Here is a 72,089-nt window from a genome sequence, read left to right as displayed (position 1 = left end):
AATTATTTAACGGTTACTCATCTTCTTTTATTCAAATGTCTCACATAATTGGATGAATTTATGTTATGCTAATTTTAGTCACTTTAATTACTTTTATTCAATTGGCAAGTTTTACTCCATTGCATTTATTTATTCACATTGCTTACAATTATTTTCTACGCCTTGCTTAACTGAGTTCCTTGTTATGTTTATTTTAACATAATGTGGCTGGGAGAACCCTGAGTTACTCCCCACTGACTGTGGCTTTCATGTTTACATGAATGACAGGTTTGTGAAGATGCATTTGTGGGGTTTAGACGTGTGAGCTAGCGAGCACCTTGGACTAGTAGTCGTTTTAGTAGGATTGCCTAGACTCACCTTTTATCATTTGTTATTCGAGGGATATATTTTCCCTCATCTTTGACTATCACGTTTGTATAAATTTAACTTTATTTCCGCATTCTTTATTTGGGTTTTAGATTATAGTGAACCCGCGCTTTAAACTTTAAAAGTTTCAAAAATATCACAAATTTCCGCTTTAATTTATTAGTTATATTTTCCGCATTATCGCGGGGTTTCACAGTGGGTGTACTCCTACTTTCCGGGCCTCGCGCCCAAGAGGACGGAGCCACTGGAGAAGGCATATCCCGTGGTGAGGGATTGGATGATGTGCAGGACGAAGAGCAAGCATTCTTCTCACGGTGTCTACCGGCAGGACGTGAACGCTCTTCAGCTGGACAGCGTAATCATCTCACTTATATTCATTTGCTTCTGTATTACTTTTAAATTGATCATAAGAATGATTCTTTGTTTATCTTGTCCCAGTGGGTGCCCAGGCCTTGGGCGGAGTACGCTGGAGCGCCTCCTTTTGTGGCTGAGGTCCTTCGACCTAGGAGCTCGAGTCGGCTGCTGTTGAGGACGTCGATGGGTCCTGTGTGGTACTTGGGCGAGCGTTTGGCTCATCAGTGCTCTCGGGACGTGTTGACGGTTCCCATCGATCCTTCTAGGACGATGTTCAGGGAGCCTTCTGAGGTAGAGAGGGAGGCCGACTTGGCTGGCGTTAGTGGTGACGCCCTCCTTCTTCCTGGCGAGGACTACTCGGCGTTCCTCTACGAGAGGTTGGCGTACTGGCCGGTAGTGGTGAGCATCTTTACTCTTCTTCTTTACTTTTTGATTTTTGAGAACTATGATGAAAGATCATCGATTAATGAGAAATATTTTGTTTTGCAGGAGGTTGAGGCGGCGGGCATCTTGCCCCCGGAGTACCCCGAGACCCTCGAGTACACTGACACGACTGGGAGGACGACGATCTCCGAGCTGTGTGACTTTGACGTGGTTCTGACGGATGCTGGCCTGGACGACTGGCAGCATATGATTCGGAGGGTGAGCCTCTAATTTGCACAATTTTTGTGTAGGAACACATTTGATTGAGTTTGTTCAATTGTTGAGAACTTCTTTTTTTGAAAATGCAGGTTGCGCCCTCTCGGTTCGTGGCGTTATGGAGGGTGGCCAACCGGCTGCGAGCTACTGCCGTCGAGGCACTTGTCGGTGGTCGAGGTCGTCTGGTATGAACCTTGTGCCTATTTCATTTTTTGAATTTTGATTTTCCAACTTTTTTTGTAATTGCTTGAAATGATTGACATGAGTCAATTTCGTTGTTTTGCAGGGGGACCGCGAGCTGGAGCGAGAGCTGGCTTAGTCTCGGGAGGAGACAGCTCGCTTGTTGAGGGAGCTCGAGGTTCGAGACGCCGAGATTGCTTCTCTTGCGGCAAGAGTTGCGTAGCTGGAGGGCGACCAGCAGTAGTTTTGTGTAGTTTTTGTTTGTTTGTTGGCCGCATTTTGCACATTTGTACATTTTGGACCTTTATTTTGAACATTTCGGACTTTGTTTGGGGCGAGAGCCCCCAGTTTGTTGTACATTTTCCTTTTTGGTTGTATATAAGATGGCTAGAGTGCCTTTGCTGCTGGGTTGTGTTGCTTGTATCTGCAGGTTAGCTTTGAACAGGTTTGGTAGATGACGGTTTACGCCGTCATGCTGCCAAAATTTACATAGAAATCACGCAAAACATACATTTGTATATACACATGGCCTGAATTAGCGCAAAACGAATGACTCGAAAGCACGCAAAAATGCGAAAAATTTTTGCCGGAACCGACCGGACGGTTGGGAGGGTTACCCCCTAAAAAAAGAAAAAATTAGAAACCTATAAGTTAGAAATGAAAGAAATACGAATGAAATAAATATATAAATTTTGAAATGAAGTTATTTCCTAAAATGAATTATATGAAAATTATTTACTAAAATAAATATGTACAAGTGTGGTAAAAATGACGAAGATGTCGATGTCATCTCGAAATGCGTGCCCGCGGAATTAGGAAACACGAAATATGGTAACTTCCACGTATTTACCAAAATAATAACCCGTAGGAATAGGAAATTATTCATCACGGAAGTAGGAAAGATCCAACGCGGAAAATCACAGAAATCAAGCTGAGGAAGAGGCGCAGCATGAGCTGCGTCCCTTTGAAGAGGCGCAGCATGAGCTGCGTCCCTTTGAAGAGGCGCGCGGCCAGTCTGCCTTTGTTCCCAGTGGTTCGTTGCTCGCGAGTTTTGGAAACAGAAATTAGTATAAATAGAGACGTCGATAGAGCTTTTATTCACACAATTCTTCCGTCTCTCCTTCGTCTTATTACATAAAATTCTCAAAATAATCTCTTCATCATGAATACTTTGGAGATTCGCTTAAAAGAATGGACCAACGAATTTTCAAACGTGGAGAAATATGATATGGGCGCCTATAATCTTGGATCATTGTTGAGTTTGAAGCTTATCAAAGTTGTCAAACCATTATTGGATGCTTGTCTTGATTATTGGGACCCGAATTACCATGTTTTTGCCTTCCCTGGAGGCGATATTTGCCCATTTCCTGAAGAAATTGCTGCGATTGGTGGGTGGGACCCTGAACACTTGCCTGGCATTCCTTCTACTTCGCAAGGGTACAAGAGAAAATTTAGAGACTTGCTTGGGTTGACTAGACTCGAGGTGGACCGTCTAGTGACCTCGAAGGGAGTGCGAATGTTGGACTTCATTGACCGATTTATTAACAGGTCCGACCCCACCGTTTCCTATGTCGCCAGGCGAAGGGCATTTGGATTTTGCTTGTTGCATGCGTATGTCTTCCAAGGGCATGTTGATGAAGACTTGAGAGGTGATCCCCGTCTTCTGGGCGTTGTTGAGCAAATGGAGCTGCGCAGGAGCCCAGCTTGTTTATGTCTTGGAGAGATCCTGTTGGGCTTGGATAATAGGAAAGCCAATCGCGACCTACCGTATTTGGGAAGTCCCGTCATTTTGCAGGTAAAAGAACGCTTATTTTTCTTTTTCTTCTCTTTGTCTTTTTTCGTTCTTTTTTTTTCGTTTTTTTTTTTTTCGTTGTCTAATGCCTGCTTTTGGTAGGTTTGGCTTATGGAACGGCTTCGATTGATCGAGCCCCCCAGTTCACGTTCCTTCTTATCATGCTCGTTCAATTGCAATGTGGACCAGGCTTTACATGGTGGACTTCACCCGAGTCTGCAATTATTGGGAGAACAAACTGAAGAGCGATGATGGCCCTTTGATTAGGTGGATTGTACCGTGGTGGCACCTCAAATCTGTCACTGGAGTGTCTTCTTTGGATCCTACTCGATCTGTGCGCATTCCTGGCTTGAATTTATGGTGTGCATCTTCCCGGAAAGGCTGATGAGACAGGTTGGACTAAAACAGACGATCCCGAAACTTGATACCGTCCCGCAGATTGCCGTGGCGCTTACTACAGAGAGCCGAAGGGAGTGGGCCATTAAATGGGCCCAAAGAAACGTATGGTTCTTGAACTCTTCTGCTAATGCCTTATGGGTGTCAGATTCCTATCTGCGATGGAGGAAAGCTACTACTACGGAAGAGAGCGAGAGATTGAGGAAGCGCGAGCCCGTCGACTACAAGGTGCGCGAGGTAGAGAAGGAGAAAGAGAAGCATCTGACCGAGGGAGAGGAAGAAGCCGGGTTTCGAGTCGTTCATCCTTCGAAGAAATCGAAGACCTCTCCTGCCGTGGAGATGGTGATTGACAAGAATGGGAAGTCGAGGCCTCGAGAAAGACCATTGGTGATTAGGTCTGAAGTGGCGCAAGAGCGTCCGGCTCGAGGTCGTGACAAGAAATATGACAAGAATGACAAGGGCAAAGGGAAGATGGAAGAATAGCCCGAGTCTTTATTTATTATTTATTATTATTATTATTATTGTAATAAAAAGGTGGGGTTTTTAGAATCCTAGCCTATTTTTATTTTTATTATGTAGCGTACTATTACTAGAAAGAAGAATGAAATAAAAAAGTTAAATGGTTATGAAACCGTTGTGATTTTCTATTTATTATTCTTGTCGAATTCCAAATGCAGTGCAAATGTCCTTCTATTTATATTTTAAAATAATGGGTTGTATCCTGTGAAGGATTGCCTACGTATTCATTTAGAAAATGAAATCAAACCCTTACGCGTAGTTCGAGTAAATGTAAAAGAATAATTGTTCTAAGCAAGAGCTTGTAATGAACTTTGAAAATAAGTATGAGCTTTTGCTTACTCTGAAGGTGCAGTTTAGTTTATTCGATCATATCAGGATGACAAACTTGTCAAAATGCAAGAGCATAGTGACATTAGCCTATTTTAGCTTGGCCAGGGGCCGTTTATTTAGTGCCACAAGAGCGACACGTGAGGTTACGCGAGGCGCGTTTTTGTTCCTATTCTAGGCATAGTACCGTTTTAGTTGGTCGAGGTTTGTTGGGTTGGAAAACTCATTCCCGTCTAGGTCTGTGATTCTAACCACACCCCCTGGAAGTATGGACTTGACTAGAAATGGTCCGGCCCAATTGGGTTTGAATTTTCCCCGTGGGTCAACAGGTAAAAGAGCTCTAACTGATTTGAGTACTAAGTCTCCTTCCTTGATGTTTCTTGGCTTAACCCTTTTGTTGAAAGCTCGTTTGATACGTGCTTGATATGTTTGGACATTATGCAAGGCGCGTTGCCTACGTTCATCCAGGAGGATGAGTTCTTCATATCTATCCCTCTTCCAATCGGCTTCTGGGATTTGACTTTCGAGTAAAATACGCAAGGATGGTATCTCTAGCTCGACTGGTTGTACAGCTTCCATGCCGTAGGTCAAATAGAAAGGAGTGGCCCCAGTGGGCGTCCTAACAGATGTGCGATATCCTCGCAAAGCAAAGGGTATCTTACTTCGCCAATCTCGATAGTTGTCAATCATTTTCTTGAGAATTGTGACAACGTTCTTATTTGCTGCCTCTACCGCGCCGTTAGTCTATGGTCTATAGGGCGAAGAGTGGTGATGCCTAATTTTGTACTTGGCTAGCAATTGCTCAGTCTCAGCTTGGAAATGTGATCCATTATCACTAATGATCTCATGTGGGCAACCGTATCGACAGATGATGTTGTTTTGTATGAACTTTGCCATATTTTTAGCCGTGAGACTAGTGTAGGAAGCCGCTTCTACCCACTTGGTGAAATAGTCGATTGCCACCAGGATGAAACAGTGACCTCTTGTTCTGGCTGGGGTTATCTTCCCGATTATGTCAATTCCCCAGGCAGAAAATGGCCAAGGAGATGTCATCGTATAGAGCAATGAAGGAGGGACGTGTTGTACGTTCCCAAAGATTTGGCAATTGTGGCAATGTCTTACATATTTGATGCAATCGGATTCCATTGTGGTCCAATAATACCCCAAACGTGTGATTTTCTTTGCCATCATGGGCCCACTCATGTGAGGACCGCATTCTCCATCGTGGACTTCTTCCATCACTTTTCGCGCTTGTGAATGATCAAGGCAACGTAGGATTACACCAAGAGGTGTTCTTTTGTATAACTCTCCTTGCAGGAGAACGTATTGGGAAGCTAGCAGGCGTATAGCTCGTTGTCCCCTTTTGTCCATATCTGGTGGATAGGTACCGTTGAGCTTGAAATTCAGGATTGCTTGGAACCAGGGTTCTTGTGCGATTTCCTCTTCATCGGTGATTTGGTGGACATAAGCTGGCTCTGACCGTCGCGCGATGCATAAAAGCATTTCCACCATGTCATCTGGCATATTAATCAAAGATGCGAGTTTTACAAGAGCATCTGCAAATTGATTTTATTCCCGAGGTAGATGTAGGTAGGTCACGTGATCAAAGAATTGGGCAACTTGGTCTATTCTGGCTTGATAGGGTGCTAAGCTTTAACTTAGAATTTTCCAAGATCCCGTAACTTGGTTGATGATCGGGGATGAATCCCCGTGTACTCGGAGGTTCTTAATGCCTAAGCTCACTGCCGCTTGTAGTCCAATTAGAGAAGCTTTGTACTCTGCAGCGTTATTTGTCACCTCGAAGTCGAGTTTGACAGAGATTGGTGTATGCTCGCCTTCAGGAGAAATGAGCAACACTCTTATTCCAAATCCTCTTAAGTTTGATGCTCCATCAAAGTAAAGGTCTCAGGAGTCTACATCAGTTTGAAGTATATCCTCGTCTGGAAATGACCAAGTATCTAATGTTTGTGCATCATTGATGGGATTTTCTGCGAAGAATTCGGCAACGGCGCGACCTTTTATAACTTTCAGAGGCACGTACTTGAGATCGAATTCTGAGGGCATCAAAGTCCATCTTGCTAGGCGTCCATTGAGGAGGTATTTGACTGGATCCATTTTGGAGTATATTTTGACGGAGTAGCTAAGCATGTAATGGCGTAGCTTCTTCGTTGCCCACACAAGAGCGAGGCATGTCTTTTCGAGTTGTGAGTATTTGCACTCGTACTCCAAGAACTTCTTACTAAGGTAGTAGATAGCCCTTTCTTCACTTCCTACAGTTTGAGCTAGCATGGCACCCATGGCTTTTTCGGTTACTGTGAGATATAAACCAAGAGGTTGATCTCGTTGAGGTGGCATGAGCACTGGTGGTTTAGCCAATATCTCTTTGATTCGGTGGAATGCCTTTTGACAATCATCATCCCACATGGTGTGGTCTGTTTTCTTGAGCTTCTTAAAGATAAGCTCGCAAATCATGGTGAGTTTCGATATGAATCGACTTATATATTGCACTTTTCCCAGGAATCCCCTGACTTCTTTTTCTGTTTGAGGTTGTGGCATTTCGATCAGAGCCTTGATCTTGGAAGGGTCTATTTCTATACCTCGTTGGCTAACGATGTATCCCCGGAGTTTGCCAGATGTTACTCCGAATGTGCACTTCTGAGGATTGAGCCTCATGTTGTACTTTCGTAGCCTTGCGAAAAATTTGCGAAGGTTCGCAATATGCCCCTCTCTATCCTTGGACTTGACAATCATGTCGTCTACGTATACCTCAACTTCTTTGTGCATCATGTCATGTAAGAGTGTAGTCGCAGTGCGTTGATATGTAGCTCCGGCGTTGATCAATCCGAACGGCATGACCTATAGCAATAGGTTCCCCATTGAGTGACAAAGGCGGTCTTATGCATGTCTTCTATGGCCATTTTGATTTGGTTATAACCCGCATACCCATCCATGAAGGATAGTAATGCGTGGTCTGCAGTATTGTCCACCAATATGTCGATGTGTGGTAGAGGGAAGTCATCTTTAGGACTTGCTTTGTTTAAGTCCCTAAAATCAATACAAACACAGATTCTCCCATCCTTTTTTGGTACAGGTACTATGTTGGCTACCCAGTCAGAATACCCGGAAACTTTGATGAACCCGGCTTTGAATTGCTTATCAACTTCTTCCTTAATCTTGAGAGCCCATTCCGTTCTCATTCGTCGAAGCTTCTGTTTTACAGGTTTGAAACCTGGCTTAATCGGGATTCTATGTTCGGCGATATCCCTGTCGATCCTTGGCATGTCTTTGTAGGACCAAGCGAAAACGTCTTTGAACTCGTTTAGGAGGTCTATGAAATCGGCCCTTTCGGTTGAGCTCAAGGTAGTCCCTATCCTAAGTTCTTGGGGTTCTAGTTCGGTTCCTACATTGATGGGTTCGGTGTCCTCTATTACTGGTCCCCCTTCCCTTTCCTGTAGTATTTCTTTGGCTACGTAGGGAGGTATTTCGATTGAGTCTGGGTCTTAGTCATCCTCAGTATCATCGTCAACAGAATTGCACTCAAGATAACACAAAGAGTAAGCAGAACCTGATTTATTCATATTAAAGTTTGAGAAAAGTTGAAACAAAGAAGCCATCTGATCTGCGGTCAGTGGCGGCAAAGGGACAGTGGTTGGGACATTTCCCGAACTACTGTGACTACTCGAGGCTAAGCTAGGAGAAACAAAGGGAATGGGGATGACGACAGGAGGAGACTCCCTAGTGACTTCTCTAGACTCCGACTCTGACTCGAATTCATCATCTTCTGGTTCTCCTTTGAACATCTCTCCTTCTCCAGTGGTGAGCTTGAAGAGTCTTCCTTAATTGTTGGTCCACTTGATTGACTTTCTCCATCCTTTCTGCTGACTCGCGTTAGTTTCTGTGATTAAGGCGGTGGGGTTGAAGCGATCGTCTTGAATTATCATGGTAATGATCTCATCCTGCGTGGCTCTGACAAATCGATCTTCTCCAAACAATAGACTAACAGCTTGTTCGTCTAAGCAAGGTGCTTGACGGGTTTTGACGGTAGGAACCTTTTCTGGAGGGATGAAGTAGCAATCGTGAAAGTGTAGGGTAATATCCATATAAAACCCTTAAATTATAGGATTATAACGTATCTTTAACATGTGATTATCGTCATAAAACAAAAATACAAGAGAAAACGATAAAGAACAAGAATCAACCTCGGGTCCTTTGTGAATGCGGCATAAGAACAGAAATCAAAGTAGATTTCCTCCTAATCGTTGCACCCAAGACCGTCTGAGACTATGCCCCTTGTGCTAGAAATACTCTCTAATTGACTTGCAATATTGAGAGAGTTGTTGTGAGATTTTTCGATGTGAGATCTAGAAATGTCAGAGAAAATTACCCCGAAACCCTAATTTGTTTGCAAAATGAGATGACTAGGTCACAAAAGGAGAGAAGCTCCCCTTTTGTGTGTTTCGGCCGTGAGCTTCAAGAGGAGGGAGTGGGCTTTCCACTTTCTCCTTATTTTTAACCCGTGGTCCGACACGAAAATGCTAAAATGTATATGACGGGTTTTTATTATAAATCGTCATCGGTTATCGGTTATTAAAATATCAACTAGTAACATGACTCAGTCGATATATAATACTTGTCCGACAATGACAATATTGTATAATTAATTCAATATACATTAATTAAATATAATCGTTTATATTCAATTTACGAATTAACCGCTTAATTCGTCTTAGCCATTATTATTTAATCTGTATTAAATAAATATCTCAACATCGCGTTTGACTAATTACTAGTCAATAACTCCGACTAACTGTTTAGTCAAATTAGGCATCAACATGACTGTATTTTCATACCGTCAAATCTCTCAAACGTATCCTATAGGTGTGACTTTTAGGGACCAGTTGATCACCGCCATCAGTGTGACAATAACGTCAAACTTATCTAGCAAGCCAACCGTTATTGATAAACGTGGACCAACTGATAATAATATAAAAGTATACCCTTTGATCCTTTTAGAGATTTATATGTCATTGCACTAACTGTAAAGGACACCAGCCCCAACAAGCTCCCACTTGTCCGTACAAGTGTATGTGCAATAACGTTATCCGCACTAATTGGAGGACACCAGCTCCAACAAACTCCCACTTGTCCGTACAAGTGTATGTGCGATTACCGATTCTCATATTCATTTAAGATCTCTCCCACTCAATGTAAAACAATTTGCAGATCCGTATCCGCAAAGGTCGTATTTTACAATCGATCTGTATCAAGAGTGGTTTCCCCGACTAGAGACTAACTTAACCTGATAAAACGAATCTGCATTCGAGCATGGCCATGCATTTCGATTCTGACTCCTCGAGTGGCCCTGAGAAATATCGAGTACCTGATAAAGGCTGAATATTTCCTTCAACTCGACTCCTGCCGATCTAAGCACAGCATGAAATGACCCAGAAAAAAACTACTTGGCCCCCTGTTACGGATGACCATGAGAAAGAAACCAAAGTCACCCAAAATCTGCCTTAGTCTCAAGAGACAATCGATAGTCAAAAGAATCGACTCTTAGGATCACCATGGAGGTCCTATCCACGACCTGGCACCGAATGTTATAAAACATTTAGGACTCCATGTCGATGTCACTATTTGAGTCCTACGAGATATCCGTATAACTCGCCTCTGTGATTGGTCAGTCAACCGCTTGACTTATGGCTCGTTGAACCCACCATCAACCAACGTCACAAAGTAATTGCCAGAGTTATCAGCTCACGTGGGCAATTAAGGACCAAAAATATAATGTTTGTTCAGTTCACTTTGTGGTGTTCAAAATTGTCGTACAAATCCACATGAAAAACAAAATATATAAATATCAAAACGATGATGTCGTATAGAGTACAAAAGAGAATGAATCTAATCCATAAAAGAGTACTACAACTCAGGAACACGTTTAATTCCCATGGAATTAACATGCCCTTCATGCTTATCTTGTCGTAATGGTTTAGTGAGAGGATCTGCTATGTTATCATCTGTAGCAATCTTTTCTATCACTACCTCCTTTTGCTCCACGTAATCTCGGATTAGATGAGCTTTCCGTTGTACATGTCTAGACTTGTTGCTAGACTTAGGCTTCTTAGCTTGGAAGATGGCACCTCTATTGTCGCAATAGATGGTGATCGGGTCATTCGAACTAGGCACTACAGATAGTCCTTGTAAGAATTGACGCATCCATATCGCTTCCTTTGTAGCTTCAGACGCGGCATAGTACTCGGACTCGTCGTAGAATCTCTTTGTAACACTTTGTTTGGAACTCTTCCGGTGTGGCGGCGCCATTAGAGTAAAAACGAATCCAGACTGAGATTTCGAGTCATCTCGGTCCGTTTGGAAGCTAGCATCTGCGTAACCGGTTGCGCATAGCTTTTGGTCGCCTCCATAAGTCAACGCCCAATCTTTAGTCCTCCGTAGGTACTTAAGAATGTTCTTGTGACCATCCAATGTGATTCACCTGGATCTTTGTTGGAATCGACTTGTCATACTCAATGCATATGCCACGTCCGGACGTGTGCATATCATGGCATACATGATTGATCCTATAGCCGAGGCATAAGGAATCCGTGTCATGCGCTCTTTCTCTTCAAGTGTCTCTGGTGCCTGAGACTTGCTCAAATGCACCCCTGGAGCCATAGGAAGAAACCCCTTTTTGGAGTTAGTCATGCTGAATCTCTCTAGTATCTTGTCTATATAAGACTCGTGACTGAGAGATAACATCCGTCGTGATCTATCTCGATAGATACGAATGCCCAAAATTCTTTGCGCCTCACCCAGATCTTTCATCTGGAAATGGTTCTTCAACCATACTTTTACCGAAGTTAAGAGAGGTATGTCATTCCCAATCAGGAGTATGTCATCAACATACAATATTAGGAAGACAATCTTGCTCCCGCTCGACTTGATTTATAGACATGGTTCCTCGATCGATCGAGTAAATCCATTTTCTTTTATCACCTGGTCGAAACGATGATTCCAACTCCGAGAAGCTTGCTTAAGTCCATAAATGGAACGCTTAAGCTTGCACACTTTCTTAGGATGTTCAGGATCGATGAAACCTTCGGGTTGTACCATGTACAACTCTTCCTCCAAATAACCGTTTAAGAAGGCGGTTTTCACATCCATCTGCCAAATTTCATAGTCATGAAAAGCGGCAATCGCTAAGATAATCCGAATGGAACGCAGCATGACTACGGGTGCAAAAATTTCATCGTAGTGCAAACCTGGCACTTGGGTGAAACCTTTAGCAACTAGTCGTGCTTTATAGATATCTTGTTGACCTTCCACAGAATGCTTTATCTTGTAAAGCCATTTGCATTGAAGGGGACAAACCTTAGCAGGCAAGTCAACAAGATCCCATACGTTGTTCTCATACATGGAGTCCATCTCGGATTGCATGGCTTCAAGCCATAGCTTTGAGTCGGAACTAGTCATGGCACCTTTATAGGTTGCGGGTTCACTACTCGTTAAGAGTAGAATATCATATATGTCATGTTCCTCGACCATACCAATGTATCTGTCCGGAGGAATAGAGACTCTTCCCGACCTCCTAGGTTCCTCAGGAATATTTACCGCAGCCGGGATTGAAGGAACTGGTTCCTTCAATGGTTGCTCGGTATTTGGTTCTGGAATCTCCGACAGCTCGAAGGTTCTATCACTCTTTGCATTCTCGAGAAATTCCTTCTCTAAGAATGTCGCACTAGCCGCAACAAATACACGTTGTTCGGTTGGCAAGTAAAAGTAATGACCAAACGTTCCTTTAGGATAACCTATAAAATATGTCTTGACCGATTGCGGGCCGAGCTTATCCTCGTGTCTCTACTTGACATAAGCCTCAGCCCCAAACCCGTATAAAGGACAAGTTAGGGACCGTTCCCTTCCATAGTTCATATGGAGTCTTGTCAACAGCTTTAGACGGACTTCGGTTAAGTATAAGAGCGGCTGACAGAAGAGCATAACCCCATAATGAGTCAGGATACACGGTGTGACTCATCATGGATCGAACCATATCAAGTAGTGTTCGATTTCTCCGTTCGGACACACCATTCAACTGAGGTGTTCCAGGTGGAGTTAACTGTAAGGCAATCCCACAGTCCTTAAGGTGTTGATCAAACTCGTGAGAAAGATACTCGCCACCACGGTCTGATCGTAGTGTTTTAATCTTTCTACCCAGTAGGTTCTGTACCCGATTCTGGTATTCGTTGAATTTCTCAAAGGATTCACTTTTGTGCTTCATTAAGTAGACATAGCCATATCTACTTAAATCGTCCGTGAAAGTGATTAAATACCTATAGCCTTCTCGTGCGGTGATTGACATAGGTCCACATACATCCGTATGTATGAGTCCTAATAGGTCAGCAGCGCGCATTCCAACACCTTTGAAGGAAATTCGAGTCATCTTGCCAATGAGACATGATTCACACGTGCCAAATGATTGAAAATCAAAGGCCGAGATAGCTCCATTCTTTATGAGCTGTTTTACGCGTTTCTCATTAATGTGTCCCATACGGCAGTGTCATAGATACGTTTGATCTTTGTCACCAACCTTTAACTTCTTATTCGTTACGTGCAATATTTCGGTGGTCTGATCTAAAACATAAATTCCGTTCATGGAGACTACCTTGCCATAAATCATATCGTGTAATGAGAAAATGCAACTATTATTCTCTATTACAAATGAAAAACCAAGTTTGTCAAGTGCAGAAACTGAAATAATATTTTTAGAAAGACTGGGTACATAATAGCAGTTATATAAAAATAACTCAAATCCGCTAGGAAGCTGGATCACATATGTTCCCCTCGAGACGGCAGCCACTCGTGCTCCATTCCCGACACGCAGGTCCACCTCACCCTTTACGAGGGGCTCGAGGTTTCGGAGGCCCTGCACATGATTACACAGATGAGAACCACAACCAGTATCTAGTACCCAAGTACCGTAACTTGCCTGGTTAATCTCAATCATATGAATAAAAGAAGAAGAAGAAGAAGAAGACATACCAACAGGATTAACGCGACCTGCCTTTATGTCCTCATGGTATACAGGACATGTACGCCTCCAATGCCCAGTCTTGTGGCAATGATGGCATTCCATGTTACCAGTCTTGCTCTTTGTCGCGCCTGATGAGTTGCTCGACTCACCAGGCCCACTCTTACCTGACCCTGACTTCTTGAACTTCGGTTTACCTACTGCTAGGTCTGCCTGAGCTTTGCCCTTACCCTTGCCCTTGTTTGACACAACGAGAACATCCTGTTTCAGGCTCCCACTAAACTTTATGTCCTTCTCGGTCTGTACGAGAAGGGAGTGTAGTTCATGAGGACTTTTCTTCAAATCATTCATATAGTAATTCGCTCTAAAGAGCGCAAAACCATCGTGGAGTGAATGAAGCATGCGGTCAATCACAATGTTCTCGCTGATCTTACAATCAAGCGCCTCCAGTTTCTCGACATTCTCAATCATGCTGAGAATGTGTGGGCTAACCGGTTGGCTCTTCTGGAGTCTCGCATCAAAGAAGCGAGTGGTATGCTCATAGGTCACGATTCTCGGTGCTTTGGAGAATTCCTTAGTGAGCGTGGTGAAAATATTGTTCGCACCTTGGGCTATGAAGCGTTTCCGCAAATTGGATTCCATTGCAAAAATGAGCACGTTTTTAAGCGCACCCGCTTCCATGACGAAATCGTTATACTTGGCGATCTCGTTAGCTCCAGCCGTGGGGCCTGGGTTTGACGGGATGGACTCTGTCAGATATTTGAGCTTCCCGTCAGCAACGGCAGCATTCCGTAATGCCGCCTCCCAGTCCGCGAAGTTTGATCCATCATTCTTCAGTCGAGTAGACTGATTCATCTGATTCATGAAGATCCGAAGCCAGGACTCACGGTCTAATGTGGCACTTGGCATTGGGTCGTTCAAACGGCCAGCCATAAATTGATAAGCCAACTGTTTAGCTAGTTCTACCGTTAGAACTCTCGGTCGATAGATTTCCGTAAATCCTATCTATAGTCCACCATAATCACAGGATCGTACGAGTGACCATAGTGTTGAGATAAAATAGGTCAATCAGTTCCAACTTACCCGACGTAGAAGGGGTCATATTATGCCTACCGACGAAGAAGGGATTCATTGGAGTTTGACCTATAAAGACTGTTCTCAATTTTTGTTTATACGAGGAAGATCCCATCAACTTAGTTTTAATTCATTTTAAATGAACGAAAAACTAGCATTACGTGAATGAATTAACTTAGGTGATGGCTTAATTAAAAACATGTGATATCTGTATATCAAAGAAAACTAACGCGTGACCTCTATATGAGTCAGTTTTCATGCAATTATTAGGTGGTTTGGTTTTAGGCGGAAAATGATGCAAACTATCGTTACGATAAAATAAATAAAAGAATGCAAAACGTAAATAAAAGTCCTAGTGTGGCCTATCCTAGTAAAAAGAACATAATACAACTTTGGAATCCACCGTTGGACCCGAGAAGCTTGTCTTGATGTTCCATCTTTGTCCATGCAGCGGGAGTGAGCATCCGATCTCCATCTTTGGTCTTCTCAAAATTACAATTAAAATTTACAAAATATAAACCTATTTACATTCTAAATAAAAACTGTAATTACAAGGAAAGAAAAACCAAAACGGAGATACGAGATCTCAAAATACAACTAAGACCGTGTTCCATCATTACGGTAACACGTTCTACTAAGGCCACACTAAGTTACAACTGTTTGTAAAAATTAAATACGTAATTAAACATTCAAGGCATTCAAAATAACGATAAATAAAGTGCATCAACTAAAATAAAATTTATTCGTGACATAATTCCGTAATTATGTTAAATTTATCCAAACCACCTATAATGATTAGAATTATGTGACAAAACCGCTTTAATCAACTTAATTTTAATTCATTACAATCCGTTACTTTAAATCGCTTTAAAATAACTAAATGGTACGTGAGTGAACCGTTTCACTATCAAGCGAATGCATAAAATCCGTATTATGCACAAAACATGGCCAAAAAAGAAAAAAAAAAATTAAAACACGAAATTTTTTTTTTTTCTTTGTCACGGTTAAACCGTGAGAAACAGCAAAAAAAATTTTTATTTTTTTTTAAAATTCCAGCAGCAATGCCGAGACCAAAAAGAAAGAAAAAAAATTTTCAGCAGCTAAACCGTGAGCCACAATAGTCCCAAACAAAAATCGATTTGATAAAACCAATTGCAAATTAAACCTAATCCGTATAGAAATGAATTTACAATTGATAAAACATAAACATATTGCAATAATAATCGTTTAAAATAACAATATGCAAAGAACAAATCGAAAACAAAAGACCGTCTGATCAGACATGAACCGTATGGCACGGTTTCCAAGACAAAAAAAACACAACAGCCGAGTAAAAAAAATTTCAACCGAGACAAAAAATTGATGCCGCACGTTTTTTTTTATGCAAAAAAATTATCGATTCAATTTGTTTAATGAAAATCAACATGAAAAATTTACGTGGCCTCTCTCTGATACCAGTTGTAGGGTAATATCCGTATAAAACCCTTAAATTATAGGATTATAACGTATCTTTAACATGTGATTATCGTCATAAAACAAAAATACAAGAGAAAACGATAAAGAACAAGAATCAACCTCGGGTCCTTTGTGAATGCGGCCTAAGAACAGAAATCAAAGTAGATTTCCTCCTAATCATTGCACCCAAGACCGTCTGAGACTATGCCCCTTGTGCTAGAAATACTCTCTAATTGACTTGCAATATTGAGAGAGTTGTTGTGAGGTTTTTCGATGTGAGATCTAGAAATTTCAGAGAAAATTACCCCGAAGCCCTAATTTGTTTGCAAAATGAGATGACTAGGTCACAAAAGGAGAGAAGCTCCCCTTTTGTGTGTTTCGGCCGTGAGCTTCAAGAGGAGGGAGTGGGCTTTCCACTTTCTCCTTATTTTTAACCCGTGGTCCGACACGAAAATGCTAAAATGTATATGACGGATTTTTATTATAAATCGTCATCGGTTATCGGTTATTAAAATATCAACTAGTAACATGACTCAGTCGATATATTAATATTTGTCCGACAATGACAATATTGTATAATTAATTCAATATACATTAATTAAATATAATCGTTTATATTCAATTTACGAATTAACCGCTTAATTCGTCTTAGCCATTATTATTTAATCTGTATTAAATAAATATCTCAACATCGCGTTTGACTAATTATTAGTCAATAACTCCGACTAACTGTTTAGTCAAATTAGGCATCAACATGACTGTATTTTCATACCGTCACATCTCTCAAACGTATCCTATAGGTGTGACTTTTAGGGACCAGTTGATCACCGCCATCAGTATGACAATAACGTCAAACTTATCTAGCAAGCCAACCGTTATTGATAAACGTGGACCAACTGATAATAATACAAAAGTATACCCTTTGATCCTTTTAGAGATTTATATGTCATTGCACTAACTGTAAAGGACACCAGCCCCAACAGAAAGATCTCGATTCCGGCTAGCTTCCTCTCGAGATAATGCCAAGGCTCGGTAAATCCGTGAAAGAGTTCTAGACTTCCTCTTTAACAAAGTACCCATTTAGGGTAGGGAGATAGGGTCGCATTTGGACTCCTACATTCTTACGGTTTTGAACTTGAGCAAGCATCTCGAGAACCTCTTCTCTAGTGGGTTTGTACCCTAGTCCAAGTTGTATTCTCTTTGAGTTGCCTTCCTTATATGGTGCGAAGGTGTTTCTTCGAATAGGGTTCAAAGGCATTCCAGGGAAGTATCCCTGGGATTTGAGTATGTGGTTGACCACCAAGTTGGAGTAGGGATCATAGTATAAGGGTGTCAATTCACTTTCTATGACGCTTATGCTTTGGAAGCCCCCAAGTTCATATACTGGATCTGCAAGGACTTGATTGTTCGATTTCTTTTCGATTATTGCTTTGATTGGTGACGAAGTGATCGTCACCACTTTGCCATTTAGTGGGATCTTGATCTTTTGATGAAGGGTGGATGTCACCGCTTTGGAAGCGTGAATCCAAGGTCTTCCTAGAAGTATGTTGAAGGAAGCTTCGATGTCCACTATTTGGAAGTTAACCTTTCGCTCAATTGGCCCTGTGGCTATGGTTAGGTTAGCAAGTCCTACCACCTTTCGTCATGTACCATCATATGCGCGAACACCTTGATTGGTAGGGGTCCAATCCGCCTCTTTCATGCCTAATTTGTATGCCGTTTTGAGGGGTATGACGTTGACCGCAGAGCCATCATCTACCAAGGTCATTGGCACGTTCTTCTTTAGACAAATGACAGTGATGTAAAGAGCTAAGTTGTGACTAGCGCCAAAAGGTGGAAAATATTCGTCTGAGAAAGTAATAGGATTACTTAGCTTCGGTGATTATTGGAAGACCAAGTTGACTACATCTTCGGGTGTCGAGTTATGTGCTACATTTAGTTTGGTCAAAGCTTGCAGTAAAGCTTGGCGATGTGGGAATGAGCTTGCTACTAATTGCCAGACTGAAAGATCAGCCTTCGTCTTCTGTAATTGCTTGAGCAAATGGTCAGTGGAGTCATCTTCATTATCATTTGGTGTGACAACGTTGGTTGGACCATTTTGAGTAGTGCTTTGATATGGACGTCTCGAACGAGTTAGGTGGTCCACGTCTTGGTCTTCACCATTTTGGACTATTTCTTTGACTGGGGAGTTTTCGATGAGGTACTCGTCCTCATCATCATCGGCCCAAACTCCATTGATTGTAGCTAGTTCCCTCATTCTCATGATTTTATCTTCTAGCCGTATGATTTGGTCGACTAGTTTATCAACCATGGCGACTATTTCTTGTATAGTGGCATTTTGAGAGAAGATTAGTGGCACGTGCTCCTTAGGCGTTGCGTTGGGGTCATGTAAAGTTGTCACCATACTTTCTAATTCCCAAACTTGCCTATCCACACTCCTTGCCCATGTGATGAAGTCGGAAATGGTAGGGGAGATAGTAGAGTAGAACCCCTCATTCTCGATTGCGTAGACTTCATCTTCAATTGGAGAAATAAGGTGTGAACAATCTAAGGTAGATTCGTCACTTGTAATCACTAGAACTCCAAGAGGATTCTGAGTGTTGTTGGGTTTACCTCCCGGCGGTATTGGAAGTCGACCATCTTCAATCATGTCTTGAAGCACATTTTTCAATTTGTAGCATTTTTCTGTGTCATGCCCCTTGCCCCTATGGTATTCAGAGTTCTCGTCCCAGAACTTGGTTTTCTTTTCGGGTTCAGGAGTAGGTCCAATGGGTTGAAGTTTGCCTTGTTTCATTAACCTCTTAAGAGCGTTGGAGTAAGTATCCCCAAGATTTGTGAATTTCCTTGGTGGGGTACTTTTCTTTGATGGCTCGAGAAGGTTAACTTCATCAGTCTTGCTAGTGGAGCCGTATGAACGACTTGTTGAGCCTTGATATCCTCGACCTACCGTTTTGGACAAGAGCCCTTTACGGATGTCATCTTCAATCCTTGTCCCTAGTACGGTTAAGTCCTTGAAAGTCTTGATGTTTTGATATCTCAAATGGTTGGCATAATGGATTTGAGATTGTCCACGAACTTCTGCACAAGGGTAGCCTCATCCGGGCGTTCAACTAGTTGGGTATTAGTCTTCCTCCACCTACTTAGGAAGTCGGTGAATCTTTCTTTGTCATTTTGGGTAAGAACCTCTAGAGTGTGCATGTTAACTTGGATCGCGGCATTATCCGCATATTGCTTAGCAAACTCGATCGCGGCATCTTCCCAAGTAGCGATCTTCTTGTGTTCTAAAGAGTAGAACCATTGCTTTGGGATGGTGTCAAGAGATGAAGGAAAGATCCTTAAGAACATCTCGGGTTTGATGCCTTTGATAGACATGTAATCCTTGAAGGCACGGATGTGGTTCAAAGGGTTTTCGTGCCCCTTGAATTTAGGGATATCCGTCATATTGAAGTTGGTTGGCAATTTGGAGTTGACGGCCTCATACTTACGGTTATTCTCCCTATAAATGTCATCCCCTTTAAGGTACATCAATTGATCCTCTAAGTATTGGAGTCTTTTCTCAGCTACAGTCATTCCCATGAGAGAATTTTCGTCCCTGGATTCATCCGCGTAGTCACCTACCACTTCACTTTCATGAGGAGGCAATCTCCCCTCTACGGCGTAGATCCGACCTTCGATGGCCTCAAGGCGATCATGCACTTGGTCTTGGGTAACTTGGATTTGGGATAGTGCGGCTAGGATTCGATCATTACCATCTTAAAGTTGGTGGAGGTTTGTTTCGCTGGTTCCAGGCATCTTGAAAACTGGACAAGAGATCGATGACGAATCAAAACACGATCGGCCATTCTAACACACTTGCTAAAAGAAGAAATGTTTTGACTCGTGAAGTGGGTGTATGCCACTTGTGTTGAGTGAGCTTTGAAGGAAGGACAAAATTTTGAAAATGTGTATCCTAATCAACTATAGTGTAGTTGTAGGAGTGGACTCGAAGTGAGGTTTTGAAATGGGCTTGTGGCCCGAATTTTGACTCGACAAACGGACAGAGTTTTGACTGGGTTTTGTACTAATCCAATGGCCTTTTTCGAAATTTTGATTAAAAAGGGTTTTGATTTTTGCAAAAAATCGTCATGGTTTCGTTTAGAAATGGTGATCACGTAAGATACAAACATTTATACAAGCATTATAACGGGATGCTGAGTGCATTTAAAAGGGTTTTGGTTTAAAGGATGGGTTGCCATACCGAACCATCAAACCCGAAGTCTATGGAGAGGCTCGTACCAAACAAGAGTAAGGCCGATTCCTAGTCCATTTCCTCAAGTAGTGAAGGTCCTTGATACAAACAAGAGTAAGCATCATGGTATGGATGACGTCAATCGCTATCCATCCTTAGGCCCAAATAAGAATTAGGACCGTTTAGACGGGGCGATTGGTCGAAGGGGTTGGGTTGAGCTTAGGAAGGCCGAATAAAACGGTCTAGGAAGACCGAGTTATGAAAACCGACAATTATCTTGTACAAACTATTCCCTAACCTTGTTCAAGTTTCACCCTTGGCTACACGTAAGTGTATATCCCCAGCGGAGTCGCCAAACTGTGGACAGCGGGGGGCCCACAGGGGCGCTTGGGAGGAAGAGAACAAGCGTTTGCATTTTTGTTGGAGTCGCCACCAATTTTTATGGGAAATTGGAACCGTTCGAATACCTCGTGCCATGTCAAGACACAAAGTAGAGACATGAACACCAAGCAATCGTTACCCTTAGCATTCTATGTCTAGAATGACTCTCGTGGATACCAATGAACACGGATGTTCACAGAGATCTGGAGTAAGGGGTGAGGGTACGTATTAGGAAGCTCTTTTGATCGAACACCTAATCCCGCCCGCCTCGATAGCGGCCTCTACTAATGATTAGGGACATCGTCTATACTCGATATATCGTCGATTATATGCATGCAATGCAACATCTAAGTTTTAATCCTAACATGTGAGAATTAGACTAAGTCGGTTGACACGTAATTTAGCATACAATTAATGTCGAAGTACAATTTAGTGTTCAATTATATGTTAAAACATACAAATGATACAAGAAATATGACAAATACAATAAAAGAAAATTACAATGGAAAATTACAATAATTACATTGGGTTTAGCGATTTATGTCGAAAATACCTTTAAAACGGATAATTTGAGAAAAAAGAATAAAATAAAGAATAAACGAACAAGTCAGAAGGTGATAATACGGATAATAGTTAATTATGCGTAAGCTAATTAAACTATGTCAAGCAACAACGGAATTCAGAGACAGAAATCATCCTGGAACAGGCGCAGCAGGACTGTGCCCTCTGGAAGAGGCGCAGCAGATGCTGCGTCTGTTCCAAGGGTGAGTTCTGGCTGTAAAGCCGGAACTACAAATCGTTAATATTAATTGGTGAATTTAAGGATCCATTAATATATTTACTCGGATGGAAGTGATTACCAGATTATTTATATGTGATTAATGGTCATAAAAGCGATAAACATGGATGAGACGGAATATTACTAATTAATTACATGAACGAATGATTGATTAGTGACATGGGTGAATGAAATAAACTAAACATGATGAATTGATGATGAATTAATGACGAACATGTGATGAATATGACAAAAGGCAGATGAAAATATATCAAAAGATCGAATTCCAGAAACTCAATATGAACGAATTGAATTTCTACAACCCGGATTGAGTTTAATGACGAAAACCCGCAAATATGAGATTATAAGGGATTTAAGTTGGATTTAATGATGAATAAAACGTGTTAATGATGATAATTAATATACATGTGAAATTAATATGATATTATGTCAAAGAATTAAGAAGAAACAAACAAAAACAAATAAAACGAACGAATTTACAGAGGACGAAGGAAGAAGAAAGGAAGCGAGAAGGCTAGCGGCCCTCACGAAGAGCGCGCGAGGCTGCGCTCCTTCGAAGAGGCGCGGCGATTCTTTGCGTCCTTTCTCGACGGGTATCTTCTGGAAATCCGTAAAAAGAGGTTTTAAACGAGGTTTTAGAAATCGGTTTTAATTGGTATTTTCGACATAAACCTAACAATTGATGATACAAAAAGTAAATAACAATGAATAAAAGAGAGATTTACACCCTCAGACTTACATGTTTGACGAAATGAGAAGGACTAAGTTATCGATTAGCGATGCTCGACTCGAACTATAATGCAAATATGAAAGTTCCCTCGTAAGAGGAAAACGATTAGATTAATTAAGTTGATTGATGTGGAGTTGGTCAAATTGGTCGGTCATGCAAACGATTTGGTACTCGAAGGATCCGAGCTTACGTGGTCGAATGTTCAAGCACGTAGATGCCAAAAAGTAAGAACAAAGGTCTAGAATGCAAAGGGAGAAGAGAAGGGCGGACACTCGCGTGAGAAATATGAGGAACGAAGGCCCCTATTTATACTAATCACGTGAAGGAATTAGGGTTTCGGAGAGTCTTTGGAAGTGAATCTCGGAAAGATATGAAAAAAGATACGAGAAATACGCAGAAAAGGACCTGGGAAGAGGCGCAGCAGCCACTGCGTCTCTTGGAAAAGGCGCAGCACCTGCTGCGTCTGTTCCCAAGTGGTTTCCTCATACGGAAGAAAGATTTCCGTGTTTGAGTTATAGAAGGACGGAATAACTTGGTTTTCCTTAATATCTTGTGTGAATATTACGGGAAATTGTTTACCAAAGAATAAAGATTGTGAAATATTTATAAAATATGGAATAGAAATATCCGGAACATTCCAGAACATTCTGGCTCGGGATTTAACGGTTATCAGAAAATGAAGACGGTTTTAGGCCCGGACTCCAAATGTACTATAATTACTGTCAAAACGACCGTATCGGCACGTAGATGACAACTAAGAGGTAGACATTAGTGTTTGAGCAATCACTTGACGATAAACTTACGAACTGTCACGAATCGTTCCGCGTAACAAACATGCGGCCCAATCATCACCGGGTGGCTTGCGGGAGGTGCAGAAATGAGGTATCTACACATATTAAATTTTGAAAAGAGTTGAAACAAAGAAGTCATCTGTTCAGTAGTCAGTGGCGGTAAAGGGACAGCTGTTGGGACATTTCCCAAGCTACTGTTACTACTTGATGTTATGCTAGGAGGAACAAGGGGATTGGGAGTGACGACAGGAGGAGACTCTCTAGGGACTTCTCTAGACTCTGACTCTGATTCCGACTCCGACTCCGACTCTGACTCGAATTCGTTATCTTCGGGTTCTCCTTCTCCAGTGGTGAGTTTGAAGAGTCTTCCTTGATTGTTTGTCCATTTGATCGACTTTCTCCATCCTTTTTGATGATTTGAATTGGTTTCGGTGATTAACGCGGCGGGGTTGAAATGGTCATCCTGTAGTATCATGGCGATGATTTCATCTGTAAGACTTTCGGCACTTTTGATCAAGGGAAGATCCTGGAGGTAGATATCTTCATCGTTGTCTGCCTATATTCCATTGACTTCCCCTTTGATCGGAGAGATAAGGTGTGAATAATCTAAGGTAGATTCTTCATTTGTAATTACCAGAGTTCCAAGAGGATTCTAAGTATTGTTAGGCTTACCTCCAGGAGGTATGGGTAGGCGACCGTCTTCGATCATATCTTGAAGGACATGTTTTAGCTTGTAACATTTTCCTGTATCATGTACCTTACCTCTATGATATTCGGAGTATGAATTTTCGTCCCAGAACTTGGACTTCTTTTCTGGATCAGGTGTAGGCCCTATGGGTTGGAGCTTACCCTGTTTTATCAACCTTTTCAAAGCATTGGAGTACATGTCGCCAATGTTTGTGAACTTCCTTTGGGGATTATTCTTCTTTGATGATTCGAGAATATTAACCTCATCAGTCTTGCTAGTAGAGCCATAAGAACGACTCGTTGAACCTTGATATACACGACCCACCGTTTTGGGATAAGAGTCCTTTACAGATGTCGTCTTCAATTCTTGTCCCTAGCACGGTTAAATCCTTGAAGGTCTTAATGTTTTGGTACCTCAAGTGATTTGCAAAAATGGGTCTTAAATTATCCACAAACTTTTCTACAAGGGTAGCTTCATCTGGACGCTCGACAAGTTATGTGCTAGTCTTCCTCCACCTACTTAGGAAGTCGGTGAAGCCTTCTTTCTCATTTTGGATAAGAACCTCTAGAGTGCACATATTTACTTGGATTTCAGCATTATCCGCGTATTGCTTAGCAAACTCGTTTGCGGCGTCATCCCAGGTGGCAATCTTCTTGTGCTCTAGAGAATAGAACCATTCCTTAGGAATGGTATCGAGAGATGAAGGAAAGATCCTTAAAAAAATCTCAGGTTTGATGCCTTTGATAGACATGTAGTCTTTGGAAGCACGAATGTGGTTCAAAGGGTTTTCATGTCCCTTAAACTTTGGGATGTCAGTCATGTTGAAGTTGGTTGGCAATTTGGCGCTCACGGCCTCATATTTACGATTGTTTTCCCTAAAGATATCATCTCCTTTGAGGTAGATTAGTTGCTCCTCCAAGTATTGGAGTCGCTTTTCAACTTCAGTAAGACCTACTGGAGGGTTGATTTCTGGTTGTCCAACATAGGGTGAAAGGTTATCGTGCACAAATTCACTAGGAACTTCATCTTCTACAGAAGGAAGTCTAGTTTCCACAGCAACAATTCGGCCTTCGATTGGGTTGAGGCGATCATAAACTTGGTCTTGGCTTGTTTGGAGACGAGTGAGCGCAGCTAGGATTTGAGCATTACCATTTGGGGGTTGACCGATGGCGCTTGTGGTACTAGTTTCAGGCATCTTGGAAACTGGATAAGAGATCGACGACGAATCGAAACACGATCGACCACTCTAGCACACTTACTCGAAGAAAAGACTCGACTTGTGAAGTGGGAGTGTGCCACTTGTGTCAAGTGAGGTTTGAAACTTTCAAAGTTTTGAAATGTTTGTCCTAATAAACTGTAGTGTAGTTGAAGGAGTGTTGACTCGAAGTGAGGTTTTGAAATGGGTTTTGAGGCCCGCATTTTCACTCGATATTTGGACAGGATTTCGACTCATTTTGCGCTAATTTGGGCCATTTTTCAAAAATATTTACATTTTTTAGAAAAGGTTTTTTTTATTTTACAAAAATCGTCATGGTTTTAGAAAATGGTGATCACATATGATACAAGCATTAAAACAGGCATTATAACGGTATGCTGAGTGCATTTAAAGGGTTTTGGCTTAAAAGGGTGGGTTGTCATACCGAGCAATTAAACCCGGGTCTGTGGAGAGGTCCGTGCCAAAAAAGAGTAAGGTCGGTTCCTAGTCCATTCCCTCGAGTAGTGAAGGCCCTTGATGCAAACATGAGTAAGCATCATGTTATGGTTGACATCAATCGATATCCATAATTAAGCCCAGATAAGAATTTGGACCGTCCAGACGGGACGATTGGTCGAATGGGTTGGGTTGGGACAAGCAAGGCCGAATAAAATGATCTAAGAAGACCGAGTAATGAAAACCGACAACTTTTCCATATAAACTATTCCCTAACCTTGTTCAAGTTTCACCCTTGGCAACACGTAAGTGTATTACTCCCCAGCGGAATAGCCAAACTGTGGACACGGGGGGCCCACGGGGGCGCTTGGGAAAACAAGCGTTTGTATTTGTGGAATCGCCACCAATTTATTGTGGAAAATTGGAAACCGTTCGAATACTTCGCGTCATGTAAAGACACAAAGTAGTGACATAGACACTAAGAGCTCGTTACCCTTAGCATTGTATGTCTAGAATGACTCTCGTGGATGCCAATGAACACGAATGTTCACAGAGATCTGGAGCAAGGGGTGAGGGTATGTATTAGGAAGCTCTTTTGATCGAACACCTAATCCCGCCCGCCTCGATAGCGGCCTCTACTAATGATTAGGGAAATTATCTATACTTGATATGTTGTCGATTATATGCATGCAATGCAACAAGCAATGAATTAGTCGTAGCATGTAAGAATTAGCTAAGTCGATGAACATATAATTTAGCATACATTAGGTCGAAGTAGGGATTTAAGGTTGATTACATGTGAGAGCAAACAGACGATAATAAAGGTACAATAAACAAAATACGATAATTAAAATTACAATGGCTCAATGATTTACGTTGAAAATATATTAAAAACGGATAATTTGAGAAAAGAAAAGGAAAATAAGAAAATAATTAGGGTTAGAAAAACGGGCGGATTAGTGGTGATATTATGATTAATAGTCGATTAATACGTAAACTAACAAACTAGGTCAAAGCAAGAACGAAAGTTCAGAGATAGAAATCTCCCCGGACCAGGCGCAGCAATGCTGCGTCCCTTGGAAGAGGCGCAGTGGTCACTGCGTCTGTTCCTGAGGTGAGTTCTGGTTGTGAAGCCGGAACTGCATATTTTTAATGTTCGTTGGTGATTTAATGATCGATTATTGATATTCGACTCAAGTAGAAGTGATTTAACAGATTATTTACATGTGAATTGGTCATAAAAGTGATAAAGAGTGAATTAAAACTAATGGTGATTAAATTATAACTAATTACAAATAATTTAGGTTAAATTAATACAAATTAATTAGGTTTAATTATGTTAAACTATTAAGAAATATTGTGATCAGATGAAAATATGCAAAAGGCGAGTTCCAGGGATTTGATATGAACAAAACGAATCTCTAAAATCCGGGTTTGATTTTAATGACGAAAACCCGCAAATATTGGTTATAAGGGATTTAAATCGGATTTAAAGATGATAAATAATTATGAACAATGTGTATTAATAAGTGAATGAAACATGAGAAAAGAAGAGAAGACAGAACAAAAGAGACGAATCAACAAAGAACAAAGGAAGAAGAAGAAAGGCAGAAACTGCGGCAGCCTCAGGAAGAGACGCAGCAGATGCTGCGTTTCTTCTCGACGTCTATCTTCTGTTAATCCGTGAAAAATAGGTTTGATAAAGGGTTTTATAAATCGGTTTTAAGCATATTTTCGACGTAAACCTTATATTAATTAGTACAATAATAAAATACAATAATGAAATATGGGATTTATACCCTCAGACTTACATGTTTGACGAAACGAGATTAACTAAGTTAACGATTAGTGATTGCTCGACTCGAATGTATGATGAAAGTGCCCTCACAAGAGGATTTAAATTAAATTGATTTGATTAATGAGTGGAGTTGGTCAAATTGGTCAGTCATATAACGAGACTGGTACTCAGAAGGATCCGAGATTACGTGGTTGATTGATCAAGTACGTAGACGTCAATAAGCTTAGAGCGCGGTCTTAGAATGCAAAGGCAGAAGAGAAGGGCGGACACTCACGTGAGAAATATAAGGAAGGAATGTCCCTATTTATACTAATCACACGGAGGAATTATGGTATGACTGAAACATTGGAAATAAATCTCGAAAAGATCTGAAAACATGCAGCAAAGAGCTAGGGAAGAGGCGCATCAACCACTGCGACCTTTGGAAGAGGCCTTGCAGGTGTTGCGTCCTTTGCCCAGAGGTTTTCTCCTGCGGAAGAAAGATTTTCCACGTTTCTGTTATTGAATTGCGGTAGATCTCAACTTCCTTATTGTTCAAAATAAGATTTCGGAATATATTTTACCAAAAGATGAAAAGATTAAAATTATGGAATGGAAATATCCGGAATATTCCCGAACATTCCGACTCGGCATTTTAAACGGTTTATTTGAAAATGAAGACGGTTTTTTACCCGGACTCCAAATTAACTCTAGTTACTGTCAAAATGACCGTAACGGCAGCTATCACTTGATGATAAACATACGAATTATCATAAATCGTTCCGTGTACCAAACATGCGGCCCAATCATCATCGGGTGGCTTGCGGGAGCTGTATAAATGAGGTATCTACACACGGTGGCAAGATGTGATGCCTCTTGTAATGTCTCAGCAGATGATGATCAAGATAGGTCACAACCAATAGATAAGGGCCTTTTTGTCTATCATCCAAATATAAGTCCTCTTTCCCCACATCTTCCCCCACAAATCTAGCCCCTAATTAATTTTCTTTCCTGACGAAAACTATCATGGCAGTTGGCTTCATCAAACTCGATAAAACAAAAGCCTAAAAAACCTTACTTGTTTGTCGACATAGGGTACACTTTTTTTACCGCGGTGAAACCGGAGTCATGAAGCATTTGCGTAAACCCCCCAAACTCAGGGTTTAAACCCTTTCCATTCTCATCATAATGAACCAGGAGATTATGCAGAATGCAAGTAAAAAGCTGAGCGTAACGAGAACGTAATTGTAGCTCCGATACACCAGCCGTATTTTATTTAGAGTGAAATTTAGAGAGAAATTAAAGATTAAGTGTTTGATAATTTTGATTTTGACCTAAAACATTATGATGACATATTTATATAAATATTTTGGCCAAATTGAATATTATTGGTCAAATTGAATATTTATTAAAGTTTCGATAAAGTTTTGCATGCAGTGGTCAAACTGAGAAACCTAATCAAATAGTGACAACGGTTGAATTGAAAAACCGTTCTTTCATAATAGAAAATGATAACGATTACAAGAAACCCGTAGCAATAACATAACAACGGGTACCACAAACCGTTGCTGGTATTAATTTAGTAACGGTACTCGAAATGCCGTTTTCTTAAACTGGTAACGGTTGTTTAACAACCGTTGATACGAGTGATTCTATAACGAGTTTTTGGAAACCGTTAAACTTTTTTTTATAACGGTTTGTTAAACAGCCGTTATCACATTATAATAACAACGGTTTTCGAGACAAACCGTTATTCTTATTAGCGCGGTCTAGGTTTCCGCCAATATTTGGAAAACGGTAATCCAAATGTCATTATTATATGCATTAAACCTGTTGGGCTATGCTCGTTATTGATGGCCATATTTGGCGTAGTGATGCCAAGACTCGGTGAAAGACTAGTCCTTCCAACGCACCTCGATAAGCTGCATATATCAACACCTGCTAAGACTGACTGCTCACCATACAAGATCACTGTAGACACATAGCAAGAAAGAAATACAGACAAAACCACACACGGTTAGTAACTGAAGAACAACATACAAAACATGGTACAACACAAGCACAAACCTCCAACTACAATAATTCACTCATAACATGACTAACACGAAGGTATAGTCGCTGAGCCTTGTGATGGAAACAACAAAGGGTGACTCAAGGGCATGAATCCATTCCCGAAGATGACTCCACTCAGCCAGGGATGCACCCCCACACAAACACAATAATAGTACTACACAATCAGCGATACCACGCACCACACATGATAAGCAATCGACAGTACTGAGTAGGAAAACCAACCTTTAGTAATAGCAAACACATCGCATACATCCATACGAAGTCAAGGCAACCTCCATCAACACCTATCACAACCAGTAGGAAAACCCCTATTACCAACAACCATAACCACAACGAAACCTGAGGATGATGACGATGACTTACCTATGCTTCGCATTCCGGCGACACGACCGTGACCCAACTCAATCCTCCTTCCCCATAGTTCTTCCAAGTGTGAGGGATCCTAAAATGTTGAAAGGTGGTGAGGGATTAGATGTGTCGTCGATTAGGTTTTGGTAGAAATGAAAATGAAAACTGATTTGGGTTTACGACTTCACGATTTATATTCTTACGTTGAACCTGCCATACTCGATTGAGTGCGGAGCTTACTCGATCGAGTGTCCTCTACTAGACGAGTCACCAGACTACTCGATCGAGTAGCATACGCTAGATCGAGCTCCCATTCCTCAAGATCGCTTAGTTCCAAGTCCGTTTGAGTGAAAGGTTCAAAAAGATCAAACATGTGTTTAAGGTCAGTCCACAATCAGTCAATGGGTCCCAAATAGGGTGGGTATTACAAGGCGTTCCACCTTTTGCACCTTCTCAACTCTGGTTAGGCTGAGTCGTATCGGCGACTGGTTAGTCATCTTGTTTATCTTATCGTGACCCGTCCTAATCTCACATATGTTGTCCATATTTTATCTCAATATATGCATGCTCCGCGACAGATTCATTAGGAACTAGGAAGTAGCTTTTCGTACTGTACATTATTTAAAAGAAACTCCAGAGCAAGGCATTCATCTTCGCTCGGAGTCCTAATACACGTCGATCCTTTACTGGATGGCTTGTTTTTCTTAGTACCACTCTTCTGTCTTAGAAGACCAAGAAACAACATATTGTGTCCTTGTTGTCTGCTGAAACCGAGTATTGCTCTCTTACTGCAATTACTGTGAGATTAACTGGTTAAAGGGTTTATTACTTTGCTTGGGAGTGCATCACCCCAAAGCTGTCCCGTTATATTGCGATAGCCAATCGACTTTGCATATTGCTCATAACCCTGTGTTCCATGAGCGCACCAAACCTATTGAAATCGACCTACATTTTATTCGTGATGCATTTAAGGATGGACGTATTGCTCCCTCGCATGTCTCTACTGTGCAACAATTTGCCGATGTTCTCATCACCAAGGCTCTTGGTGCTACCCGTTTTGTTTCTTTGATTTACAAGTTGGGCATTTTTAATCACTATGCTCCAACTTGAGGGGGTAATACGGTTAGGCCAGTAAGTTATCTTCGTATATTGTTATGGGCTTGACTTTCAGCCAACCCTAATTTCGTAAGTTGTATAAATAAACCAATTACGATGAATGAAATGCAGAATTATTTACCTAAAATTGTTATTCTAGCACTTAGGGTTGATGTTTGATGTTTTGAGGGTTGAGAATTCGCATTGGCGAAACGGTGAGTTAATTATTGTTTGATGTTTTCAGGCTTGACCTTTATTATGCAAGGTGGAATTGTTAATCTTAGGGAGATGAGATTTATGTGAAAGCCTTTCGATTATTCAATCTTTGGATGTTTGCAGACTTGATGACAATTAGAGGTTCTTGTTCTTCGCAAAAATACTCTTCAATCGCAGTTCATGGAGTGCCATATCAGTGTTCGAGAGTACCTCAAGTAGTTCTGAGATATTACTCAGTGGCTTGTTTGTATGCATAAACAGAACAATGTTATTATAGTGAAATTTCAATCTGCCAAGTTTTGTAGGCAGGATTACAGGGCAATCGCGGGGAACAAGTATTAATAATAGGAATAATTATAATAGTACGAATACTTGTTTGTAAATGTTAATAATATAAATGACAAAGTCCAAGTTCACTCATGCTCAATGTCTACTGTGCAACAAACTCACAACAACTAGATAATTAGCATATGTTTATTTTTAGTCAATATTTGTTAATAACTAACCCTATATTCTAGCCTTTAGTTACCTTAGTTATAGCTTACTGTTAATGTATATGTTAGTATAAATTCATAAGCTTTGTAACCAGTTTGATTCATCAATACAATTCATCAATTCAAACCAATACTTTATATGGTATCATTCCGACTTACGATCCTAACTATCCTTCTTTTCACTGTTGTATTTGACAAACAAACACCCATGACCAACTCCAACAATCTCGTTCCTAACATCGACGAACTAAACAAACCTCTTATCTCGATCTCGTTCCCAACCTGCACGAAACTCACCCCTATGACCTATCGTTCTTGGCGTTTCCAAATAACTCGACTCCTTCAAGGTTTTGGTTTATTCGGTTTCCTTGATGGATCCAAAACCCCACCACCAACGACCACCACACCCGCACCCACGACAGAAAAACCCACACCTGAACCCGTGCCAAACCCATCCTACAACACTTGGTTCAAACAGGACCAACTCATACTCGGAGCAATCGCGGGTACCCTTCACGACACCGTTGCACCAATAATCCTCGATTGCACCACTTCATATGAGGCTTGGAACCTACTTGCCTCAACCTATGCCAACCCGTCCTGAGGCCACATTCTTCAACTAAAAGACCGCCTAAAACACATAACCCATGGTGATAAATCCATCACCGATTACATGCTTGAAATTAAAACTTGTGCCGCGACCCTCGCTCAACTTGGAAAACCTATTGATAGTGAGGACAACTACAGCCAAATTCTCGATGGCCTCGACCAAGACCTTTACAAACCCGTCATCGATGCAATTCGTGCTTGTGACGCACATATAACCTTCGATGCCCTACAAGAGAAACTTATTCATCATGAACTCATCGTTAGTAAACAACCCGTCACCACCACGCCTTTCACGCCCTCTGCTCATGCGGCTATAACCCGTCACTACCCCAACCATTATAGGCCGTACCAGTCCACAACCCACCACCCTACTACCACCCACACTGCAACCCAAAACCGCCAGCCCTACTATCACAACAACAACAACCGTGACCACTACGACAATCAACCCAACCCATTCAAAGGGAAATGTCAATATTGTCGCGCTACGGGTCATGTTATTAGTAGCTGCCCCGATTTTAAACGCGACTACCCGAATGTTGTCTTCCCTCCACCACCACCACCTCGCCAAAACTGACCCTACGCCCATACTACCACCGTCTCATAACAACCCAACGCTTCGTATCTTATCGATAGCGGAGCTTCACACCATGTCACGAATGACCTCCAAACTTTATCTATGCACCAACCGTATGATGGACCCGATGACTTAATTATCAGCGACGGCTCGTCCCTTCCTATCACTCATATTGGTTCATACTCTATCTCTACTCCTACTCACACCCTTATTTTTAATAATATGCTTGTTGTACCAACAATTTCACGCAACTTACTTTCCGTCTCTCAATTTTGTCTCGATAATCATGCTACTGCTTCTTTCTCACAAACTTCTTTTTGTTTTACGGAAACTACGACGGGAGCGAACCTTCTACAAGGACCGTACCATGACGGATCCTATCAATGGCACCCGTCTCCACCAAAGCCCATCGCAAACTCAGCCGTCTCCAACCCTAGAAGCTTGTGGCACAACCGCTTAGGACACCCTTCTTTAGCTACTCTCAAACTATTAAATTCCACATTTAATTTTCGTATTTCAACCTTTTTACATTGTAATACTTGTTTAACTAATAAAAGTTGCAAGCTTCCATTTTCCGATTCAACGCTAGCTTCACACGCCCCACTTGACCTTGTTTTCTCCGACGTTTGGTGTTCACCAATCTCGTCTTATGACTCATTCAAATATTACATTATATTTGTCGACCACTTTTCTCATTATTTTTGGCTATATCCAATTAAAAACAAATCCGACTCCTTATTAATTTTTAAACAATTCAAGGCCATTGTTGAGAACTACTTTAAGAAACCGATTAAACAATTTTATTCCGACAATGGTGGCGAATACAAAAAACTCACGCCTACCCTCCTTAACTCGGGTATAAACCACCTCACTTCCCCACCTCATACTCCCGAACACAATGGCTTTGCCGAACGACGGCACCGCCATGTTGTCGAAGCGGGTCTTGCCCTCCTAACTCAAGCTCAAATGCCCCTCACGTTTTGGCCACTCGCCTTTTCCGTTGCCACCTATTTAATTAATCGGCTGCCATCCACCACATTAAACAATGACTCTCCGTACAAAATTATCTTCACTCAAAATCCTAATTATCAAAAACTTCGGCCCTTTGGTTGTCTATGCTACCCTTGGCTCCGACCCTACAACAACCACAAACTCGAACCCAAATCGAAACCTTGCGTGTTTGTTGGATATTCTACAACCCAGAGTGCTTACCTATGCCTTGAACCCGTTTCTAAACGACTATACACCTCGCGTCATGTACGATTTATTGAAACCGAATTTCCCTATGTCGAGCTCACCAAGACTTCTCCCTCGACTCTACTTTCCCCGGACAAGTGGTGTACCCTAACCCTTCCCATCCTTCCTCCCTTAGTCAACCCCACCCCAGCTCCCTCACCACCACCTCCTACACCCCCTCCAAATACCACGACCCCTGCCACCTCCACACCCCTACCACACTCGCCTACTTCGCCTGCCACAACCAACACCGAACCTCCCTCTACCCCTACTTCGCCTCCCACACCCCCATCTTCTACCCTCTCCTCTCATGTCACCTCCTCACCACCTCCACCACCACCACCGCCGCCACCTCCTAGCAACCGTGCTGTCACTAAACTATGACCCTGTTCTTTCTGACTTATTTTCACTCTTCACTTGATTCGGCTCACTCTATTCGATTCGATTCACTTAGTTCGATTCGGCTCAGCTCTATTCGATTCGATTCGGCTCACTCTATTCGATTCAGCTCATTTCGGCTCTATTCGATTCAGCTCGATTCGATTTCCACTCCACTAAATTCAGCCCATTTCAATTTTGCACATCTTAAACTTAATAATTTTTATTAATATTTTTAATATTTTTAATATTATTATTATTATTATTATTATTATTATTTTCAATTTTGCACATCTTAAACTTAATAATTTTTATTAATATTTTTATTATTATTATTATTATTATTATTATTATTATTATTATTATTATTATTATTATTATTACTATTATTAGCATCATCATCATTAATTTATTATTAATTAATCATCCTCATTATTATTATCATTTTGAATTTATTTTTTTGCAGAAAGATTAGGATCATTTCTCATTAAATATGAAAGAAGATAAAGTACAAGATCCAAATACTTCTACAAGGGAACCATAGAGGTCACCTTAGCTAAAAACAATAAAAAAACAAATGAAAGAGCCCTACAAAAATCTACTCCACTATGTGACTCAAACGAAGAGTTACAAGGTATTTAATCTTCCAAATAGACCTGCAAAAAATTAATATTATAGTTATTAAAATCAATAATATTCATATTAATAAAATTAATACTATTACTAATATTATTATTAATATGAATATTAATTATTAATAGTATTATTAATAACATTGTTAATTTTAATATTATTATTATTAATACCTAATTATTTTTTTATATACGAATTTTAGACTTTCACATACACTTTTTCATAAATGTTCTATTTTGTATCTTTTTCACCTGAAACTGAACCAAATGGACTCTTGAATCAATTTTTTTTTCCCTAAAACTTAATTTAATTGCTCAAATGACTTAAAACTTACAAGATGGATTCTAATTTATCAAATAATAAATTAATTTACTTGTTTATCAATTATTAATATTATTTGTTGAGTTTTAATTAATCAATCAAATTTTATTTGTTTGTTAAAGATGAAATTAGGGCTTGTCGATTTTTATTTATCTAATTATTAAATTAGGATTGTTGTTGCTTCGTGGTGGCTACCTAATCACTCAAATTAGGATGATATATGGCTAGACTTTAAACAACAATCTAGCAAATCGGTGCTCCATTATTTCACCTAATAAAATTGATGGTGTACTGTGGTTTATGGTGGCTACCTAGTTAATCACTCAAATTAGTATAATTACTAGTAGCAATATTATTATTAGTAATGTTCTTCTTCTTATAGTAGTAGTAGTAGTAGTAGTAGTAGTAGTAGTAGTAGTAGTAGTAGTAGTAGTAGTAAAAGTTTACGTTTTTATAAAAAAAAAAAACAAATAATAATAGTAATAGTAGTAGTAGTAGTAGTAGTAGTAGTAATAATAATAATAATAATAATAATAATAATAATAATAATAATAATAATAATAATAATAATAATAATAATAATAATAATAATAATAATAATAATAACAATAATAATAACAATAATAATAATAATAAATAAATTATTATTATTATTATATTTAGTATTAATATTAATATTAATATTAATATTAATAATAATATTATTTCAGTTCAATTCAGCTCCAATCAGCTTAGTTCAGTTCAACTCTATTCAGTTGAGTTCAGCTCAGCTCCATTCCGTTCAGTTTAGTTCAGCTCAGCTCCATTCGATTCGATTCGGCTCGATTCGATTGATTCGGCTCCATTCGATTCAGTTTCGATTCGATTCAGCGCTAAAAAGCCAGAAAGAATAGGGCCTATGTCACAACATCATTAAACCCAACCCAAAGTACTTTAAAATAGCCAATACAGCCACTCTTTCTTCGGCTCATACCACCCCAACAACGACCAAACAAGCTCTTATTGACCCACGATGGCGGCATGCTATGACCGAGGAACATTGGGCTCTATTATGCAATGAAACCTGGACTCTTGTACCCAAAACCCAAGCCCCCAATATTGTTGGATGCAAATGGGTTTTTTGAGTCAAATACAACATTGATGGAAGTATTAAACAACACAAAGCGAGACTCGTTGCCAAAGGTTTTCATCAACGACCCGGCATCGACTACTCGGAAACTTTTAGTCCGGTAGTTAAACCAACTACTATTCGTCTTATTTTGACCATTTTCGTAAATCAAAAATGGCATCTTCACCAATTGGATATAAACATCACCTTTCTACAGGGTAAGTTACATTCCTCTGTTTTTATGGCACAGCCACCTGGATTTATTGACCCGGAAAAATCCGATTATGTGTGTAAACTTCAAAAAGCTATCTATGGTCTCAAACAAGCACCGAGAGCATGGTACACCTCTCTCAAGTCTCACCTGGTTAGTCACGGTTTTCGAAACTCATTCTCGGACTCGTCACAATTTTTTTTAAACAACGCACATATTAAGTTTTTTGTTCTTGTCTATGTCGACGATATTATCGTCACAGGACCGAATGAAGACCACATATTTCAATTTATTTCACATATGTCGAAAACTTTTTCACTAAAAGATTTAGGACCTCTTTCTTATTTCTTAGGAATAGAGGTCACACCTACCAAAAACGGGTTACACTTAAATCAAACAAAATATTTGTCCGACCTTCTTCATAAATTTAATTTTCAGGACTGCAAACCTGCCTCTACTCCTATGATATCTCACCCTCCTATTATAGCCGAACCCCTACAACCCGTCGAATACGAAACCGACTATAGGGCTATAATTGGTAGCTTACAATACCTTTCTCTGACCCGACCCGATATTGCGTTTCCGGTAAACAAACTGGCACAATTTTTAACTCACCCGACACATACACACTGGGTTGCCCTAAAACGCCTATTACGTTATCTACATGGTACTCTACATCTTGGTATTCACTTCAGTCAATCGTCCCCACTCCGTCTTCACGCATATTGTGACGCTGATTGGGGCGGTGATCCCTCGGACTATGTGTCAACAACTGGGTATCTTGTTTACTTGGGTGGAAATTCGATTTCTTGGTCCTCTAAGAAGCAGCGTGCTCTATCTCAGTCCTCCACGGAAGCGGAGTTCCGTGTTATTGCTGCTACGACCACAGAATTATTGTGGCTCAATTCTATACTTCATGAACTTGGTATCACTAATGTCCCAGCTCCAACGATTTATTGCGACAATCTCAGTGCCACCCATTACTCCGTCAATCCGGTCTTCCACTCTCGGATGAAGCATCTTGCCATTGCCTTTCATTTTGTCAAAGAGCATGTTCGTCAAGGAACGATTCGAATACAACACATTAATGGGACGGACCAGCTAGCTGATACTTTAACGAAGCCATTGCATAAGCCTCGATTTTACGAATTATCTTCCAAGATTGGTCTTCGTCTCCGACCGTCCATCTTGAGCGGGAATGTTAATAATATAAATGACAAAGTCCAAGTTCACTCATGCTCAATGTCTACTGTGCAACAAACTCACAACAACTAGATAATTAGCACATGTTTATTTTTAGTCAATATTTGTTAATAACTAACCCTAGATTCTAGCCTTTAGTTACCTTAGTTATAGCTTACTGTTAATGTACTCCCTCCATTCAACTCCACTTTACAAGTATTCTATTTCCGTCCATTCAACTCCACTTTACAGGTTTCCTTATTTGGACATGTAAAAGACCTTTCTATCCTTATTAAAAATCTATATTTACAAAAAATGTCATTCATACCCCACACAAATCCACCATAAAACTCACCTTTATATTTTTTTAATATCTTTAACCCCACCATTCCCTTTCCCTATGTACTTTTAGTAGTTTTTTTAATCCGTTTCTTAATACCCGCGCAAAAAGCATAGTTGCAAAGTGGAGTTGAATGGAGGGAGTATATGTTAGTATAAATTCATAGCTTTGTAACCAGTTTGATTCATCAATACAATTCATCAATCAATTCAAACCAATACTTTATATTGTATAGAACGAATTAATACTAAGGTCTCGTTTGGTTGCCATACGGGAATTAATATCCCAAGATTTTACAAAACACGTGAATTGGTCAATTCATGTGAATTGCCCAAAACTCGTTTGGTTGACATCCTGGAATTAAATTGACACAGGAGTTTCCAATTACCTAGGGAGGGCTAGGTAATTAAACTTCTCCATTATGGAGGAGTTGGGAATTCATGGGAAAAAGAAAATCCCATGATTTGGGGTAACCAAACATCCCTCATTTTTCCAAATCATGGAATTTTCCAATTCACCCATTTTTGAGAGGGCAACCAAACGAGACCTAAATGTATAAATAATACCAAAGACAATATTAAAAACAAGATATCCTATTTTAGTCGGATAAAACAAGATTAGAAATCCAAACCAATCTAAGATAACTTTCTTCTCTTTTTACCAGAATGGGTATTACTATTAAACCCTTTAAGATCACTAGTAGTATCGGTCGTGTTCTGCTTCTTCAAACCTTTCCTACCTCCAAACCCGAACTTGGCTTCTTTCTTCTTCTTATCCGAGCTTTTCTTTTTCTTCTAGGCCAACTTCCGGCTCTTCCCACCAGACCTATCTCCGGGAGACACACCAGATGGTTTCTTACCTTCATTGTCCAATCCGCTTCCATTCTCCAACGACAATTCCATTTCATCATTGTTATCAGCAAATCTACTCCGGCCAACCAGCTTCTTTCATATTACCTTTTTAGGTTTAAACATGTTTAGACGTTCTGCACACAATCAATATTTTCTCTATGTTATTTGTGTTCATTGTGACTAATGAACTCACGAGTCGTTCCCCAATTAACATTTTCCTTAGCATCTTATTGACGCTCCTTAATTCTATTGTGCAATGAGATAGGAAGTTTATCCTTTTCAGACGAAGTATAACATTTTACAACACAAAAAAATAGAGCACTGCTACACGACAACAAATAAGGAAAAAATTAAACTACAAAAGAAATTAAAAGAACCTCACGGAGCTTTGCACGTGGCTAAAATCAATAAGAACAAGTATTCATACTTGTAAATTGTAATCGCAAGGAAACAAAACCTAGAACGGAAACTAGGGACTTTACTGTTAATAATATAAATGACAAAGTCCAAGTTCACTCATGCTCAATGTCTACTGTGCAACAAACTCACAACAACTAGATAATTAGCACATGTTTATTTTTAGTCAATATTTGTTAATAATTAACCCTAGATTCTAGGCTTTAGTTACCTTAGTTATAGCTTACTGTTAGTGAACTTGGACTTTGTCATTTATATTATTAACATACAAGTGTTATTTTTTTGATAAAATTAACTCATTTCTAATCATTTCTTTCGTTAATGATACCCCCCTCCCCGAACCTACCATAAATCCACCAGCATTAAAACCATTGCTACATCAAACCACCTAATTAACCGCCGCAGTCACCTTCATTCTCACTTGAAACAATCCCTCAACCCACTGTTCCGACTTCCTACCCTCCGATTCACGCATCGTCTTAAGACACATCTGACTTTTCAAAGCCAGTTAAATCCAAACAGACGTTGAATGCTACAGATGAACTGTATCGTTATCATATGACTATATGAGGTTACAATTCTGCAGACAGAAGCTTATCCTCCTTAGACAACTGTATATTTTATCATAGAGCATATGAGGTTACAATTCAGAACCTTATCCTCTTTAGACCACACATTTCAGGTTATTATCTATAGAATGTATTGACTGACTATTGAGTAGCCTAGTTTAGTATAGTAACAACTTAGTTACTCTCTCCGTCCCGGTCATTAGTTTGTCTATTTTATTTCGTTTTGGACGTCTTAGTCATTTCTTTGCCTTTTTTTATTTTAAAAATGCCTTCGATGACCAATTTAATTCTCCACACTCAAATTGGTGTACTTCTCACTTAATAATTAGCCCCTTTCTTTTTCTTGGTATTTTTTTTTTACCGTTTTTCCTTGGTATTTATACCTACACAGCTACACTAAAGACGAAACAAATGATCGAAATGAAGAAAGTATAAAGTACTGATCAAGTAATACATTTATCCCAGTGAAATTTCAATAAAAGGATTAAGTCTTGTCCAATTCCTTTTTTTTTTTTTTTTGGGAGACGAGGGAATGCCTAAAAATGCGTTCTTTTGTCCAAGTCCTTTTCATTATGTAAGTACGAGGATGTTTCAATTTAAAAAAATTAAAGACAAGATTTGACTACTTGTGATACTTTTCGTATTTAATTCCTCCGTCAACTCTATTCTACCACTCTACTTTTTTACGTTTATCAACGCGTATTTTACGCGGTAAATATCGTTAACTATATATTTACAAAAATTATAAAAGTTAGATATTTTTAATGTACTCGTAGAGATGAATCAAATAAGATCCCACATGAATATATTTCCACTTATTATTGAGAGAAATTTGCAATTGAATGTTTAGTTGTGAATAGTGTATAAAAACCAAATTGGTAGAGTGGAGTTGAATGGATAAATTATATATTTATGAAATACGAGTCCATTTTGTTGAATACAGTGGTGGACCTACAATTTAAACTAAGCGTTCGTAAAAATTTCAATGGGCCGAAAAATAAAAATATAAGGTAAATATGAATTTTTTTTCGAAATTTCTATTCTTCAGCAGAGGCAACTATTCCTATTAACCATCCCCTGAATCCGCCACTAAATAAACATATATTCTAAGGAAAATTAATTTCAAGTACAACACATTAGTAATTTAGTATATAATATCCGCCACTAATTAAACATATATTCTTGTCCGTCTATAGCTAAAGACAGGTCAAATAGCTTGAAAGTAGTGATATTTTTTGCCCCTACCACCCCACTTGTTGCTTGTCCTATTAAGAATGTAATATTGTATTTGACCCGTCTTTAGTTATAGACGGATATGTGCCGTCTTTAATGAGATTTTGTGATAATACAAATGTTTATAATTGAGATTGAAAAGTCAAATTGACATTTAGTTTAAATAAGAGGAGCCATTCCTGAGTCACCTTATTATCTCTTTCTCTATATAATCGATATTTCATTCCCCAAAGATTGAACAAGTACGCATTACGGTTACGCTATTCATTGTCGCATTTCATGAATAGGCTGCTAAATTTTGAGCTACTATAAAAGATCTTGTAAGTATTGTTTAATTTGTTGCTTATCCCGGCCTTCTAACTTGCTACTCCGTATTTGAATTGGCTGGTCTTTAAATTGTAAGAATGTTTATGTTTATTTAATCTCGCTTGCTACATAATGGTTGTCTTTAAAATCGAGTGTGAAAAAGAGACCTAAAACTATGTACAATAAAACTAAACCCAAATCATTTATTTCAGTCAGCCTCCCTTAAGATAGAGGCATCAGTCATAACCTTAAAACGGGTCAAATATTATCTTATTTGTCCATTTAAGACAATTGCTTTTTACATTTCTCTATACATTATACTTAACTTTATTCATCTGATTTGTCCCGTTTTTAACTTAAGACGAATAAGCCGAACTAAAACGAGCTCTAGTTAAACTATTCCCTCAACTTAAATTTCAATTTCATACTCATTTTTTAAGGAAAATTCTCCATAACACTTGGGTTTTGGCCATAAATAATGAATCACAGATTCACAACTTTCAAGGCACTACTGTTGAAAATAACAAAAAATAGGGGCGAGCGTAGTACGTCTGAATGTGTTAGAGAAAAACAACCAAAATGAAAACCGAACCTGCGTCTCTCATGCTCCCTCCCGGTCACTATAATGTTCCCTCTTTTCCGAAACGGATTATTCAACTAATGTTCCCCTTTCTATTTTTAGAAATTTTTACTCTTATTTTATTCATTTCTCTGTCCTATCATCAAACTTCACACAACTCTTTTACTCCTATTTTATTACTTTCCTTTATGTTTTGGCCCCACATTTCTTTATTTAACTACTAATAATTCATCTCTCTCTTCTATCACCAATCCCACACAACTCTTTTACTCTTATCTTAATATTTTTCCTTATGTATTGTGCCCAAATGGGAACAATATAGTGACTGAGAGGGAGTATAAAAACTAAGAATCTGACCACCAGAATTGAGTCCTATAGATGCCACGTACTACACAATCAAATACTGTATATATTAGTATAGATCCCGTGTGTGCGCGGTTATATAAAGTTTTTATTCTTTAGGGTATTATTTATACATTTTAAATCGGTACCTCATTAAGATTTTATATTTCACTCAGTTGTATTTTGATATGAAACAAAAAAAACTAAAATGTAAAACTAATTAAAGAGAATTGAGTGAAGTTAAGAAATGTGTATTTTTATGAATATACTTTTTTCTTTTTACCATAAAACTGAAGATTTAACTTTATAATTTTTTTCCTACTATTTTAATGAATATTTCTTGTTACTAACCTAATAGTAAGTATGTGCCAAATTATTTTCTAAAGTAATAATTCTTGCATTAAGAAAATTTAGCAACTTATAATCTATAATTTAATACCAATTTTATTTTATTATAGTGAAAAAAATCATAATTTTGAATTTAATTAAAAGATTAGAATTTAATTATAAGATTATATTATTTATATTTTAAGAAAAATAATCGCCCTTCCCCCTTTTTTTATTTTATTTTTATTACTAAGAGAATAAAAACTCTATTAGTTTCCCTCCAAAAGGCATCTACCTAAATAAAGAAATAAACAAAAAATCTTTTTCATTAAATTATTATCTTTTCAATGAATATATTCTTCTAATTAAACTCTAATCTTTAATTAACTTAATAATTATGATTTTTTCATTAAAATAAAATAAAATTGGTATTAAATTATAAACTATAAGTTGATAAATTTTTCAGTAATGTAATAATTATTACTGTCGAGAATAACGTGACACACACCTACTAATAACTTCATGACAAAAAAAAATCATTAAAAAAATCACCACTTAACTTAATTATCTTTAATTAGTTTTTCATTTCAATTTATTTGTTTTATATCAAAATAAAATGGAGTTAAATATTAAGTATTAATGAGGTGCAAATTTTAAAAAGTATAAATAAACTAAAAAAATAAAAACTGTATATACCGCGCATGCATTGCGCATGATCTATACTAGTAATATTTTATTATAAGAAAGTTTCACTTTTTTCCTTAATGTGATATAAGCATTTTGGAGGAAACACTAAGAGTAAAAAAAGGAGAATTTTTAGGCCAAAAGTTACTCGGGCTACAACCCAAGTAACCTAGGCCAGCCCCGCCCCTACTTTCAGCAATGTGTAAAAAAAAAAAAGAGGAGAAAAAACATATATCCTTGACATGAGATAGGTGTTTTGGGTTTAAAATCGGGTAAAAACGAGTAACCAAATTGTGAGCTAGAAACACTACTAACAAGGAAGAAATCTGATGGGAGAAACCTAGAAACGATTTTCTAAAGCTAAATTTTGACGGACGAAAATAGAAGGCAATAAAGCTGCTTTAGGATACTCTATAAGAGATAATAATGGTAAAAAGGTGCGGATCTAATTGTATTCTTGTTGCGAAAACTCTCGCTTTAAAAGACGGTATTTTAGCCGCTAAATACTTAGGAATTTTAAAGTTAATTGTGGAAGATGATAATTTATGTGTTATTAACTCAATTCGTAGTACTTGACAAATTTTTTGGGAAATTTCTAGTATTACCAAGGATGTGAAATTAGACCTTCATTTTTTCGATGAAATGATAATTAAACATTGCTTTCGTGAAGGCAACAAGGTTGCTGAGTTTATGACTTCTATTGGACATTCATGTCTAACTCTTTCGAGGTGATTTGAATGCCCGTGACTTCAACTTACCTCACTCATTCGAAAGATGAGAAAGGTTGGTTATGCCCAGAAGATAATTAATCTAATTTTCTTATCTTAACAAATATATATATATATATATATATATATATATATATATATAGAAGGGTTCTTATAAGGCCTTCATACCATATAAGGCCCTAAGTCCTTATAAGAGCCCTTGGATGGAAGGGATGGAGGGATGAGATTACATCTCATTGAAGGGTCACAATTCTCCCTCCCTAATCTCCTTCCCTAATTGTGTATAACTCCACCTAATTTTGTACAACTCTTCCACCATTCTAATCTCCCAACTCACTCCCTCATTATTCATTCATTCACACTTCTCTCATACACTCATTCTCTCTCATCTTTCTCTCATTCTCTAAAAAAAAAAAACCAAATCAACAAAAAAAAAAACAAACAAAAAAAAAACCAAACACACAGTTTACATCCTCCCTCCTTTACTCCACCACCATTCACCATATTCAAACACCTCCCTCCCTCCCTCCCTCCCTCTCTCGTCTGCCGCCCCCCACCCCCACCACACACACAACCACCCACAACCGACAGCCCGACAACAACAACAACTACCGCCTCCCTCCGTCCTTCCTCCTCCTTCCACCACCACTCACCACAGCGCCTCCCTCCCTCCTTCCTTTCTCCATTACCCCGACTACTGCCGCCACCCACCACCGCGACAACTATCACCCCAGAACCGGCCTACCACCTTTCTTGCAGCTCCGTCCTCCCTCCACCACCGCAACAACTCCACGACAACAACAACACAACACACCACCACACGCATCTCCCTCCCTACCACACGCACGCATCACGAGTCCCGCCATCACCTCTTCAGATCTGCCACCACTGACCCTTTACTCCGCCGTCCTTCCTCCTCCGCCGTCCCGCCGTCCTTCCTTCCTCCCCTTTTGTCTCTTTTTTTCTCAGTCATTGTTGTTTGATTTTCGATTTTGTTTATATTTTGTTGGTTTGTTTTTTTCGGTTTCTCAGATCTCTTCCATTTTGTTTTTGTTTTTTTTGGTTTTTTTTTTTGGTGTTTATTGTCAGTGATCTGTTTTTGTATGGGTTTTGTTTTATTTTCATTGTACATTTTTTAAATTTTTCAGATTTACTATATTTGGTTCTTTGGTTCTTTGGTTTTTGTTATTTTGTTATTTTGTTTTTTTGTTGGTTATTAATATTTTGTTGGTTATTGATGGTTGTTATTTAATTTTTTTTCAGATTTAATATTTGTTGATTAATTACGATTTTTCATATTTATTTGGTTTTTATAAAAGTTATACTATTTACGACTAAAGTTATACACTTCAAACATTAAAGTTATACTATTTACGACTAAATTTATACACTTAAAACATTAAAGTTATACATTTTATGACTAAAGTTATACACTTTTTACATTAAAGTTACACTATTAACATCTAAAGTTATACATTGTATAAATTGAAGTTATACAACCATTGAAGTTATACATCTTATCTATTAAAGTTATACACTGCGTGCATTAAAGTTATACACACGATATATAATTTTTTTTGTTATTTCAGATTTCGTACAACTTCAGTGGTCATTGTGTACAACTTCAATGCCCTTATGTGCAACTTCAGTGATCATTTATTTCAGATTTTATATATTGTTTTTGGTTTTTGGTTTTTTGTTTTTTCTATTTTTTTTTTTTTTTTTTAGTTAAGAGTTGTTTTTTAAGGGTTTATTTTTGACTTGTTTTTGTTTTTATTTTTTGTTTTATATAAAAGTTCACTATTTACGACTAAAGTTATACAATTTTGAACTAAAGTTATACAAATTTGGACTAAAGTTATACAAAAAACGACTGAAGTTATACTCCTATGGAATAAAGTTATACAATTTTGGACTAAAATTACACAAATTTGGACTGAAGTTATACAAATAAGGACTAAAGTTATACAAATAAGGACTAAAGTTATACAATTTTGGACTAAAATTATACAAATTTGGACTACAATTATACAAAAAATGATTGAAGTTATACAAATAAGGACAAAAGTTATTCAAATAAGGACTAAAGTTATACAAAAATGGACTAAAGTTATACAAAAAAGGACTGAAGTTATACAAAAATAGACCAAAGTTATACAAAAAAAGACTACAAAAATGAACCAAAGTTATACAAAAATGGACTAAAGTTATACAAACATGAACCAAAGTTATACAAAAATAGACCAAAGTTATACAAAAAAAGACTAAAGTTATACAAAAAATTGGACTAAAGTTATACAAAAAATTGGACTAAAGTTATACAAAAATGAACCAAAGTTATACAAAAATGAACCAAAGTTATACAAAAATGGAGTAAAGTTATACAAATATGGATTAAAGTTACACAAATATGGACTAACTTTAGTCCATTTTTGTATAACTTTGGTTCATTTTTGTATAACTTTGGTTCATTTTTGTATAACTTTAGTCCAATTTTTGTATAACTTTAGTCCAATTTTTTGTATAACTTTAGTCCATTTTTTGTATAACTTTGGTGCATTTTTGTATAACTCTGGTCTATTTTTGTATAACTTTAGTCCAATTTTTGTATAACTTTAGTCCTTATTTGAATAACTTTTGTCCTTATTTGTATAACTTCAATCATTTTTTGTATAATTGTAGTCCGAATTTGTATAACTTTGGTTCATTTTTGTATAACTTTAGTCCTTATTTGTATAACTTTAGCCCATATTTGTATAACTTTAATCCATATTTGTATAACTTTAGTCCATTTTTGTATAACTTTGGTTCATTTTTGTATAACTTTGGTTCATTTTTGTATAACTTTGGTTCATTCTTGTATAACTTTATCTCACAAAAAAAAACGAGATTTAAAACACGAAATCTTAAAAAAAACATATAACAAGAAGAGATTTAAGAAAATGAATAAAAAATGAGAACTAACAAAATAAAAGACAACTAAAATAAAATAAAAGACAAAAAAAATAATGAATGGAAAAAAGAACTCAAAACATAAAAATTAACACAAAACGAAAAAAAAAAAAAAAGTCAGTGGCGGTGGGGCGGCGGCGGCGGCGGTGGTGGGTGGTTATTTGGTGTCGGGTGGGGTGGTGGTGGGTGGTGGTGAATGAGGAAGAGAGGAATGAATGATTTATTTGAGTTTTTTGATTTATTTGGATTTTTTGGGTTTTTTATTTATTTGGATTTTTTGGTTTTTTTTATTTATTTGGTTTTTTTTTTAGAGTTTGAGAGAAGAGAGAAATGAAATGTGTAAGATGAAAGAGAAATGGATGAGTGGAAAACAAATATATAGTAAATTAGTGATTAATTAGAGTGGATTAGTGAAGGAGGAGAGAGATGGTGAGATTAGCTTATAAACACACTTTTTTGGGGTTGATCTCATCCCTCCATCTCCCTCCATCCAATGGCTCATAATAGAACTTATGGACTTAAATTATCTAAGGACCTTAGTTGATCTCTTCTATATATATATATATATATTTATATATATATATATATATATATATATATATATATATATATAAATGAGATCTAATGAGTCCACCAAAATTCATTGAGTCCATAAGTCCTCTTTTGGGCCATTGAAAAGATGAGATGAAGGGTTGAGATTGAAAACAAAAAGCAAGGGATTAGTGCAAAAAGTAGCGGATAAATGCTAATTAAACACTTTCATTCACTACCATTACTAATCAAACCTTAATTTCACTATATAACCCTTCTTTTTCCACTCACTTCTCTCTCCTATCACACAAATATCATTCCACCAAATAAAATCAAAACCTCCCAAAAATCCTCTCACTAAAACTCAAATAAAATCAAAACACAAAAAAACCCACTTCTTCACCTCCGAAACCACCACCTACCACACCAACGCCGACAACAACCCATCACCGTCCTTCCTCCTGCCCTCCTCCGACCACCTCACCCCACGACTGCCTCCACCGACCTCCACCATCTCCCCCCCCTTCTTATTTTTTCAGATCTGAACCACACCTCCTCAACCACCAACAACCCCACCATCGACAACCAACAACAAGAACCAACACCAACGCCGCCGTCACAATCAACCAACCCATCAGCGTCCTTCCTCCTGCCCTCCTCCGACCACCTCACCCCCACGACTGCCGCCACCAACAACACCCCACGACAACAACCCATCACCGTCCTTCCTCCTGACCACCTCACCCCACGATTGCCTCCACCGACCTCCACCATCTCCCTCCCCTTCTTATTTTTCCAGATCTGAACCACACCTCCTCAACCCCACCATCGACAACCAACAACAAGAACAACACCAACGCCGCCGTCACAATCAACCAACCATAAAAAAACGAGAGAAAGGCGGCGACGTCTTCGCTCTGCCGCCATCCGCAACCTTTTCGCCTTTTTTTTCCAGATCTGAGGTGTTTGGTGGGTGTTGTTGGATCGTAGTAGTGTGGTGTTGATGGTGGTGTTGGCTCTGTTGTTGTTGTAGTCAGAGATGGTGGCGTGTGTTTGTGTCGTATCATTTGCACTTTTACAATTTTTTTTGTTTGTTTTCTTTTTTATTATTCTTAGATTTGGTCTCGTTTTTTTTAAACACAATTATCATATTTTATTCCTAGACCTAATAAATATATAGTTGATTTTTGAAAAATAATCACATTGGTATTGTTAATGTCCAGATATTCACTTAATCTATTAAAGTCACACTCATATTATTTTACATTTATACTCATATAATTTGACATTTACACTCGTATTATTTCACATTTACACTCGTATTTTTTACATTTACATTCGTAATCTATTAAAGTTACAGTCATACTATTTTACATCTATTAAAGTATAATAAATTGTTCATTGATTTTGTTAATTTACCAAATATGAAGTATATTATTTATTATTTAAGTATATTTTGTTGATCTTATTCGTAGATCTAATAAATATATAGTAGATTTTTGAAAAAAAATTGTATTATCATGATTTTAATTCTTAGATCTAATAAATATATATTTATTATACTCATATTTTTTTACATTTAAAATCGTATTTTTTTACATTTACACCCATATTTGTTTACATTTACACGCATTCTTTACATTTACACTCATATTTTTTTACATTTACACTCATATTTCTTTACATTTACACTCGTGTCTCTTTACATTTACACTCGTTAAAATTACATAAATTTGCACTCATATTTTTTGTGGATATGAGTTGGTGGTGAAGGACGACGCTGGTGGTGTTTGTTGGTAGTCGGACTAAAATTTTACTCGTAAAGGACCAAAGTTACAGTAGTAAAGGATCAAAGTTATAAAAATTCAAAATTTCCGTCACAAAAAATCAAATTTACACTTTTAAAATATTACATTTACACTCGTAAAACATCAAAGTTACACTCGTAAAATGTTAAAATTATATAAATCAAAATTTTCGTCACAAAAAATTTAAAATTACACTCTTAAAATATTAAATTTACACTCAGAAAACATCAAATTTACACTTGTAAAATGTTAAAATTATATAAATTCAAAATTTCCGTTACAAAAAAATCAAATTTACACTCTTAAAATATTACATTTACATTCGTAAAACATCAAATTTACACTTGTAAAATGTTAAAATTATATAAATTCAAAATTTCCGTAAAAAAAAAAATCAAATTTACACTCTTAAAATATTACATTTACACTCGTAAAATGTTAGAGTTACACTTGTAAAAATCATACAACATTACATTTACACTCCTGAAATCTGAAACTCAAAACTGATTAATTCGGGGCTAGAGAGAGAAAGAAAAATTAATTAACGTATAGAAATTTGATTAGTGATAATTTGTTTTGGTTATTTTCAATCTCAACCATCCATCTCAATCCAACCAACCACATTTTTTTCCTTTTCTTTTTAATAGCCCTTAATCAATTTCATCTCAACCATCCATTGAGTCCATCCAATGGCCCTTAGAGAGACTTAGGGACTCAATGGCATATGGTGGACTCATTAGAACTCCAATATATATATCTATGGGTTTTTCTATCCTATGCCCATTAGGCATAGGATAAGAAACCTAAAAGGGGAAAGAATTAGTGATTTTTTATGGGAAATTCCAATGTCCTATCACTTTAAAAGAAAAACATTATTAATTCTTTCCTTTTTAGGTTTCTTATCCTATGCCTAGTGGGCATAGGATAGGGCATAGGATAGAAAAACCGTATATATATATATATATATATATATATATATATATATATATATATATAGGGTCGGGGTCAGGTGCAAACCATACGAACTAGCTTCAACCCATTTTTTTTTTTCAGATACACTTTATTTCCTTACTAGATACACCTCTTATTCAGATACATTTTATAACATATGTAGATACACTTTTTCCACCCTAAAATTCTAGATGCACTTTTACACTTTTTGAACACTAATTCTTTTGGGAGTTTTAAGACTAACTCCGAGATACATTTTATACTATTTGCGGATACATTTTATATTATTAGCGGATACACTTTATGGAAATTGCTACCAATTTTAACACTAACTCTCGGATACGTTTTATATTTTTTGCGGATACATTTTATATTTTTGGCGGATACACATGACATTAAAGCTAGAAACACATCTTTTCAAACCCACATACACATGTCATTAAAAGTCAGATACTTCCAGATACACATGATATAACTACTAGATACACATGTATCCCGCAGTAATACCATGTGTATCCGGGCCGATATTATGTGTATCTAGGTGGTATTTTGCGTATCCACCGCCCCTGCCACCACCACTGCTCTACCACCGCCACAACCACCATCGCCGCCGCTACCACCACCACCGTCACCACCATTACCAAACTGATCCCCACTAACAGCACACCACTACCCCGACCATGCCACAGACAACACCGGCGACATCACCGCCACCATTACCAACGCCACCCCGACGCCTCCAGGCTCACGCCAGTGACCTCTTTCTAACACGTTTGTCATTGTGAATGTGACTTGCAAAATTTATTGAAGTAACAATCCGACTGGACTCACGCCGGTGATCAACAACAACATCAGTCCGCGCCGCAATCAGCCATACCCTGTCAGTGACATCTCCGGAAACTCAGAGCAACATCTGCAAAGCCATGAACCAAACCCACTATCCAATCAATGAATCACCACCAAATCACCAATATCAATCCCAACCACAACAACCACATTAACGCCCAAGACAACCACCACACCGACCACCAAAACAACGCATTTCTCAGGGAATGTAAAACCTTCGCCGGATCGACAAATAAAACGATGCTCAGATTTAAAGATTGTCGCCAGAGATTCGCCGGAGTTTTGGTGGTCATTTTTGTGCCGACATCCGGTATGGAGACCGACATCGTCGACCAGGCGTGGAGATCGAGAAAAGGGAGGAGACGAGTCGAAATTGTGAATTAAATCCGCCAAATAAATGAGATCTGGAAATTTGAGATATAAATGTGGCCGGATATCCGTCATACATACACGACCATCTCGTACTTCTCTGACCGCCTTCGAGCCACCACAATCAATAAGCCTTATCGGAGGTGGCCTGTTGTTGTTGTCGGCACGGATACTGCGGCAACGGAGGAGTGATTCGACTAGTAGTGTGCTGATATATGACGGAGTGTATTGATTGCGTCGTCGCTGAGACTACCGTTGAGAAATGCGTTCATGGATTCTCCAGGGTGTTGAACTCCGACGACGGTTAGTAGGTTCACGTGTTTAGACTGTGAGTGAGAAGTATTAAAGGGATCCATTAATAAATGTAGTGTGTTAGGTAGTAAAGTGGAACTTAATGAGGGCCGTTCATTTGTATTATCTTGTTGTCCCTGTTTTGGTTTTTAAGTTAGTTCGCACCAAACTTTAAGTTCGCACGAGATTGTCTCTCTCTCTCTCTCTCTCTCTCTCTCTATATATATATATATATATATATATATATATATATATATATATATATATATTTTGTAAAGTGTCAAAAAAGCGGCTACTCTATTTTGCTCACCCCTAGTTAGATACTCAGTAGATATGTAGACCTGGCAAATCGGGTCAACGGGTCGGGGTCGAGTCGGCCCAATTCGGGTCGGATCATTTCGAGTTTCTCAAATTTTTGGGTTAATTCGGGTTGGGTCGGGTGATTTCGGGTTTACGGGTCTGTTTCGGATCAAGCGGGTCAGATTATTTCGGGTTGGGTCATTTTCGGGTCAATGATTAAGAGAGAAAAAGGCATTTCAAGTATTTTGGTGTCAAGTAAAGTTATGTTTTGTTGGGTCATTTTCGGGTTGAGGAGTTTCGGGTCGGGTATGTTACATGTCTATGAAAGTTCGGGTCATTTTTGGGTTGTGTGGGGTCAATTCGGACTTCGGGTGTCATTCGGGTGCGGTAGTTCGAGTCGATTTCGGGACTCGGGTCAGCCTTTTCAGGTCGGGTCAATCGGGTCGGTTTGATTTTGCCAGATCTAGATATGATTCATGTAATCATGTGTTTGTATGAGTAAGCTAATGAGTGCTTCAAAAATTGGTTTTACAAATTCTTGTTTAGGACCATTTTTGTCTTTTCAAAACGACAAGATTTGTGACCATTTTATGATTAAATGTAATTACACTGGTTCAGCTAGTTTTACAGTTTATGTTAACTTCCAAAAGATGTCACATTTAGTTGTAAAATGGTTTCAAAATCCCGTTTTCTTTTTTTAAAAATATCAAAATGTCCCATCTTAAGAGAGACCAACTAAATTGATGGCATATAGCCAAAACATCGAAATATTTGAGGAGAAAATAATTTGTACTATGTATATATATCCCAACTTTTGGGTAATGAAAATACGAGATACTCTGTAGAATGTTGTTGTATTTTCCCTTCGATTTACATGGTTGTTTATATTTTTATTAATTTGTAAAGAGTAGGGATGGTAATGGATCCCGAATCCTGTCCAGATCCTGAGATCTAGATCCAATAAGCCATGTCATATTTGGATCGCAATATTTTGGATCCTATGGATATGGATCGGATCCAGATACATAAAACCATATCCGAATATTGATCCATATGGTCAAGATCCAGATCCTACCCTAAATTCATTTTTATTCTATTTTAAAATGAAATTTAAAAAATAAGTTAAAAAATTAGTAAAACTATATACTTTCTAAAGTTTTTACATAAACTAAGGGCTAAGCTATAATTTATTTCTTATTATTTTTCAATTGCAAAAAATTCTTTGTTATCGTGATTGTATTGTATAAAACTTTATTTCGATATCTTTGCAACTTTATTTTTACCATTTCTATTCTAATGTAAAAAATAGTATGGTAAGTCGTAGTATAACCCAAAAACTAATATTTTAATATTTGATGTAACACCCCCTTCTTACCCGGCCAAGGTAATTTGGAGATGTTACCGTCTCGATTTCCCGAGGCAGTGAAATCGGAATTACAATTAAGAAACTTTATTAAATAAATAAGAAGTTTAGTTATTACAAACATAGCTAATGAATAAATCAAATACAACTCGTCTATGACTATGTCATCCATACTACATTACTCGACTCCGAGTCCAAGTAGGGATAGCAATGGATCTAAGATCCGCTCCAGATCCGCAGGATCCGACCCGCATGGATCGGATATGGATCCTAATTTTTGAGAACCGTTGGATATGGATCCACTATTTATAAAGCGGATCTGGATCTGGATCTCACCACTCAGATCCAGATCCGATCCGCATACCTTTTTACAATATAAAAAAAACAAATTATCAAATTATTCATTTACTTACGTCACAAGTCATAAGTTTATAGTATAAAAAAATAAAAGTTGGTAGTGCATGACGTAACTTAGTGATTGTAACTAGTTATGCCACTTAATTTGGCAACTGACATTGAATTTTGTAGACTCTATGTCACTTCCTAGTTTTAAAAGATGAAGTTGAAATGCTATTGTGTGCGTATAATATGCCACTGACCTAGTTTGTTATTGGCACACTTAATATCGCATGGGTAGTTCGTGTTATTTAACTTATAACACTATTGTGTTTGTTGTTTATTTTGATGTTGTCTTAGATCCGCATAGGATCCAGATCTGACCCGGACCCGTCGGATATGGATCTGGATCTGAGAAAATTGGACCCGTTGGATATAGATCGGATCTGGATCCAATGTGAAAAAGCGGATCTGGATCTGGATCTAGCTGTATCCGGTCCAAATCCGGCCTCTTGTCACCCCTAAGTCTAAGGCGCGGCCCAAATCCCGATCACGTCAACAAGCAAAACCTGTACTCAACCTGCTCCCCATATGATCGGAAATATCATATGGATCGACACAGACCACCCCGGAAATAGGTGACAATTGCACAGACACACAAACATCACTTTCTATAAATAAAGTGTGACACAACTCAAAGTGTGTGAGTATGCAACATGACTATGATATGAGTGACATGCTATCAAACAACCACCACCACAGTACCGGGACACGCCCAAACATACTGACAACCACACTGGTACCGGGACACGCCCAGACCTACCAACAACCACAAACAGGTACCGGGACACGCTCAGACGTACCAAATCCGGAAGCCAACCGGATGCCCTGCCAGACATCGTGTCTCAACCACACGAATCCCTCCGTACTCAAGCCATTAATGTGCACATCCCTCTTGGAGTGGAAAGCTCCAAGAGGCGATCCGAGCGTGAGACGGTCTCCCAACCGCCTCACGTCTCCATAACAACAAGTAAGACACCAAGTCCTCCGACATACAAGACAATACAATAAATGCAAGATACCGTATAACATACCAATTACCGACTCATTTAATGCAAATGAAGATATATGACTCATTTAACAATTAGACAAATTATTAAAATTGAGTAGGATAAACCTACCTTTTAGCAAATCTCCATAAGCAATCCGAATAAAATAATCTTCCAAAAAAATCGTCACATAAATAATAACTAATCTAATATAATTAATTACTAACTAATCTAATCTAATTAAATACGAATTTATTAATTAAATAAAACTCGTCTTAATTACACTCGGTCAAATTACACCTCGAGCCACCGTGTACACCACCACTCATAACCACCATAACCACCTACTGCCGCCACCGTGGTCACCACCACCAGCCACGGTGGCTCCCACCGTCGACAGCAGCAGTAGCAGCCGCCACAACTACACACAACACCAACACTCACCCAATCCCGACACCCTTCAAACTTCACCACACAAACGCACCCACCCTGGCCACGGCCGACCTTGCCAACACCCCTACCTTGTCCCCTAACCTTAGTTGACACCAGCCCTCATCGACAACCACCAGCAACACCACGACACTATCAACAACAAAGACAATAACAACCCGACATCCACCCGCACACCCTCCTTTACCCCCTCTTTCCCGCCACCACAGCCACGTAACCCACCACCCAATACCACCACTACTATGACCTCCTCACTCCCCTCGACACAACAACCCAAAGCTCAGCCCAGGTCAGTCACGTTTTGGTGGTCAAAAACCCATTTTAAGACGGTCGCACAAAACAGCTATAATCCATTAAAACACTCGGTCAAACGTGGATATAGGTGGTCAACAGACGGTCAAGGGTGGTGAAGGTTGAGACGGTCGAATAAAATAATATATAAGTTAGTCAGACGGTCTTACCTTACGAACTCGGGGCGGAGGGACGGAATTCTCCTTCTCTTTTCTCTTCCTCTCATGTCCTCTTTTCTCTCTTAAGATGGATGGTGGATTTTGTGAGATTACAAATGGATAATGGTGGGTGGATAAGGTAGGGTGGCGAGAGTATATAAAATGAGTGCGGTATACGTATATAATACATGTATAGTATATCGTATTGCGTATTATTATTATTATCATAACAACTTATTATTATTATTATTATTATTATTATTATTATTTGATAACTTATACCTTGAGGGCTGGTGTCAACTAAGGTTAGGGGATTTTTTTAGGGATTTTTTTAAGATTTGGTATCTAGTTTAGAAGAAAATGTGATTTTAGGTATAACATTTTAACGAATGTTATCTTAGGTATAAGATTTGAAAAAGTGATTTATTCAAGGTATAACTTATCAAATTACCCTCCTTATTATTATTATTATTATTATTATTATTATTATTATTATTATTATTATTATTATTATTATTATTATTATTATTATTATTATTATTATTATTATTATTATTATTATGTCTCAAGCCCAACTCACTAAATACAATAAAATATTATTATTATATAATTATTAAATACAGAGTATTACATTTGAAAATTGATTTTTTTTACCATCAAATGGAGACAAGATAGATCCAGATCCAATCCTGATCCTGTGGATCTGGATATTTATTTGAGAATTCCAGACCCTATGGATATGGACCGAATTTGGATCTAATATAGGACATAAGAATATTGATCTGGATCCTATCCGGATCTTATCCATTGTCATTCATAGTAGAGGTGGCAATCAAGTCACTCGGGTCGGTTACGGGTTGGGTCATATCGCCTTTGAGTTGTGTCGGGTCAGTGACGGGTTCGGGTCGTTACAGTTCATGTCGGGTCATCTTCGGGTCAGTCATCAGCGGGTGACAAGTCGGGCCGGGTCATTAGCGGGTCAGTACCGGGTTAGCTTATCAGCATATATTTTCTCTTACGTATTTAGTTTTAGACGGGTAATTTTATGTTTAAACAACATGTAGGTGTATTAATTGTTATTTTAAGTAAAAATAATTAAGATGAATGTCAATTTGGTCTTATTTACACCATTATTAAGCTAATTCTTTATCGGCCGGTCATATATCGGGTTGAGTCAATATCGGGTCACAGATCAGGTCGGGTCGGGTTCGGGTTCGGGTTCGGGTTGGAAAAATCAGGATGTTATCGGTTGTCGGGTTGGGACGGGTCGGTTTGGTTTGATTCACCCAATTTTCAGGTTGTATCGGGTCGGGTTTTGGGCGGGTCGAGTCGGGTCAGCTTTTGCGCGTTCTAATCCCTAGTAAAGAGTAGTTTAATCAAATGTAGGAGGAAGTAGCTATACTCTTACCGTGACTATTTATGGATCCATCTCATCATTCCAATTGAATGAGATTAAACTAAAGATAAAAATAAAAAGAAGATTTTAGGAGGCTTAAATTAAGACGGTCTTAATAAGCAAAATCAACTTCTTAAATTACCAATTTCTAATAAATTTATAACTCCGCAGGCATCACAGTCTAGTGTCAGCAAAAATTGGCATTAATATTTTTGAGTCCCTCTCAGAAGCAGGCGTTATGGCACTCCCCCCCACTCCACAATATCTCTTATCTCCACAAGCATCACCACCGCAACAAGGAGGAGGACAGTCGATCATCCAAGCGTTACTAAATGCATACCCAAATAAACTACTACAAATCGAAGTTATGATGATTGGGGTTGTTATCATGTCATGCGTAATGCTTCTAGGATCGCTTAGGAAGCGTACAAGCAATGGTTTCTTCAAGCTATGCTTGTGGACCACTGTGGTGTTGACTCCTTTGTTATTTTCGTACATCGTTGGCCTAATGATGACGAATATAAAAAACGAGTTGTTCATTGTATGGGGGCTCCTTCTGTTAGTTGGGATGGCCAGTTATGGCACTATAAGCGCTTTTCAACTTGAGGACAATGAAACTGCTGCGGTTGTCTATTTGCGGTGGTTCTTGAAGTGTAGCTTCGTTTTTGGTATGATTGTGGGAGACAGTAAAACCTTACTTCCTGCTCACCTTTATTGGCTTGTATTTATTTTGATGCCGTTTGTGTTCTTTAGACTTGAGGATAGGGTATCATCTCTGGCTTTTGCGAGCAAGAAAAATTTACTACTAGGAGTCGGTTCTAAGGTTCAAATAGTTGCAGAATTCATGGCATGGGATGCGCAAAAGACCCTCGAAGCTGAGGACGAAGAAGCGGCTGATGCAAATAGCATGAACGGGTACCGATATTTGGTAGGAATGAAACACCTCTGTAGTTTACAATTAAAACCTTTACCACCTTTGTACCACCGAAATTTTGAAAAGGTAAAAGAAAATATTGTTACCACACAAGAAATTTGGCAGTGTGAAGGCGATTTGTTGAACTCAAATGGTGGGGATTGTGAAGGATGGCTTAAGGACACATGTCTCTCTTTCGCGCTCTTTTGGATGCTACTACGGAGATACGTAGGCTACCCTATGGTTGAACTGAATTCGCTTGAGGAAAAAACATGGAATTTCTTCCGCTACGGGCTAACACCAGAAATCTCACCAGCTACATGTGAGAGAACTTTTAGGGTGATTGAGCAGGAGCTGAGCTTCGTCTACGACTACTTCTATACCAAGAATTTTGTAATATACCTAAAGGGAACTTGGAGCATGATCAGGAGATTCCTTGTCATGGTTGCGTTTATAGTGATTGCAGTATTAATCTTACAGAACCATCGGGATACTCAATCCGTAAGAATCTCGGATCACCTCCCATCTATCAAGCCGGACATTATAATCACCAAGGTCGTTATATACGCGATGCTTGTATTTGAATTAGTATTCATGATACATTACTTGCTTATAACACAATGGTCTATAGTAGAGTGGGTGTGCACCTACGTAGGAAATAAATTATGGAGAAGCCAAACCTGGAAAGACAGATGTTATCGATGGGCAATTGAGCATATATGTCGGTATTCTTTAGGTAGAACCTTGAAGCATTGGAAGCAAGAAATTGATCAGTACTCTCTTCTCAAGTCCCATGACTACAAATTCCCCCTATATGATATTTTGAGCTTGATTGTTCCCTTTGAACTAATCAATAAAACCAAAAGGGGTCGAAAAAAATGCAAGTCAATTACATTTTCTCTAAATTTGAAAGCAACACTTGTATCCTCCCTTCATGCAAATGGGCGAAATTTAACAAACGGAATATCCTCACTCCGGAAGTATGGTGTAGATACTGATTTTTCCTGGGCTTGCAATCTTGAGACACATACCCATACCATCCTTGTTTGGCATATCGCTACTAGTTTTTGTGAGCTTAGCCATCTTAATCGGCATCCTGCAGGTAATGTGAAGTCAGATAATGTATTTGTTGCAACAAGCCTGTCAAAATACTGTGCTTACCTAGTTGCTTTTGTGCCCGAGTTATTACCTGATCAGAGGAACACAATATTCAATATCATCAATTGTGTAATATTGGAAGCCAATAGTATGTTCAAGGGATGCTCCAACATAGAGGCTAAGTATGAAAAAATGAGGTCCTTGACAGGTGAATACAAAGACGCCGAATACCCTATCCTGGAGAAAGGGATGTGGCTCGGGAGGTCGCTCATAGATAGAATGAGCGATGATTCCTTGTGGGAGATGCTAGGAGAATTCTGGGCAGAGTTACTCTTGTATTTGGCTCCTTCGGATGATGTTGCCGCGCATCTAAAACATCTGGCTAATGGAGGTGAGTTAATCACTCACCTTTGGACTTTGCTTACTCATGCTGCCATCCTTAAGAGACTATGAAGTTATTACATTGGTAAAGCCGATTGTGTTGTATTTAGACCTTATCTATATTTTTGTTGCTCTTGCTTTGAATATACAGAGTTTATACGTACAACTAATATAAGATGACACTAGCTCCATACATACAACTAGACTAGTTAATTATAATGAAATCAATCAACAACATATTATAAGATGATACTCCATAATCAATTAACACCGTTTACAATATGGGTAAATTTTGAAGGAGTAAATCAACAAACGATCAAAACTTTACTTGGATAATAAATTATCGATTTAAGATTGATTATCGAAAGTTAAATCTTTAGTGTCTAAAGTGAGACTAATTGCTGACTACACAAATTCTCACTTATCCGTCTAAAGTTGTATACGGGTCAAATATCACACCACTTTCATAATAAGACAAACAACAAGTGAGATGTCACCACACATATTTAACAAATCTACACTTCCGTCTAAAGTGAGACTAATTGGGCTGGCTAATGGAAGAGTGTTCGAATTCTTAGCGGACAATAACTCCGCTTGATGAAGATGATATTGAACAAGGCGGGGACTATGACATAAAAGTTTAAGAAAACCTTCCAAGCATAGACCACGATCTACGATAAGAACGGTCTTGATCTCCATAAGCTGAAAGAAATAAGCTTTTTGGATAAAAAGAAGACGGTTCCTAGAAGGAATTTGGATATTTGGAAGGGATGACCGACTTTAATGTTCGATGTCATCTGAAATTTGATCACTGACGTTCCAAGCCTCTCAACCATTCAGCTCGAAAATTGACCCGTAATCGGACCAATATAGAACCAGAGGCGTGTCCCATGTACGTCAATGAAGAAAATTCAAATGTACAAGAAAAATAAAGAATCAAAGTCTACGCCGGGTCTTCTACGTGTATTTGTGTGATGATTAGGGATCTTTGCCCCCCACTTTTACTAGTTTACAACCTCTTATTATCATCTAAAATTCTACGGCTAGTATTAGTCAAATTCTAGGTTGAGCATGTGGTTGAGAGCCTATATGTTGTAACGGGATAATTAACTCAAGTATAATTATAATGGAAAAAAAATTATATATGTTTTTAATGTTTATATCCTATGTTTAATTATTTGTTTAATTCTATGTCTAATCAGTTGTTTACATTTGAGACAAATATCACTTAATATTGAATTAGTTTAGTGATAATTTGAAATCATGTCACCATATAAATTACATATACGGAGTAATGTTTTCTAGGTACGGTTTTGCGAGCTCTTTTACAATACTTAAGAGACTTAATAGATTTTGGGTTATCTAAGCTCCAAAGATACTCTTATTTATAATCATACGACCACTCTACCTTACCGTAATCTTCCGATTTGGGACAATTCTACTATTTATATATAGTATATTAATATAAATATTTACATGATTAATATTTGTATGTTATTATTGTAAATGAGACTTGTTGTTACCAACCATTTATTGGTTATGTGTGAAGAATAAATAAATAAATTTTATTATTATGCAAATAATAATACAAACTCTTAAGAGCTCTCTTTCACAATATTTAAGTGACTCATAAGAGTTTTGGTTGAATCCTAAGTTCTTAGTCGAACTCATATATATAATCATAGCAACTCCACCTTATAGTAATATTTCGAAGTTGAACAATTCTATCATTTATATGTACGTAGTATATACACCACACCTACATTATTTGTCAATGTGGGACAATTCACATCTAACCTGAATCCAGAAATGCAGACAATTACTACCCATTATATATAATAGTTATATTTAATAATATGAGCAAATATTATTTATTAATATTCCAACATTTTTTTCTATTTTTTTATCAGAATTAAAATATTTGCAAAAGATATGAAATTTATACTCTAATGTGGTGTCGGGATCTGCTGACTGGTGGTGTCAGGGTGGTGCGCCGGAGGTGCTAGAGGTGGCGATGGTGGGACATGGTTGGTCGTGGTGGGTCCGTAAGGGTGGCGGTGGTGGCTGGCTGGCTAGTTGTGATCGTGTTGTGTGTGGTGGTAGTGGTGAGTACGTGGTGGTTGGTGAGTGAGAAAGAGATTTTTTATTTTATTTTTAGTTTATTGATTTAATTGTTTTTGAGATAGGAGAGGAAAGATATTGTGTGAGATGAGAGAGAAGTAAATGAGAGAAAAATGATATATAGTGAATTAAGGTGGATTAGTGATTAACTAGTTTAGACCACGTGCAATACATGCACGGTACTTAAAAAGTATAATATTTTTATAAAATACTTATATAATATTGGTACCTTATAATTGTTTGCATTTCTCATCATTGTATTTTGTTTTAATAAATAAAAGTTGAAATTGAAAATTAGTTAAGAGAATTGAGTATGAGTTGAAATATATTTTAATGAAAATATTTTTATAGCATAAAGCTAATGACTTTCAATTTATATATTTTTTTTTTCAATTTTTTTGTCCGAAACTAATAACAACGATTTGCAGTTTTGTTTTGAAGTATGGGTCAACTCATTATCTAATAATAGCATCCGTAAAAGATTTAATTAGCAGTTTATGGATTTATATCAATTTTATTTTATTTCAATTAAATTATTATATTTTAGAGTCTAGTGGAAATAATATAATTGGTGAAATATTAATTTTAATAAAAATATAATAGAATAACTAAATTGTATTATTAGTTTCCCTATTTAGTGAATGAACATAATTATCATCAGTTTCCTTTTTTGAGAATATGCATTTTCATTACGCCAAATAAGACATCCAATAACGGTCAAATAATGCAAATTACCGTTTTTAAATAGAAACACGGGACTGTTATAGCAACGACGGTTGTTAAATATATACCACGGTTGTACAAATAACACGCGACCGTTATATAACATCAAGAACTGTTATAAAATCTTTTAAGAAACCGTTGTTAAATCTTAATAACGGTTTCAAATCCGTTGTCATAGTTTACTATTGACAACGTCTTATCGTTCTAAAACCTTTGTTAAATATTATATATGATAACGGTTCATTTCGTTATCTTATTTAATTGAATGTCAAAATTTAACAACGGCTTTATTGCATGCAAAACCATTTTTATATTCATTTGTTGACAACGGTATGTAACCGTTATCTATTTATATTGATGAAATTTTGTCAACGGTTCTGCTTAAATAAACCGCTGTAAAAGACTCGACAACGGTTATCGTTCGTTATCTTATATTTTTGGCGGTTTGAATGGGAGGAAAAATATGTCAACGGTTATTTATCTAAATAAAACCACTGTGAAATAATTGTTTACAACGGGGTGTTTTTAACCGTTATCATTTTTAATTTTTTTTTCTTTTTAAAAAAAAATGATTTTAACCTGTTCTAGAAATTTCTTTGAAAAGCTATTTTTTCGAGCGTTTTGTATTCTTTGAAATGCTATTTTTAAATTTTCTTCTTTGAAAAATAGCATTCCAAAAGAACATGCAAAGTGCAAAATTCAATCCTGTATCAAAATATTACACCCCGCAATCAATTAAACCAAGTTTAAAAACAGTATAAACAGGATGATCAACAGCCAAAACACAACTGCTATTGAGAAAACAAAAGAACCAATACACAATGGATCTATATATACACACTCGTACATAAAGCATGAGAAAACTATTGAGACCTCGCTAATAAAACAACATAACTGGCCCACATATTTCTCATATGGTTGATGTCCTCTGGTGAATATTCCGGGGCTTTGTTGAGTATTTGTGGAAACTACAATTCAAAATATACATAATCAAAATAGATATAATACATGGAAGTATACAGAATTGAACTCAATTTACATCTGAAATAGTTTTTAAATCACACTAACCAGTATCGGAATAGTAGATAGTTTTCTGTTGATAACCTCCCACATGGACTGGCAAATGTAAAAGGCGCATTGTTCGTCGTCTGGTGCTTTAGGAGACTATTATATCAATCACACACAAATCAGCTGAATTAGATAATCAACCTCTCGCATAAACATTAATTAAATGTTATGAGTAATTATTAAGAATACACTTACTAATGGCGTGATAAAATTGGGAACAGCGTCGCTTTCATATTTCCCAAGTGGACATAATCTTTTTTTTGCTTCAAAAATACTAAATCATAAATATACACACATGCCATTATTATTTGCATATATATATCTCAAGTCATACAATAACAAATGACATTATTGAAGGTTGTAAACTTACTCAGTTATCATCCTTACACAACTGTCAGAGGGTTTGCCTTCACGAGAGTCAATCTAGTACACTGTTTTTGTTTCCACTTGGATTGCCAGTAGCACCCAATGCTTCCTATTCAATTTGGGACATTCAACTGTTAGTTCATTTACACACATTTAAGCATGTTAATAATAAATTTATAGAACGGTGATTCATTACAATAATCACGTACTATACATATATATTCTCATTATAGGGGGAAAGCCATAGTTTTTTGGACGACATCAACCGACGAGCGATACTATTGATTTGTTCTTCGTATGAAATTCTGTGTACAGAGAACGTCTTAGGACTCAAAAATCCGTAGGCGTGAAATGGGAACTTCCACTCAGCGATCTGATTATTCAGGTACCTATTACGCCACATGGAATGAAAAATGTTATTGTAATTGATAATTTTTAACAAACATCATTATTCGTAAATGGAAATGACTAAATAGTTTTATTAATAAAACTTACTTCATCCAAATCAAAATGTGAACAACATCTAAATTGTCAAGGTCGACAAATTCCATCAGTTGCTTCGGGTCCAGTACGGCTATATCAGCTGCGCCCATAATTTCCTCTTCAATGTTAATCATGACTACATCCTCTCTAGGTGACTTCTTTACAGCCAGGTTGTGCAAAGCCATCAGCGAAGCAGTTTTCATTTTTTTCTTATATTCACACGAGTCATAATAAGAATCATAAGCAGGCTTGATTGCAACAACTTTTGTTGACGTAGTAGTAATTGTTTTAGCTGCTACCATGGCTTTGCTTAAATTCTGCAATTGTACTTACGATGTGTTAATATTCGTACCCTAATACATTTAAAGAACAAGTAATAGTTAACATCTGCGTATAGGTACCTCGGGGATGACAACATTGATGAGGTTGTTAGGCCATTGCACATAAGATCTCAGGACTTCTTTCAAATAAGTGATAGCCTCATTAGAAAATGATACTTTTACTTCCCCATACTCGTCTTTATATAATTGGGACACTTCCACTTTACTGCAATTGTGACGAAGGGGTATACCATGAACCTTAACTTGTTGAAGCTGGTCGCAAGCGAACACGTATCCCCTGGCAATAGCAACTTTCTGTTTTCCCTGTAAATAGAACAGACGACAAGCCACTTTGCAATCGCCCTTCACGACAGCTTTAATCAATTAGTACACATACATTCACTACCTTTAATAAATTTCATAAGTAAAAAACGTGTACTGAGATGAATAATTATAAACTAGCAGTTATTACCTTTTTCGGTGTAGAGAAGAACGTCTAATCATCAACTACCTCAATCTCTTCCTGTGTCACGGCCTTCCTGGCTTCCTCTTCCTCTTCAACTGCCTGATATCGATCCTCGGCTCCCACCTTAGTCTCCTTTGGCATTTCCTTCTCTCTTGCCATGTCCTCCTCGTCTTTCTTCTGTACATTAACACTTGTCCATATAACACGTACTGATTTTCCAAATCATATAACACATTGTATATATATAAGACATAAATATTACTATCTCCTCCTCCTCCTCCTCCTCCTCCTCCTCCTCCTCCTCCTTCTCCTCCTCCTCTGCTTCCTTTATGACTTCTTGAACCATATCCAGCTCTTTTTCTGATGGCTTTTCCCCAGTTTTCAACATTCTCATCATCAATCTGGCTATTTTATGTAGATGTGTAGTAGAAATTAATGTCAGCATATATAGTTATAAATTACGTTGGTTCAAATACAGTATTTATAGATTACCTTCTTGGAATCATCACCACTTCGAGTAGTTTTCCCAAAATACTTAGTGATAACAACATGCGTTGATACCCCTCTCACACGACCTGGATGCTGTGCTTTGCCGATTGCCCTAGCAAGAATGTCATCACGTCCTTCAGGCTTCCATTTTCCTTCCTTGACCTCCTTCTCACAGATCCTCTACATACACATAAAACCATTAAGCAACACACAGGTATATAACTCCGACTACCAGTGGTACAAGTGACATATTTATTCAAACTTACAATTTTCTCTTTGATGTCCTTATCATATTCAGTTTCCGTCTTTCCATTCTTAGGAATGTGACCTTCCACCCAAACGTCGTGACGACTGAATTTTCCAAGCTTTGGCTACAATTCATTCATCACATTGGTATCCTCTCAAAATATGTATGATTACTATGAACATATATAATATCTGACTAAAACACCTAATAGTAGAGTCTAATACTATAATAATTATGTACTTACAAGCTTCTTCTTAATCAATCTATAACCACCTCGGGAGCCGTAAAAGACGGTCTTTTTCATTGAAATGTTCGCCTTGTTCCTCTCACTCATAGCCTTCATCAAATAAATTGTATCAAGAAACGTAAGCATGACCAAACACTAAACTAAGTATACTTCTTTACTTATTATTATTATTAAGTTACCTTAAACTTGTCAGACTGCCTATAAGCGATATAGCTATCCAAATGGTCTTGACTGACATACAGATATTTCTTTGTTGGTGGGTGTCTGATTATCTCCCCGGTTTCCTTGTTGAACAAGTGCTTCTCAGCAATCTTTAACTTCCAAGAACTGAGGGCTTCCCCTGTCTTTGTTTTCAGGTACTTATCATACATTTGGGGGACAACGTAAGCTAACTGCATATATGATGAGCATATTTGGTACAAGTGTTTCGGCTAATACACATATCAAGTAGTAACTTAATTTCAGCAAAAACATTTATTATTGTATATACATACCTTTATTCTGTTTATTAGCATGATGTTCCGTATTTTACTCAGTTCACTGATACGCGGCGTACCGAGAGGCACATACTGTCTTACACAACAACCAATCCAACTCGCAAAATACCCGGCATACTCACATATGGCAGCCCCGTATCTTTATCCCATTGTAAAGGATTAGGTATCTTTGAATTTATTGCTTCAAAGGAAACCATGTGGCGCATTCGACCCGCAGTGTGTTGCAAATTATTCTCATCACCTGAGTCGTCGCCTGACGCATTTCCATCGTTTCTTTTGCGCTTTTTGACCATATCTAAAGCAGAAGTTAATAAACAAATAATAACAATGCATACTTATAATAACAAACAAATCTCTAGAGAGGAGGGTTTATTACTTCTTTAAAAAGGAGAATCCAGATTGATCTGGCGGCGCCAATGGCGATGATGACGATGACTGCGACGGCGATGAGGTAGGCTGGTGGTTCAGGGGAAGCTCAATGTTTCAGAATATTATGTGGGGGAGGGGAAGCTCAGAGTATATATGTGTGAATAATACAACACTTTCAAGACCTTGTTTATTGGAAAGTAATAAACACGGTATAAGAAAAACCGTTATATTTTGTTTCCAAACAGACTTCGGTTTTGTTTGAAATCGCAATTGATTCGTACTATCTACAACGGGTTAGAAATAACCGTTGTCTGTAATATTTTCTTGTAGTTTGATTTTCCCGCCAAGAAATAAAGCATCATTTTTATATACATAACAACTGCCTGAACCGTTATAACTGTATACGTCCTTAACAACGGTTTGGGTATAACCATTTTATTTTATATTTCATTGTGTTTGATTTTACCGCCAAGAAATAAAGCATCATTTATTTTTAGAGGTATTTTATATTTCATTGGGTATAACACGGTTCTTATAAGAACCGTTGTAATTATTTTATTAATATCTTCCAATTTCCATTTATTTTTAGAGGTGTTTGTGAACTAACACGGTTTTTATGCACTACCGTAGTCATTATATTATATGTTAATGTTTCATTCAATTGTCTGTTCGCAAGTTATTTAAAATCTATGTTAATAAGTATTTGCATGTAATAAAGAGTAGAACAATATATTAAAACGAGCACATTATACAATAGCGTAAAAAAAAAGTACAACAAGGGGAAAAAAAGAAACACAATAAAAAATAAAAAAAAGCACAAAAACAAAAACAAACAGCTAACTAATTAGTACATTAATCAAACACCCTAACAGGAGTTTGACTAGGAGGTGGATACTGAGGATAAACATGATTATAAATCATGCGTACTACATCGGCATCAACACGGGGATCAAAATGAGGCACTTCTTCGTCTTCCCATGATTCTTCTTATCAGATGAGCGTCCTCAGTGGTGGCAATCCATAAGTGAGGCCCAGCGTGAACATAACGATCCCTAGGGTGGTCGCTATAATAGTCACTTTTGCCCCTTTGATGGTCACGTGATGCATACCTTGCAGCGAGTTGTTTTTCTTGGCGAAAATCATCAAGACCATCCCCTCGAAACACGATCAGAACATATCTAAGAAACTCGCAGCCGGAATTCCAAGCCGGGTATATTGCCCTAACATTTGAAAACCCATTGTCAATGAGGATGTCCCTCAATGGCATAAGAGACCTAGAAGCTGGCTTCCCAGCAGCATAGCTTATGACTGGGAGATTGTGAATTATGCACGTAATCGGGTTGATATAGTGGGTTACCGATTGCCGAGGATGTGCGACTGCGGATGAATAAGACGACGATATTCTTTTAGTTATGATATGTATGTATATGTAGATTATTTAAAAAGTGAAGTAGGAAGGTTAGTGGAAATGTGATGCTATTTATAGTATAATAAAGTTATAATTAATTGGATTACTTTCATCCATACGTTACATTCAAACGTGTATTAATTGTGCATGCATGCATGTGGTGAATAATGGTCAAACAAACAATAATAATATTGGGCATCCATTGGTAAAACGACAAACTTTTAAGTTTTCACAGTGTGTATTTACAACGGTTGTAAGATAAACCGTTGTTTATTGGTGTAATATGACAACAAATTTACAATCACTACTACAAATCCAAGCAACCACAACGGCCCATTAACAACGCTTATTCACGAAAATCACCATAAGACGTTGTAGAATGGATGGCGCGAATTTCACTAAACTTAATTACAACGGTTATGTGTTGTTAACCGTTGTTATTGGTTTTAACAACGGGTCAAACTTTCACAACCGTTGTAATTATAAAAACAAATAACAACAGTTTACTCTGTAATACATTATAACCGTTGTTAATAATTTGGCGCAAAATTAGTGAAAAGTAATTACAATGGTTATATTAAAACCCGTTGTTAATACTTTTTAACAACGGTTTTCTATGACCCGTTGTTAATATATTCTCTAATGACAACGGGTTTATGTATACAAATCGTTGTCAATACTTTCCACAATATATACCACACAAACACAGATCAGCTACAGCCACAAACACAAACACAAACACAAACACAAACACAAACACAAACACACAACCACACTCTTTCACATCGTCTCTTTCTCATCGTCGCTTTATCATCTCCGTCACTGTTGTTGTCATCGTCTCTTTCTTTCTCTAATTATCAGGTAAATATATACGCTTTATGGTTTTAGGTTTTGTCATACATCTCCGTCATTATTGTTCTTTCTCTAATTATTTTATTTGCATGTGTTTTTATTTTCTCGATCATTATTGTTCTTTCTCTAATTATTATTCGCTTAATTAGTTTTTCTGCGTTTATTAGTAAAATAAATTAAATAAAATAAAACAAAGAAGAAGATGATTGAGAGGAATGCATAAACTTAATTAATTGATATATATATATATATATATATATATATATATATATATATATATATATATATATATATATATATATACATAAACTTATTTCATTGCTAAAAATACAATTCTTAGATGTTCATATAGGGATGCATTCTCTTCTATGATATTCATCCTCTCCTCCTTTGCTATTTGGAGGTTTCGTTCCGCAGATGCTATATCGTCATATAACTGTATTATCTGCGGCTCTAACAAGCCATTTTTTTGGCGTCCTTGAGTGCGATCCGAGCTTCCTCAAGGTAGCTCATGTACCTCCTCTCGATTTCCAGCAACCGAGGGAGCTGGCTGTTAATGAAGTGAGCCGAGATAGATGACGTCTGGACAGCTACTGTTCTGAACCACTTGGGGGCAAGACCATGAATGGGAAGAGGATTTTGCGGATGAAACTCTTGTTGTACTCGGTAATAATGCATGTATTACGAACGGTATCATTCATTGTTGAAGGAAGTTTGGAGTTTATTAGGTTTTAAAGATTTATGGTTTGGAGTTTAGGGTGGAGATAGTGATATAATGGAATGGTTATTGAGATAATGAATGAATTTATACTTAGTAATGTGTCGTTTGAGTTGTTTTTTAATTAATATGTTTAGAAAGTTGTGTCAAATCTTATAACCCTTCTCATTCCATATATTGTGTTCTTTCATATGCAGGGATTTGACAGTAATAATGCATTATATGCATCGGAAGCATAAAGGGGCAGTAATAATGCATGCATCTAGTAATATATAATTTTATTTTTATTTTTTTTTTAAATCAACAACAGCGGTTATTTAAAAAAAAAACTAATTGTCTTTAGTTATAACAACGGTTTTTTCTATTGTAACCGTTGTTATAACTTTCCCACCAAAAATTAGTTACATTTTCCACAACGAATGTCTCGTAGCGACAATGGTTTTTAACCGTTGTTAATAGTTTTCACAACGGGTTTCTTAGATAAACAACCGTTGTTACAACCTTTAACAACGGACGCTTTGACAACGTCCGCTTTTTTATATAACAACGGTTTTTTACCGTTGTTATAGCTTGTATCTGTAGTAGTGAATAACCGTTGTTGATATATGAAATATGATAACGGCTTAACAATGAACCGTTATCTTTTTGTGTTATACATACGGTCAAACAATCAATACTGCAACTTTGAATTAGAAAAAGTAAAGATTACAAGACATGCATTAGTCAAATCACAAACACTAGAATATCACAGATAATTAAACAATTTTTTTTTAAAACGGATACTTTCTAACCGTTGTTGATATGTGTAATATGATAACGACTTAACAAAGAACCGTTATCATTTTATGTTATACATATGGTCAAACAAGCAATACTGCAACTTTGAATCAGAAAAAGTAAAAATTACAAGGCATGCATTGGTCTTGTTAAGTAATTGGACCGTTGTGTTTTTACTGATTGGATAACGGTTTTTTGATAACCGTTGTAAGCTAATATGTTTAACACGGTAGGGTTGACCGATTCTTATTTAAATTGTACCGTTTCCACTTTCCAATTCTTAACTTGTTAAGTTTCCAATTCTTATCTTAGTATTATACCGGTTCCAATTCTTACTATCTTATTATACCGTTTCCAATACAACCCAAAGTCATTATAAGTAGAATTATAATTTTGACAATCTTAACTTGTACCGTTTGTACTTTGCAATTCTTAACTTGTTAAGTCCTCAATTAATTTTCCACGTCGATTATGTCATCAAGTTCATCAACTTATAGTGGTTCATATTATTCATCCGCTGATAATGATGAAGCATCATATGAACCTCTTGTAGGACCCCTCAAGTAGATTTATGTACGCTAAACCCTTTACGTGCATCATTCACAATCACTCGTTTACAGAGGACGGGCATGGCAAGGCTATACTCGTATAGCCTTGACTGGTTAATAGGTTTGATTCGGTTAGCCGGATTGAATTTGGTTCAAACTATCTACCCGGACAATGATGTGCATCATGGCTTCGGGCTTTGTGCCCTTATCGAGTTTGGCGGGGGTGAGGAGCGAGAATACTTTCGTCAGGCTCACAAACTTGAGCGGATATTCTATAACAATGACTCTTCGAGACTCTGGTTTGATCAGGATGAACAACGGGTGATACCTGTCGATGTGAGTATCAAAAATAATATTTATAATTTTCCAAACTACAACTAGTAAGCGGTAGTAAGGGGTCGATCCGCAGGGAGGTAGGGAGTTAAGTTGTCTTATTTCAGTCTATGAATTCCTGGGGGGGGGGGGGGGGGGTTGATTTGAGTTATATCTAAGTCTAAATGCCAAAAATCAAAAAGCAAATAATAAAAATAAGTGTAAATAAATTATAAAAAGGAGCTAAGATGGTCGGTTCACTATAGCTACGATGGCACATAATCCTAGGTAAGTTCGAAATACAGTCGTGTAGGATGGGTAAAACATGTCCTCTCGGTCCAAGTTAACTAGTAGCTCCTTTCGGCCTATGCTACTAGTCCCTAGGTCTCACTAATACTAGCTCTCGCCCTGAAAAGTGATTCCTAAAACCTAAATTACTTATCTTTCGATCTTAGCAATTAAGTCGTCTTAATTCATTAATTAATGCCGGGTTGGTCAAAACTAAGCATCTAACAAGTCTCCTCTCGGTCTCATTGTTAAATATTGCACTTAACGAATCAAACGAAGC

The 72,089-nt window shown here is 37.9% G+C and overlaps 1 protein-coding gene and 1 long non-coding RNA gene across 3 annotated transcripts in view; both read left to right on the top strand.

Moving 5' to 3' along the window:
* LOC141609244 (uncharacterized) overlaps positions 1-516 on the top strand; it is a 12,689-nt gene extending 12,173 nt beyond the window's left edge. Inside the window, exon 3 of the long non-coding RNA XR_012527306.1 lies at positions 268-516. This is a non-coding gene — a long non-coding RNA (uncharacterized LOC141609244). The remainder of the gene's footprint in view (positions 1-267) is intronic.
* Positions 517-41,235: 40,719 nt separating this feature from the next.
* On the top strand, positions 41,236-59,832 carry LOC141606038 (uncharacterized). Of its 2 annotated transcripts, none has more exons than XM_074425014.1 (2): positions 41,236-41,380; positions 57,346-59,832. In XM_074425014.1, the coding sequence occupies exon 2, from the start codon at positions 57,357-57,359 to the stop codon at positions 59,580-59,582; it is 2,226 nt and encodes a 741-aa protein (XP_074281115.1). In that variant the 5' UTR covers positions 41,236-41,380; positions 57,346-57,356; the 3' UTR covers positions 59,583-59,832. The 2 variants fall into 2 exon arrangements, with proteins under 2 accessions (XP_074281115.1, XP_074281114.1); XM_074425013.1 differs by having other exon boundaries at positions 57,290-59,832.
* The last annotated feature ends 12,257 nt before the right edge of the window (positions 59,833-72,089 follow it).

This window comes from Silene latifolia, chromosome 10 (genome assembly GCF_048544455.1).
Source record: "Silene latifolia isolate original U9 population chromosome 10, ASM4854445v1, whole genome shotgun sequence".
Lineage (NCBI taxonomy): Eukaryota > Viridiplantae > Streptophyta > Magnoliopsida > Caryophyllales > Caryophyllaceae > Silene > Silene latifolia.
This window is presented reverse-complemented; position numbering and strand designations above follow the sequence as displayed.

Coding starts and splice junctions, on each gene's coding strand:
- LOC141606038 (XM_074425014.1), top strand. CDS start 57,357: ATGGCACTCCCCCCCACTCCACAATATCTCTTATCTCCACAAGCATCA.